At 47.8% G+C, this 65,237-nt stretch overlaps 1 protein-coding gene across 1 annotated transcript; it reads right to left on the bottom strand.

The window, feature by feature from the left end:
- Positions 1-24,522: 24,522 nt before the first annotated feature.
- PITX1 (paired like homeodomain 1) lies at positions 24,523-39,611 on the bottom strand (the record flags this gene model as incomplete). The annotated part of the gene is made up of 4 exons (XM_082291786.1): positions 39,525-39,611; positions 30,721-30,902; positions 27,743-27,948; positions 24,523-25,062 (listed from the first exon to the last, which is right to left on the bottom strand). The coding sequence occupies exons 2-4, from the start codon at positions 30,881-30,883 to the stop codon at positions 24,523-24,525; spliced, it is 909 nt and encodes a 302-aa protein (XP_082147912.1). The 5' UTR covers positions 30,884-30,902; positions 39,525-39,611.
- Positions 39,612-65,237: the final 25,626 nt, after the last annotated feature.

The following is a 65,237-nucleotide window of genomic DNA, read 5'->3' as shown; positions in this document are numbered from 1 at the left end:
GGCATCGCTGGTATAACATCAGGTCAGTTTTCCTCCGTTTTGTATGACCATTCTTTTTGATTCTGCACAATCAGTTGGAGTTCAGCATTGCCAGAGGAACACAGGATTCCAGAATGGTTTGGGCTGGAAGGCACCTTAAAGAACTTCTAGTTTCAGCCCTGCTGCCATAGGGAGGGACACCTTCCATGTGACCAGGCTGCTCCAAGTCCTGTCCAACCTGCCCTTGAACACTTCCAAGATGGGACATGTACAGCTTCTCTGGGCAATCAGTGCCAGTGCCTCACCACCCTCACAGGGCAGAATTTCTAGAAAATATCCTCTTTTTCACTATATTATGTCTTCCAGCCGTAAAATAAATGAGACCCTGACATGAGCAGTATCTAAGCAAAATTATTGATGCACCCCTACAGAACAGTATGGGTCAATCTTGCAGAGCTCTGCCTGCCACTGTTGAGGCTGTATCTGCCTCTCACCAACCCCAGAAAGCCCGTCTGCATTGCTCTCCAAAATCTGCCTTTCTGATCCCAGCCCTGGATTGCCGTTTGTAGTGTTTGTGCCCCAAAGCCTTCCCCAAGCCAGCTGAGAGCTGAGAACAGGAGCTCCTTGTAAAAGGGTGAGGGAGTAGGCAGTGACACAAGCTCCGACACAAGCTCCTGCTGAATTTGTTTTTCATGTTCTCATTTGTAATCATTTTGTGTTTTATGAGGGATACTTCCTAAAACTTTGCCAACATGATGGAAACACATGTGGTACTGTTATTCATGATGTGACCCTTTTGGTGGAGAGATGAGATGAAAACCTGCTTTTCCCTGACATCTCCACAGCACATGGCCCAGTGAGATGGAAAATCAGTGGGGTGTGGGGTACCTGACCTTCCCCCAGCCATGCTGACACTGTTCATTCCTCCAGGAACACAGCCCACATAACTTTGCATGCACAGTCTCCAGGTGGGTTTTCTTGCCAATTCTTTATTTAAATTTTTTCTGCTCCTTTTAAAATTTTGTTTTACTAGGGGTAGCTCAGCTCTGTGGCCTGTGGGTGACACAAAAAGTATTGTTTAGAATTTTATCTGAAGTGCAGGTTTGCTCCTGTGCTGGCTTCAAGGACAGAGCCAAACTAGGGGGAGCAAACACTATCCCTAGAAATAGTTTTTGCATGTTTCAGAGCTAATGATGCCAAGGTTAAAGGACCTTTGCTTATTTAAATTAGCAAATCCCTCTACAAAGGGTATGACTGAGTCAGCATCACTGGCTGTATTTGGGCCACACCACAGTTGTCACTGAACAGGGACAATTCCTGCAGCATTTGTGTTTGGGTGAGTGACAAGGGTCACCTTGAATCCATGAGCCAGGACTGCTGCTTATCCCTGGGTCTCCAAAAATGCAGGGCTGGCTCTCACCAGCAGCATTGCACTTGCAGCAGTAGCAGTAGCAGCACCCTGCTTGGCACCCCCAGCTCAGGACGTAGGCTGTTGGTAATCCTGGTTTTCATTATTTTAATGGTGAGAGAAAACTTTTGTGTAGTGTGAAAAACAATCCGGAGCCTTCCTGTGTTTATAGGAAGGGCTCAGACAGGCTGAAGGATTGGTGTGCAAGGGCAGGAGACTGCAGGACAGCAACCAATGCAAAGGGACACCTGTCAAAAAGGGTCTGGAGGTATTTTTTTAACTGAAAGTAAAATATTAATGGCAGGAGAGTGCAACAGTGACATTGGTGAGTAACTCAGGATGAATGCAGGGGCCAGCCATCACAAATAGAGTGTGTTAAAAACCAGGTAGAGAGTGGTAAAATCCTCTAACCTGACAATGGACTGAAAGACCTGGGGTTGTTCAGCCTGGAGAAAAGAAGGCTCCAGGGAGACCTTAGATACCCTTTCAGTGCCTAAAGGGGCTGCAAGAATGCTGGAGAGAGACTGCTTACAAGGGCATGAAGTGACAGGACAAGAAGGAATGGCTTTAAGCTTAAGGAGGGTAGATTTAGATTAGATATTAGGAAGAAATTCTTCCCTGTAAAGGTGGGGAGGCACTGGCACAGGTTGCCCAGAGAAGTGGTGTGTTGGGATGTTGCTCAACCCCTTTGGCCAGGCAGGGCAGTGAGAAGTAGCCCTCTGAACAATGTCTTTGGTCTTGGGAGGAGCCAGCAGCCTTCCTGGTGCCCAACACGGTGTGATGCTGGCCCCCAGCTTTGTCCTGGGGAGATGTATAAGGAATGGGCATTCTCAGCAAGGACACCCTCACTTATTAAGAGGGAAATTAATGTACTTTGTGAGTTGAAGTCTCCTGCAATCTGGGCTGGTGAAAATTAGGACCAGGCCAAAAAAGTCAAGGAGGGCTGCACCAGTGTGAACCGGACTTCATGAAATAGAAAGGAGAGGCCCCTTTTGTCAGGCGATGGCTTTTCCTCAGAAGCTAAATGATACATAATGTTTATATAGTGTTTTGCCTCTCCTAAATGCAGGCTAGACATTAATTGATTCCAGGTTTGCTCTGTGAAGTAGGTCAACTCTTTCCATTTCGCAGATAAAGGAGCGGTGGGGATCACTGAGAGGTGCACGGGGGGTCAGTGCCGGTGCTGGGGCACCTACACGGATGGCTGCCCTCCCCATGGGACCACGCTGCCACCCTAAATATACACCACTTCTGATGTATGTGGAAATCAGCTGGGACTCTGTAAACCCAGCTACATTAAGCCCAGTTCAAATGAAATCTGTTTATGTCTCCACTGCTCGCCACTGCTCAAAGCAGGACTTAACTAACCTACGCTGTTTGTGTTCAAAGCCTCTTAAACCCTTGCTCTGACTGTCTTGTAGTGAGAAATAAAGTACTTGCTGGGACCTGGCTGGAGGCCAGGGAACTGTTTCAGATCCCACTCTGTCTTTTGCTCATGGGGCAGTTTAGAAAAAGCATTGCACATTTCAAACAGTGATGGAAAAAAATAATTTTAATTCACTTCTGTTTACATAATGTTGGAAGCTTGGGAGGGTTTGTGCAGACAATTATTAATGGTTTAAATTGGCGAGATAAAAATGTTGCCTTGGTCTGGGAACACGAGCTGGCTCCCAAGGCCCTGGTGCTGGGTTAGCCATGTGCTGGCTGTGGGATCCAGGGAGTGAGGACCCAATGGCTTGGTGAGTCCCACTGCTATGTTTCCTTTTGGCATCTTGGAAAGAGCCTCCTGGCCATTCTGCTGAGGCTGAACTGCTAAAACCCAAAGCCTGGATCTGGGGAAACACCCAGATCTTCTGCAGGTCACCTGCATTTCTGGATGCCCAGCCCAGAGGTATTTGGTGACCAGATCATAGGGAAGCAGGGCATACCCACCCTGGGAGCACTGCTCCTTCACCGTGGTCTCCAAGCTTAATTTCATAAAGCTTTTCATCCAGCTTTTTGGGAGCCTTTAGTTTTGGTTAGTACCTTGTGTGAATCAGCTCCGAAGCAGGTGGAGCCATTCCCGAATGTGCAACAGGTGGGACTGTGGGTAGTTGGCTCCCATGTAAAGTGCCCTGAGCTCTCCAGGCTCTCAGAGGAGGTGGGCAGGCACTGTCACACCTGCAGCATGAGCCTGGCTTGTGTGTTCCATCCTCACATCCATCCCTCAGAAGACTCAGACACAGTTTTACTGGTCTGTTGCTCAGTGGGATCTGGCACCTATAAAACTGCTCTTAATTACTTCCCAAGTTACTCACCAGGGTGATGTTGATTTTGTCCTATAACTCAATAGGACTTTGTCTGTTTAGTATAAACCACTGCCCACCATAACTCTGTTGTCTTATATACTGGTGTGTGATCATACACTGTGTGCATGTGTCTGTGACTGGATTTTGAACACCACTGGACTGCTCATGGAAGCTGTCCACGTTGCTTTTGCTTTTCAGCCTGTGCCTGCCACACTGCAGCACTTCCACACACAGAGCTGTGAAGCTGCTGTGGGGCTCTAGCAGGTTCGTAAGTGCCTGCACAAGGGGTGGCAGCATGAGAAGCACTTGTGAGCCTGGTTTGGAGGGTGACAAATTCCAGATCCTCCCTCCCAGTGTGTCCAGCTCACACATGGATAAGGAGCAGAGATTGTCCCCTCTTGCCATGGCACTGACTGCCTCTGATCCACTTTGCCCTGCTTTGATACCTGAGGTTGAGACAGGGGCTGTAGTAGCTAAGAAAATAGTAGAGAAAATGATGGTTGGGAAATAAATCCATGCCAGCACCAGTTCCTGCAGCATCTAGACACTGCCTTGAAGCTCTCCCCTCAAAATATTCCCTCCATGATCCCTGGGATTACCCTGAATCACAGCATCTGAGTGCCAGCATTACAAAATTCATAAGCACATGCTTTATCAGCCTACTTTGCAAGTCATCCTTGCACAGCAGACAGCAGGACTCTGCTCAAAGGCATGTTGGTGTTGGAGGCTCCATCTCTTACTGCTGCCGCTTTGGCTTTGGCTGAAACCAGGGTAGGACTAATCTGAGCTCATTAACTGACTGTGATGTATTCAAAAACCAGGTCTGCAATGTGTGAAACATTGTGTTCAAAAGAGAAAAAATAATTTATGAGGATAAAGTTTGGAGGTTTTATATGCAGACCAGAGACTGGTCTTCTCCAGAGGACTTCCTTGAGGTGTCATGACTTATTTCTCTAAGGCTGCAGACCCTGAGAAATGTAGTTACATGACAGTGAGACACGGATAGAGAGGAGGTTTCCCTCTGTGATCATTAGGTTGCAGTATGGTTTTTCCCTGTGCTAGGAGAAGGTGCTGGATGAAAGATCTGAGAATAACATGGGCTGAGGAATGCCTCATGAGCTTAGTCATCACCTGAGCGAATTGGACAGGGAAAACAGCCTTTATTCTGCAAGATAACCCCATGCCACAGAGATTTTTCTTGAGAAAGGCTGAGCTTGTTCCAAAATTGTGCTACTGAGTGGAGTCTAGCCTCACCCTGCACAAGAGGTAGTCTTCAGATGGATCCTGTATTTTATATGACGCATCATGCTCTGATATATAAAGTTATGTTACCTGGAGCCATCTCAATGAATATTGTAGGGAAGGGTTTGAACTCAGTGGGAACTTCCCTGAGTTCAACAAGTGGAGAGTCCAGTTAGAAGATGATTAGGAAAAGTCCTGAAAATGGGTTTTCTGTTATAAAAGGAATCAGTACCTGAATCCTACCATTTGTGCTCCTCTTGCATGCCCATGCACCAGGGCTTGTCCCGAATGATGAAGTTATCCTGGGCTGATGCTAACATGGGAAGAGGATCAGTCCCAGAGCTTTGAGACCTGTCATTTAAATACTCATGGGTGTGAAAGAGCATGTGGGGAAAATGCAGCTGGAGACAATGGTGAGAGGAACAGCACAACATCTCAGACCAGCACGGAAGCAACTGCAGTGAATGTTTCATGGCTTACCACCCTCGGCATGGGATGTGGTCCAGAGGCTTCTTTTCTGTCCAACTTTCCATTTTGCACTGGAGCTGGGTGCTGCTGAACAGATGCGTGTGGATTTCTGTTGGCCTGATGAGCTGCTGCTCCACGTGGCACGCTCTCCTCTGCAATACTCCCCTGGCAGGCTGAGCCCATGCCAGGTCCTGCCTCACTGTCGGGTTACTGCCCGAGGGTGCAGGTTGGTGATCTGAACGGAGACTTTCTGGAGTCAGGTCCTCAGCCCCTGGGCTTAGATGCTACAAAGAAAAAGATGGTAAATCAAAACATTTGGAAATCTGTTTCTTATTTACTGTACTGCCAAGCTGCTGTAAGGCTTTCTGGAATCACCATCCCAGAACAGCAGAGTGAAAAGGATTTTCCTACTGATATTGTTGGCAGTGGGAGAGACCTCGCTGCCTGCTGGACTGGGACAGGTGGGGATAGGATCAGGGATGGACTTTCTGTTTGCTTGTGAGGGTGAGGTAAACATTGCAAACACTCCTTGTCTTCCCTCAGCCCTTTTCAAGAGAGGCATTTATTAAATATTGGGAAGAACTGAAGGCAGGCTGGACTACTTAGGGAAGGGATACTTAGAGACACATTTCACAGGTAAGGTTTTAGTGGTGATGAAGGGTAAATGTGTCAGATCATGGTGGCAAGAGAAAAAGGTCAGATGCTCAGGCCACGGCAAGTTTTGTTGCATGTTTTCATGCTCACGGCATCACCTGAAAGGATCTCACAGCACTACCTACCCATGAGGCACAAGGAGACATACCAAAGTGTGCAGAAGATGGTTTATGGAGCCAGGGAGCTCTTCCCAATGCATCAAGGTCTCACATCTTCCATTTCCCCCCCTCAGGTGCCTGCATCTCTCCTGGAAATGTTGCACATCATCTCACACACTGCAACCAGGGTAAGCTGAGCAGGAAAAGTTTCCCAGAGACTTTTGGGCTGTGATGGCAGGAGTCATAATTGCCTTGGCAGAAGCAGCCACCATTGTTCAAACCTGCCCTCTACCCATGAGTCAGAGTGGAAGTGCTGGAGTCATGGGATGGCTTGAAGCAAAGATGCAAAGTTGGGAGTTGCTTTCAGAGATTCCTTGAGGGAAAGTCTAAAAAAGATTAGTGAGGGAGCGAGAGAGAGTCCAGTAACCTCAGAGCCAGCCCACAGCCCACAAGGGCAGCAGTGGGCTCTGCCAGCTGGATTGGGAGGCCAGGAGCCTCCACTGCCTGAAGGGGATGGGACCATCTCTGGGGCTCCCAGTAGCAGCAATGCCATGGCAGGGAAAGCAGCCGTGCATTTTGTGGGTGCCTGTGGGTGAGCTCTGGCACCAGTGACATGTCCCATGAGCTGTTCAGGACATGTTTTGCAGAGGCAGAATTCACTGGGCAGCCACCTTCCTGCTCAGAGCACAAAGGGACACAGTCCACAGTGGAACAGAGCCCCAGCTCCTGTGGGAAGGTCATGTGGAGGACCAAGCTCCTATGTGTGGGGCTGCATTCATGAGGTTTCTGCTCAGATCAGAAAGCATGAGGATACAGCTCAGCAGGGCTTCCTGAGGAGAAATGACTTTGGGCACCTTGAAGGATCACTGGTAGTGAAAACAGTTTTTCTCAGGGGCTTGAGAGTCCTCCTCTGGTCCATGGAATGGAGAAAAGAGCAGAGCCGAGGGGAAATAAACATCACCAGCATCACCAGCCTGGGGACAAGGAATGTGAGCTGCTCACTCTCCCAGCATCAAGTCCTTGCCCATGACACCTGGCTCCATCTGAGTGCAGGGAGAGGCAGCAGAAAGGACTGGGGATGGAGGAAGTGCGGGATGGGTACTGGTGGAGCTGGTGCTTTGCAAAGCTTCTGTGGGGAGGACTTTGGCATGAGAACTGCTTCCAACACATGGAAACTGTGATGAGCTATGGTCAACCTCACTCCATAGGATGGCTGAAATGGTCAGAAGTTGGTGGTGGCAGGGATGTCCTGAGGTGGGTGTTGGACCTGTCTGAAGGCAAGTGGGAATGGAAACCCCACCACCGAGCTCTCCTCAACCCTGGGGAGGTCCTGTCACCTCCAGACTCCAAGTTCATGGCTCAGAGCCATCTCTCGTTTAGTCCCAGTGAATTACTGAGCCCCAGGAAGCCAACCTTACTGAGGCTTTTGTAGAAGTCAAGGGCTCAAATTGAGCGGGAGCTTGGGGAAACCGTTTCCCTTGTTAAAATAAATGTATTAGTTTAATACGTACCAGGAGAGGATAGGGAGTTCTCCTTGTTAAATATTTACCAGTCAAACCCTGCTGAGGACTTACTTGGAGCAATTCAGCTTTAGTGATTTCCTTCTATTGTGGTCTAAGTCTCCAGCATTGCTGGGAAACCGCCCAGCAGGGCCAGGACGGCTGGTGACAGACCCGAGCCATGGGCAGAAAAATTGCAGCTGGGATGGGCACCCACCTCTCTGGGGACAATGTGGTGCCTCGGCGGGTCCCCAAATCTGCCCTGGGACCTAAGTGGAGATGTCTACACCTGCCTGGAGAAACAGAGGGAGCAGCCTTGTTCCCAAAGGGGAGCAGAGCACAGGAGAGATGCCCAACAACCATGCAAAAGAAAATAAATCTTAAAAAAAGGTGAGTAGAGACACAGAATGTTGCTCTGCGCCTTATCTATCTATCTGGCATTCCTGAGAGCATCCTGACATCCCAGACTCATCACAGTCAATTTTAACAAGGAATGTTATTTGTTTGGGGGATCATCACCTTGGGAATGGGAATCACTGTAAACATCACAAATTGTGAATTACCTTAATTTCCCTAAAATGCCCTTTCTGCTACCTGATGGTGGAGTTAAGCCATGTTCCAATAGCTCAAGATTTCCTGACATAACTGTTCAATTTATAGGGCCAATTTTATATTTATGTGATTTACATGTATATATACTGACACATATTTACATTAGCAATTTGCCATTTATAAGTTTATATTCCAGCAATCTCCATGGTTCCTAAAACTGGAATCACATTTTTTTTTTTGTAATCAAGTTAAATTCAGATTATTTCTATTGTCGGTGACTCCACATTGTTTTGTAACACTGTTGCTTTCCCTTAAACTACCTAGAATAAAATGGAAAATGAAGAGCAATGAGGGATCTCTACGGAAATGCTCCTGCCTTGTTGGTCCCCCACTCTCCTGAAGGCAGCAATTGCAGATTGTCAAGGGTTGCGTCGCCGTGTGTTTTTTAAAGAATGACTCTATTAATAATCTTAAGAGAAAACAGATGCATGAGGTTTGCAACTAGAACTGTGAATATTCCAGGAGACATCAATTGTTGGAAGTAAACAACAGTCCTGATTCAACAAAGCTCTTAAGTAGACGCTTAACTTTGAGCATGCACTTAGCCGAGGCTTCAGCGAGGTGTTAACATATGTTCTGCTATATAAGGAGGGACTTAAGTACGTACTTACAGTTAAGCTTGTGCTTAAGTGCCTTGTTGAATTGGGGCCAAAAATTCAGCTCTCCCTTGTCTCCCTGACGTTAACTGTGCCTGACATCCAGGAAATTCAAACAGGGGCTGCAGTAGTCACCTACCAGCAGAACTTTTCACTTCAGACAGGGGCTGCACCTATTTTGCAGCATGGCCAAAGTGCTCTTGGTGGCAGGGTCAGATCACCCCAGGCACCTCCATGCCCCCGTCAATCCCCATGTCTTGGGATCCCCACGGCACTTCCTATGGAGAGACAAAGAAAACCATTATATTTGTAAGTCTCTATGAAGACCCAACCTAGAAATCCATTGTGTCTTTTTTATTGTTTTTTTAAAATAAATTTATTTTTCCGTAATGTTCTGCATGTTCATTACAGATGTCTGCTTTCTTTGTGCTTATTTTCAAGTGGTTGGATTTTTTTTCAAGTCCTGACTACCAAGAATTGCACTGTGCAATGATTTAGCCTATATTGTCAACCTTTATGAATGAAAAATTAATTTTTGCAATTTTTTGCCTTTGTAGTTTTTTCTCCTGTTAATCCCCCATCTGCTGAGTTATACATAGCAGGTGAATATGGATGGGAAAGGCCTCAGTGTCTTTACAGGTTATTGATGATCTCCTGAACCAGCCTGGATGCTCTGGATGCCCTTCCAATTACCCTGAGACCCTTCTCTTGGCTGCAGGTCACCTTCATTTCAGAACCAAATTACTGAGGATGAAGATCTTATTCTGCTCACTGCAATGACACTTTGAATCAGCATCACCAAAAAATCCAAAACCCAGCTCACAGTTGTGCCTTGGGATCAATTAATCATCACTTGCTGGCTCTTATTTTGCAGTAAACCAGATTTCTCTGAAAACTGAATGGATCTTGTTTCATGAGCCACAGAGAGCTCAGTGAAAGCAGCAACCAGAGTTGATACCTCCAGTTCCAAAACACACAAGGCAAATCCTGAACCAAGCATCCCCAGGGGCTTCCTGATCTCCTGATCTGAAGTTCTGCCTCTCTTGTAATCAAAGGGAACTTTTGGACTTGCTTCAATGGTGCCAGAGCTGCTTCCTCCCTAGGGTTTTATTTATGGGTGGTTTTTAAACTGTGGGTATAGTAGCTGCCTTTCCAGTCCCAGCTTTCTGTCTATCCAACTTCTGTCCAAAAGTCATAGCTCATGCTCACTGCCAAAGAAAGGAGTTTGTTTTACCTGTCAAAGCCAGGTGTGAGGGACATGTAGCCTTCATCAAAAGTGTCTCAGGGAGCATCATCCAGATGCAACACCAAGTTCTCTTGAATAAAAAATATGATAAAGACCTCAAGGACCAGCTAGTCCCTGCTTATTTTCTTTGCAGATGGCAGCATCCAAGTTCCAGTTATTTTGGTCTTGGAAAATAAAAAAGTCTACCGGAGGAAAAGGAATGTGAGTTTGCAGCAGAGTTTGGTACCTGGAAGACTCCAGGCTGGAGTGCACACTCCTGATTTATGGTGTACTTGTTAAAACCACTTGTTCTTGTCATAACAAAACAGATCGAAGTGAAGCTGGGTAGAAGGTCCCCTTCTAGTTGGCACTTCATCATGGCTTCTTACTCTGTCTTAGGTTCTGGGGGTTTACAGTTATATAAAACTTAATGAATCAGTATACTTTAGATTTCCTTCCTAATGCATATGGGTTCAATTAACTGCACTGTTTGCTTATTTAAGCGTTTTCATTAAATTGCTTTACTATATTTTCCCGCAATTGAAAGGGAACATGGTGGGGCTGATGCCATCTGCCACCATCAGTTTAGCAGAACCTTTTTCTTTGTTCAGATCCATTCTTTTTTATTAGAAGAGACCCTCCTACCCCCAGTTCCCTGTGTGCCACGCACTTATTGCATTCTCGTCTTCTGGCTGCAGACTGATAAAAAAAATGCTTGTGCAAGAGCCTACATGTATGGTATTTCTTAAGGGTCTCTTTTACAAGATCGGTTGTGTTTTGCCCCCCACCCCCCTTCTCCCCCTCTGCTTGCAGATTCCGTTTTTGCTCCAGCCTGTGAATAAAGAATTGTTGCTATTGCAATGGCTCTCAGCTCTTGCTGCCTGGCTCTGCGGGGTGGGGGATTGTTGTGGCCCAAACACCCGGCCAGGCTGCAGGCTCAGCCCAGGGCAACAAGAACAAGGCAGAAGAGGGTTTTTCCTCATTTTTAAGGAATAGCTGATCCTAGGAATCTCACCAAACCTTCCTGAAGGTCCTTCTCATGGCAGGGGATGGTATCCCAGCCTTCACCCACAGCTTATTTTCTGGATCTGGTGTTCTTAGGGCTTCACACGCTGTTTGCCGCCCCACACAGAGGGAGTGTTTTATTACCTTCCTCCTTGTTGTTTTGCTCCATCCTTTTGAGCTGCATCTTGCAGTATAAGTGCTCACCGTGAGTGACCCTGTGTGTCCCAAAGGGCTGGTGGTCCCAAGAGGGCTCCTGCCCATGTCCCTCCAAAACACCCCACACCAGCCAGGGATGCCCATCAAGTGCCTTCCCCTGTTTTACAAACTGAACTGAATAAACTCACCCACCTGCTTTGGGGTGCAGTCTGCAACCTTTTACACAAAGCAAATGCTTTATAGACATCACTAATAGGAAAAACACCTCCTGGAGAATATAACAGAAGATGGAAAAATATTAATCCTGATAGACTGTCATCCAGAGGTTGGATTTTTTGATTTGGAGATGCAGCGTTTGATATTGTACTGTTTATCTGCCATGTCTGGGTTAGGGAGCAGAGAAGGCACTCCTGCTCCTGGAGCAAAGTGATATTTTGCAATACAGTCTGAGGTGGAAAACACCCCAGGATTTATCATTTTCTGTTCTCTGCTACAAGCATTTTATGTAAGAGAAGGTGCAAAGACAATAAATAACATGCACTAAAGGCATACAATGAATCTGTGGCAAGGCCAGCAAGAGAAGGGCTTTTAACCATTGCTTGCAAAATCCCTTGTCCTCCCCAAAGTCCAAGGGAGCTGCTGTGTTTGTGGAGGGCCAGAGGATGATGCTGTGAGACCCTCACCCAACCTGTGACCCTTTTTGTAGAAGGGTTTCAATTTGTGAAGCAATGTACCAGACGGGACATCTCCAAGAATGAGAAAGAAAAGAAAAGAAAAGGAAAGAAAAGGAAAGAAAAGAAAAGAAAAGAAAAGAAAAGAAAAGAAAAGAAAAGAAAAGAAAAGAAAAGAAAAGAAAAGAAAAGAAAAGAAAAGAAAAGAAAAGAAAAGAAAAGAAAAGAAAAGAAAAGAAAAGAAAAGAAAAGAGAAAAGAGAAAAGAGAAAAGAGAAGAGAAAAGAAGGAGAAAGAACACCGTTCAAACTCTTTTGTTTGCAGTAAAGTGAAATTAAGAAAAAAAAAAGTGTAAAAATGCATTTAAACTGGAAGGAAAAGCATTCCCCCCTTCCCAAGTGGTAAGACTTCTTCTCCCGTTTCTTATTTTCAAGAAAGTTTTCTGATTTCTGTTTTTTTCAATGAGAAATGCAACCAAGCCACCAAAGATGTTGCAAAATACCTCTGAGTTGCCAGTTTAACCTTGGAGGAGGAGTGGGAGGTGGGGATTATCTGGAGAAAAATCAGCTTGTACCCTCGACTGTGTCCCATTCCCCCTCCAAGCCACTCAACAGCTCCTGGGCACAGCCCAACCTCTGCTAAGAGCCCTGCAGGCTGCAGGGACCCACATGCAACTGCTGGGATTTGCCAAAATCATAAGGAATTACCCAGAAAACACCCAAACTGATGCAGAGCCTGGGCTCTGGGAGACTTTCTGAGAGAGTGGTTTGACACCCCTGCCAGGTCCAACCTCTCTCGCTGGTGCCCCTTCTTCTGGAAGTGAAGCATAAAATAAATTTAGGTTTCTGGCTGTGGTAAACATTCCCTCCAAACATGTCTGTTCTTGATACCCCAAATAGAGATATTCAATTGTGGAAGAAAGTGGAGAAAGAAAAAAAAAAAGAAAGAAACAAAGAAATGAAAAAGAAAAGAAAAGAAAAGAAAAGAAAAGAAAAGGATAGAGAGAAAACCCCCGACACTTCCAATTCACTAAAAATAGACTCTGATCACTTACCAAATGGTAAAATGAAAATGATTTGCTTTGAATAGTCTCCAGAAAGGCTCAGATACAATGTCTTGTGGAGCAAAATTGAATCAGTTGAAAGTGCAGACGCCAGCTCAGCCTAATCCCTCCCAGCTGCTTTGCTTTCCTTTTTTTCCAACAAGCAGCCCCTAAAAGTCATCTCCCTAATCCTGCAAACTGAAATTCAATCTTGTATTTTTTTTTTTAAATCAAGTTTCAAGCCTGGAGCTTGCAGGGTGGGGGAAGAGGAGGAGGGAGGGCTTTGGGGTTGCCTCCTTCTCCTTGCCCTGACTGCAGTAAACACAGCCTTGAATTCAAGGAAAAGCTTTAGACTACAATTCACTTGGCTTGAGCCAAACACACAAATCTGATGCCTTTAAAGCCCCTCCAGCAGACGGTAGATAGCTTTGAGATGTTCACTAAATGGCTGTCTGGTCACTGCCTTTTTGTTGCTGATTGGGGGCCCAAGGAGACCTTGTCTCTGGGTTATTTTTTCTTTGTTTTTATTTTTTTTCTTTTTTTTTTTTGGTGTCTGCTGTTATCAGTGAATTTGGGTTGGGCATTTACCTAATGCAAAGACCAAGACAAACAATTTCTCACAGAGCCTGGTGATTGCAACCAGCAGTGCATGAACAGGCTCTGCTATCTCAGGGAATACCAAGAGGTATTTATGACACTTTCCCAAGGGTTTCCTGACTCCTGCCCTCCACTCCCCCAGTTCCTGCCATGTGTGTGGCTTGCAAGGACTCAGAAAAGCCTCCTGGGGCATCCCAGTCCTCAGCTCCATCCATGGCACTTGGAAGCATAACTCCATGCACTTGCAAACTTGCTTTGTCAGTCATTGCCACCTGATGGTTCACTGATCCCAAATATTTTTGGCAGCAAATGATACTGGTTTGGTTTTGGAGGGTAATTGAGAATAGATAAAATAGCAGCAAAATGTTTAAAACCAAATCCTATGGCCCAGCATCCTGAAAATTCAAATTCCTGGGTCCAAACTCTTCCAGACTCTGGACTTCAGAGGTTTTCCCCCATTCAGCCATGCAGATTCATCCTATGAAGCTTTTGTTTGAATCCAGGTCCGGGCCCAGAATCTGAGCAGGAAAAAACAAGATGTTTAAGAGTAAGAAGAGGACACTGATTTTACTGGATACAAACTCCCCCTGCAACTGCAGGCAGGCAGGTTTAGATTCACCCGGTCAGGGAAAGATTCTGAGTGCCAAAGGAAAACAGGAAACAAAACTTGTAAGAAAGAGTGCAGAGCTGAGGTGGGAGCCTTTGATATGACCTCTCTTACCCTGATAGATATGATGACACAATCCCACACCATGAAAATCTCACTTTTCACCGATGCAGAGATGATATTATCTGTTCCCAGCATGCACTTTTCTTCCTTTTGTTGGTGTAATGACCTTGATCCTCCCCACCATGTCAGAAGCAAAATTCTACTTGTTCACAACTGATTGTTATTTCTGCTCTGAGATATATGGGGTTACATGACATTTACTCAGACTAATCCATTCTTGCTTTCCATACCTCTGTACCCATCGGTCTGATACAAGGCTGGGTCACTGAGAATGATCAAAGCATGACTGCTGAAGTTATGTGGAACTGAATTGCCTCTTGTCTGATGAGGGAGAGTGTGTTGGGCACCCAGATCCAATGGCCCCATGTGCTGGTTGCTGGATTTTATGGTGTAAACTGATGGACAGTTGAGATAAACATACATAATTAAATGGGTAGAGATACACAAGTACATGGGGGATGGATGGATTAGAATAATTGGCATAATTACATAAACATATACAGGGTCTGTGCAGAGGGTGGATAATTTGATATTAATACAGAAGATGTGATGGTGGAGGGAAAGCATGTGCATGTGACATGGACTAGATGGTCTAGGCAGGGGTAAGGGTGGTCTTGATGCATGTCAGGAGTAGAAGTGGGATGTGTTGTGTTAGAGCAAGTCCTGTCTGGGTGAGCAGAAAGTTTACCCAGCAGCTGGATGGATGGCTGAGTAGTAGAGCTGGAAATGAGGGGGCTGATGGGCTGCACGGGGAACCTATGAGATAAATATGGGGACGGAAGAGGGGCTGGCTGGATTTTCCATAAAACAGAAATATTTTAAAATGTAGAGTTAGGTATGGGAGAACTATGGAGGGGGGAAGGAAGGAAGGGAGAGAGGAAGGAAGGAAGGGAGGGAGGAAGGGAGGAAGAGAGGAAGGGAGGGAGAAAGGGAGGGAGAAAGGGAGGGAGGGAGGGAGGGAGGGAGGGAGGGAGGAAGGGAGGAAGGAAGGAAGGAAGGAAGGAAGGAAGGAAGGAAGGAAGGAAGGAAGGAAGGAAGGAAGGAAGGAAGGAAGGAAGGAAGGAAGGAAGGAAGGAAGGAAGGAAGGAAGGAAGGAAGGAAGGAAGGAAGGAAGGAAGGAAGGAAGGAAGGAAGGAAGGAAGGAAGGAAGGAAGGCAGGCCTGAAATAATTTTGACAGAGAAAAGTGCATGGATTGGACTTCAGTGTACCCGAGCCTGATGGCCATGTTAAAATGAGCAAATAGGCGTCTGTGCATCAGGTATTGGTTTGTTGTATGGGTGTGGAACACATAAATATGGAAGGAAAAAAGCTGGACTGGGTAGGTAAAGTAATTGCTGGATGGCTGGGAAGTTAAGTGGTGTGAATGTAATCTGGATAGATTGAAATATGGAAATGTGGACTATTGCAAGCAGGTATTGTAAGTCTGTAGCTGTAATAGGTAGCAAGGAGATAAGTATGGATAGAGCAGAAAACAGTGGAATGTAGGGAACAGATGGAGACGTGAATTGATGTCTGTGTCTATTGACATGTTTAGGTATGTAAAGATATGTTTGGCTACATAAATTTGAGTGGCATGAGCAGCAGTGGTGCTAACATATCTGACACAGGAAAATGGATGTAACAAGGAAAAGGTGATCCACTGGAAATACTGTGAATATTCTGAGGCTAGTTCAGCTGAGTGGAAATTGGATGGATGGGTGGATGAAGAGATGGATGTATATACTGGCTGAATTATCAGATGAGCTCATATTAGCTAGAAATATTGACTAGATAAACCTGTAGACAACAAATTAGTAAATTAAAGGCCAAAAGAGAACGAGATTAGATTGAGAGGGACAAGTTCACAGCAGACAGAATATGTGTTGTCTGGGTAAATGGATGGAAATATAGCTGGAAGAATGGAATAAACATACGACAATAAAATGAGCTGATAGGGTGAATGGGGCATTGATTATGGGGAATGTAGATAGAGGGAGGAACAGATAAAAGAAGAACAACAGAGAATTAACAGATGAGCCATGAATAGAATAATAGATGAGTAGCACCCATAGAGAGGGTATCTGGTGATCAAGAGTCCCTGCAAACACACAGACAGAGAGCTGTGAAAAAGGTGATGTACAAGACATAGGGGAGTGGCAAAAGCATTGGGTCAATGCACACAAAAAAATAAAGTGCACAGACATGAGAGGGGTATAGTTTTGGGAAAAAGCAAAAAAGCACTTTAGGAGGAGTGAGGTAAAATAGTAATGGAGTAAATATATTACATATAAAATTCATGCAGAATAAAGAGATTATGCTGAAAAAAACAAGCTTGGAACAATTAGTGAGCTAACAGGTTGGACCAGGTATTGGGTAGATAAAGAGACAGAGGAGTATTCATGAGTTGGGAGTGCTGAGAAATTAGCCTGATGGTATGAATTAGAGGGATGCTTAATGGAAGAGTAAATCCTGGACAGGATGATTGATGAAGAAGGATGTGGGTGCACATACAGATGAGTGGGTACCAGGAAGCTCATAAGAGTGGGTACGAGTGAGCAGAGAAATGAATATGGATGGAACAAGGAAAGAGATGAAAATACATAGTTTGGGATGTACTATGGAAATTCAGAGAGATTAATTGAAATTTGCATCAGATTAATTAGGTAGGTAAGTAGTCACAGGCGCTACCTTAATGAGTATGTATAAAAGAAACTGAAAAAATATCGTTAATCGTGGCAGTAGTTGCATTGATGTCTTGGGCATGACAGGCAAAAGCAGAAGAGGTGAATACATTAGTCTTATAAGAAAGGATGAGAGTGATTAGTATATGTGAGATAGATTAGATGTGTGAGACTTGAATGTATGCAAAATAGGCTAAGAGGTCAGGTAAATGAGAAAACGTGGGGGAAATGGATTATTATGTGTTACGAAACTCACCTATGAGCACCTGCAGGGGTGTGTGGGAGAGAAAATTAGATGGACAGAAAGAGAACAGATCTGTTTGCACAAGAAATAAGCGCAGAGAGATTACATGATCAAGGCTGACATGTGACTCCCAAATCAATCCTAAAACTAACACTAATTCTAAATTCTGACACAAACATGACTCTTAGCTTAATACTTATTCTAACATAACACTAAGACAAATCTAAACCGAAAGTATCTGAACACAGCACTAAACCAAACCCCTGAACTCACCTAAAACTGCATCCATTACCTAATCCTAACACAAACTGAAATCTCCCACTGACCCTGATACCAGTCCTGTCCTACACCTAAACCATGCCTCACCCAAACCCAGCCATAAACCAAACATAATCCTAAATGCTGAACCAACCATATCCCAACTCTAAACCAATCTCTACCCAGTTCTAGCAAACCTTGACCCTAACTCTAAGCAATAAGCCTTAACCCTGTCTCTAACTTAATCTTAACCTTGCATCTTAGAGGAATGGGTAGAAATATGTGATAGATTTGTATTTAGCTGATACTAAACTGTGTTAAAGCAATAAGAAAGAAGATTGGGTAAATATGTCAGAAGTGGAGTTGTTAGGTTAATGTATTCTAAAGTTACATGTTTTTGTTGGCAATGGGGGAGCAGAGTTGGCTAAATGAGCGGATTCAAGGTAGAGATGAACAAATGAAATGTGCCCATCTAGAGAAGTTATAGTGGAGAGCTCAGAGTGTGCATGCAGATAAAAAATTCATAGTTATGATTTCAGATCAGAAATCAGATAGATGAAGATATATAGAACAGAGTGACGTACGTAACCAGTGGTTAAATCACACATCCAGGTAGACTTGTGGTTGACAGATATCGGTATGGGATAGACAGGTGAGGAATTAGGTGTATGGGGGAGAAATGCAAAACAGGTCAATAGACACAGTGGGGGGAACCTTGGAGTGAGTAGGTGTCTGTGATGTCAGAGCTTGGTGGTACATGTGGGTACAAATAACAAATAAGACAAATAACGGGATAGGTCCAGGTCAGGAAAGTAGACAGGACCGTGGACTGGCAGTTTCTGACTTTTTCAAATTATGACCCCTGCAAATGTGACCAGCAGAGGTGCCAGCCCCTGCCTGGTGAGGTTTAGCTCATGGTGTGCACGTGGGTGGAGAGAGACTTGTGCAGGACACTCCAGCCCCAGGCTCCACTTCTGAACCCACTTCTGGGATGCTCCCCAGAGCTATTGCCTTCTGCAGAGCAGGGAGGGGAGGCTACTGCCTGTGTTCCCCAGACCCTGGGAGGGGGAAGTAGGCTGGCCCCCATCTTCTCACCTGCCTTTCCAGGTTTTCTGTCAAAGCTTCAAACCTGTCCCCATAAATGTTTAAAGAGTGGCATCTTACTTTGTGAGACCACAAGATTAAACTTGGGATCTGACTTAAAACAGGGATGGTGAGAGCACAACTCTCCAAAATGCTTTCTGCACCTTGCCTAACTTTGCATAAATTTAAGCAATTTTGATTTGCTGACTTTAATAGCAGAGTGTGAGGAGCAGGGTGCTATGGTTACCCATGGGTCACAGCCCCACTGCTCTGCAGTCAGTGACAGGTCCCCAGCTGGCCTCCCTGAGATCAGGGCTTCTTCTCATGCCTAGAAGCATCTCACTGAGTAATTTCCTCGTGTGCTTAAGTATTTTCCTGAATTAGATCTTAAAAGAGTGAACCCTCCTTCTAGACTTTCTGGGAAAAAAAGAAAAGAAGGGAGTGGAGGGAGAATGGGAATTTTTGGGGGCGCCCAAATGCCAAGAGCCAGCCTTTAGAAGGGATTTGGGTTCTCACAGCTTCACCCAGGCAGTTAGAGGAGCCTCAGAAGGAGCCAGAGCAGATACCTCTGGTAGACACTGATACTGGGTGCTTTCAAAGATCCCACTGTATACTTAGCTATATCTTCAGACATCTAAATCCCTCTAAAAGTCTCACTCAGTGTCTAAATCCCAGGTGCCTAACTCACTCACTTCTAGGAAAATCTCACACCAGGACTGATTCACTGAATCGTTTTTGGTTGGTTTTTTTTTTTTTTAAATCTGGTCCTTACTCACATAGGGCTTCTGAAAATCCCACTGCTAATCTCCTATACCCAGGCATGTATCACTTTGAAGCCTGTAATATAAATTGCTTTGTACTTCTGGGGGACAGCCACTACTTTGTTCCTGCTCATACTAGGTCAGATTTTTGGTTTTTGCATATTAACACATAGGTTTTCTGGGTTTTTTGGGGAGGAAGGAGGTCTGAAGCTGTTCTGCAAGACTTGAATTAGCAACCTTGAGCGAGTGCTGTTTTACATGTTATTCCAGGGAGGAATTGCAGCCTGCCGTGGATTGTAGGGCTGCATCAGCAGAGGTGTCGGGAGGAGCTGGTTCTGGGCTCCTCATTTACATCGGTGGGGTTTGCCCCTGGGCACAAGCCTTCATTGAGCTCCACTGATCTCCTGGGAAGATTTGTGAACAAATTTGCTCATGTCTAGCAGAGACTGAACACTGTTACCTGGCTTTCTGCAAGAAATTTCTTGAGTGAAGAAGGAGGGAAAAAATCAAGTACATTTGTTCTTTCATTTTTCTTCTTTTATTTCCTATGAGAATTTTTATTTGTCGGGAAGTTATTTGGTAAATAAAATTTTTGTGCATATGCTTTCTTCATTAAAGAAATTGGAGTTGGGGATAAACAAATTATTTTTCCTGTAAAAAACCCCATCATTCTGCAGAAGAACAGGCTGGCTGCCATTGAAACATTTTTGATAGAAAATCTGCCTGCAGCCCTACTGCTTAATCAGTTTGGAACAGAGCATAGCCTGTAGCTTGTTAATAAGAGCAGCTTGCCCAAGCAGTTTGCACAATGGTGAGCCGCAGAGGAGGCTTGCTGCATAGTTGTGGATTTTATTTTGCAGCTCTGTTAATTAAAACATATTTTACTTTGAAGGAGGTTTTTACTGTTTTCTATGAGGCTGAGAAGAAAACTGTTCTCTTGGATAGATTAAAGGAAGGATATGAAGTATTTTCTTAGAAGTAACAACTCAGCTTTGTTTGATGGGCAAACTCTGAGCAAAAACAATGTGTAGTTTTGTATTTTTGTTTGTTCTCAGTCTTTGTATATGGGCTGGTTTATAAGTTGGAATATTTTGGCTGTTTTGATAATATCAAACAAAATATTTCACATACAAGTTGCCAGACTGGAACAGAAAAGTCACAGATTTTCGTTTAATTGATAAAGTAATTTTTACTTATATAAGCATATACTAAAATAATAAGGCCTGAAACTATGCCACTGAAGTTAATGACAAACCCTTCATAGGTTTCATATAAAACCTCTATTTTTATTATCCCAGTTCCACTGACTTTTGTAGCAAGATTGCAGGAAAATGTTAGGGCATTTCTAAGTGTTATTTTTATTATACAAAACCCCATTAAAATCGGTACTGAAGCATCCCATTAATTTAAATGGGACTTTGCATAGTTTGCTGAGTTCCAGGCCACAGATAAAGAGAAGTATGCAATTTAGAATTAAACTGACCACAGCTTTTTTATTAGAAGACATTTAATCTTGAATGGACTGCGCAGTCTGAGGCATAAAGTATTTGTGAGCTTCATCTGGGCTGGTGCAACCGGAGCCTCCACTGTGCAGCAACTCCTGGGTTGGTCTGGGACCTCTCAGGACCGTGCAGCATTCCCAAGCAAACCCAAGCAAAGCTCTCCCCAGGCAGCTTTGCTTTGGAAATGCTAATAGGTAAGCCAGCACACCCAGAACAAATGGAAAACTTGATTCCGGTATTTCTCTGGCTCCAAGGATCTGCTTGCCTTGACAAAGGCTGCAATCAGTAGGCAGGAGTCTGGGGGCTCTCTGCAGCACCCGCTGGAAGGCAGGGTCCCACCGGGATGGAGCCACGCTAGATCGAAGTGATGCAGCTTCAGGAATTCCAACCTGAGCTTCGCACGTTGGAAACCACCAGGAGGAATGTGCAGGACGAGGGACGGAAAACCATCGCCTCCGGTGTGTGGAAACACCCACCAGCCAGACACCGGCAAGGCGAGTTCAAAAACCAAAGTGAGAAGGGCGGTGGCGAGCGGTGTTTTATACTGCTCCCCACCCCCTGTGGGGACTTCGGGGACTAATGAACCATTAAATGACAGCCCTCCTCGGCTGCCCCCAGCGTGGGCACACACCTGGGCATCTCCAAAGGCATATCGCTAAGGAAAATGTGCTTGGGCTAGGCAGTCCGAAGCCGTGCCTCAAACACTTCAAACCCCCAAATAATCCAAGCTCTCACCTTTGTGGGGGAGACCGAGAGGGTGCTGGAAGCAGGGCATCCGTAAAAGCTCACAGGGAAGGTGAAGGAGCTGCTTTCTGCTCATGCCTCCTTGGAATTTTCCTTTCACTGAGCCATAAATGTGTCAAGATGCCCAAATCGCCCAGCAGCAGCAGCAAAACAGCTTTCCCTGGTACAGTCATAGGGCGGGCGGACACTGGTTAGGGACACCAGCACAGAAGGCTGTGTCCCTGGTCCCCAACTCTTTCCTGCAGACAGTTTCGGGAGGGGGTGGGTGGTTCAGGACTCCGACAACAACTGAAACTTGGGGCAGGGTTTGGCAAAACGTGAGCGCCGCTGCTCTGATCTAGGACTAACAGTGCTACCTCCAGGAACAGGAGAAAACGAACACCTAAAATCCCAGCGGAGGGCTGGCAGATCCCCTCCCACCTGGAAACTGGGGGAAAATCAGTCCTTGTGCTGCTCTGGTGACACTCCCCTGGCTGTAGTGAGGGATGGAGTAGCCGCGGAGACTCAGATCCGCTCTGCTGAGCCCCCGCGTTGGGAACAAAACCCTTGCGCAGCCCCCCAGCCCCGGGACGGGCGCGGGACCGCCCGGGGCACAGAGAACTGCGATCCTCCGGGAACGGGGCCATCCGCGGCCGCGCAAACAGCGCGTTTGGGCCGGGAAAGGGCCCCGGCCATGGCTGTTCCTGCCGCCTGGTCCGGAAATTGCATTGATTCGTTATATCAGTTATGGCGTTTGGGGCAAAATATTAATAGTAATCGCACTAGTAAATAAGTAGTCATCAAATAGTAAATAAATAGTAGTAGAATCAGAGGGCCTTGTGCTTGCAAAAACTTAAAGGAGAGGGAAAATAAATCGAACAACCTTTGAAATTCAAGATGTCAGGGAATTTGGAGAAAAAAAGAGAAAAACGGACCTTAGCGAAGCGGGACAAGTGGCTGCGGGAGAAGGAGCAGTGCCAGGGCTGCGACCCACCGGGGGTGCTCCAGGGTGCGGGGATTAACTCTTTGGGGAGGAAAAAAACCCCGACCCACGGCTCCGAGCGTTGGGGTTTGGTGGGATGCAGCAGTGCAGCGGCAAGGAGGGCTGGATCCCCAGCTCCGGCAAACAGCGGTAACAGTCTGCCATAAAATTAGACCCGGGGAGGGTTTCCACTGCCGGGGCTGCCCCGGGGAGCGGGGGCAGGGAACCGGGCTCCTTCCCTGTCGGGACGCTGAGGGGAACGCAGGCGCAATTACCGGGGAAGCGGGGAGGGCCTCCCCAAAATGCCACCACGCGGCGGGGGGCAGACAGTTGCTTTTCTTCTTGTTTAGTCGCTCTCTTAAACACAGCCAGAAAAGAACATTAAAGGCATTTCTAGATTTCGTTTCGGTTTAGGTTTTTTTTTAAGTTTTCTTTTTTATTCCCATGCTCTTAATTTTGAAAAAAAAAAAAATCACAAAACATAACTTATAAAACAATATATATACTGCATCCTTATCCACAACAGCATAATTGAAACATCCAGCGTAACGTTTACCACAGGTGTGAAATACACTGGGAAAGAAGTACCGTGTGCATTTTATGTCTCTTTGTCATCTACAGGTAATAAGTATCGACAAAAATAAGCAACAAATATGCCTGCAATTAAACTTCATATGCGTTTTGTATGCGTATTAATAAAAATCATATTTATCATTTCCATGTTTTGTTTGTTGGTTTTTTCCCAACAAGCACTTGTAAAAGTATCTATATTTACATAATAACACCTTAAGATAATAACACCTTAAGAATTTTTTAGGTTCCTTGTTTTTCCTTCACATTTAGAAAAGCAAGGAACGCTTTCAGCTTTGCTAAGAACCTTTCCGGACGCCGAGGCTCGCTGTTTCTCTAGCAGAGATGCAGTATCTGAAATCACTTCATAACAGACCATTTTTCGTCGTTTTTTCTAGACTTTCTAAACGGGGGTTGGTTTTTAGTTTTACTTTTTAAAGAGAAAAAACACCCCCTGCATTTAAATAAAGATGAATGATAATTTCATTATCAGGATAAGAGTTTGGATGGGGAAAAAGATGAACAGTTTTCGCATTGCTGAAGGGTTTCTGTGCTCTCTCACAACCAGGGATACTGCAGTCTTTTGGAAAGGATGAAGAGGTAGGAACCTTGAGCTGCTTAGTATCAGGAATGACTGGATTATAGCTTCCAACTAAAGAAGAAACATCAAGAATCATGCATTTTAAAAACAGTTTATTCAACGGCCAAGGACAATGATCCGGCACAATGCAACGGTAGATATAAATATAACCTTATATAAGTGGTTGACCCTTGTCATTATTATTTTAATAGTTTCATACCTAATATTTTAACCATTTTCCCCCCGCAGATTCTACTCTGCGATTTGGTTTTTTTTTCCTCCCCTCGTTACACCAACCTTTTTTTTTTTTTTCCGAGTGTGATTCTGTTTCGCAGTGGTAAACATTAACCAAACTCTTCCCGTGCGACAAGCGGCCAAGAACCGTCCCACCAGCTCTTACCACCGCGGCGTCCCCTCCTGCCGCCCTCCCCGCGGGGCAGCGGCCGCCTTACCGACTCCTGTGCAAGTTCAAGTAAACACATACAACCCGCATAACCCAGAGAAAAAATTGCAACTTATCCATGTACCAGATTTCGGTGTCTCTTGCAAAAGTTTTCTGGTCCGTTTATGGTTTTAGACGGGGTATTTTTTTTTATTTATTTTATTTTTAATGTATTTTTAAAGCGCTGGTTTTTTGGTTTCATCGTTGGTTTGCATTTTTTTTTTTTTCCCTAGACAGTCGAAGTCCGCGGAAGTTTTGGGGGCTTTTTTTTTTTGGGGGGGGGGGGAGGGTGGTGCTTTATTTTATTTTTTTTCCTCTCTCACTTGCTTGGGTTTTGCTTTTAATCATCATCGGGTTTAATTTTTTTTTCTTTTCCGTTAAACGTCGCTTTGCTTCTGCTTTGCTTTGTCGGCGGTGCTTTGTCGGAGGTGGTTTGTGTCAAGTCCGTCAACTGTTGTACTGACAGGCGTTTAGACTAGAGCCGGGGCTTTGCAAACTGCTGTAGCCGAAACTGGAGTGCTGCTTTGATTTCAGTCTGAGGCTGGCTAAGCTGGAGTTGCAAGTGTCCCGGTAGACGCTGTAGGGCGAGCCCGGTGGCCCGTAGGGACAGGCCGGCGAGGACATGGCCGAGTTGAGCGAGGAGCCGCTGATGTTGTTGATATTGTTGAGGCCGGAGTTGGCCATGCCCGGCACGGCCGAGTGGCCCATACTGGAGGGCATGTTCATGGAGGGGATGCTGCTGGGCGCCGAGAACATGGACTGCGAGGAGAGGGGGCTCATGGAGTTGAAGAAGGTGAAGCTCTTGGTGGAGAGCGGCGCCGGGGTGAGGCTTTTGGCGGCCCAGTTGTTGTAGGGGTAGCCGGCGTACATGTCGTCGTAGGGCTGCATCAGCCCGCTGAACTGGGGCACGTAGCCGTTCTTGCACAGGTCCATCTGCTGGTTCCGCTCCCGCTTTCTCCACTTGGCTCGGCGGTTCTTGAACCAAACCTGCGTGGGGAGGGGGGAGCGACACGTCTCGGTGAGTGCGGAACCACAGCAGCCCCCCACCCCGCCGACGGTGCGCAGATGCGCGCAGGTACCCGCAGCCCAGCGCCTGCTCCCCCCAGCCCGGCCAGCTCCTCCGGGATGCCAGAGCAGGCTCCGGGGCCCCGCACCGCCTGTCCCCGCCGCCCCCCGCCCCCGCGGGATGGGGTCCCGCTCCGCAGGGTGCCTGCGCGCACACCGGGCTCTGCGCGCATCCCTCTCTGTCCAGCGGGATGTGCCAGCCGGGATGCGCGCAGCCGCCTCTCTGCCAAGGGTGCCTGCGCGGCTGTCCGCGTCCCCCCCGTCCCCCGCCCCCCGCCGCCCCTTTCCCGGAGCCAGGCGGGGGGCGAAGAGACGTCCCGCTCTGATTAGGGCCGGCTCGCCCCGGCTCTGCCGCGTTTCCGAACGCTAATGCTGTGTAATAAAAGTCCCCTGTTACAGATCATAAAAAAAGGGATTGGATTAGTATGTTTAGGTTAAAAAAAAAAATCAATCCCCGCATCGCCCTCGGATAGATGCAGCCTCTGCCTTTATATCTAATGAGAATTTACAGCCCTAACTAGGAAACAGAGAAGCGGGGCCGCTCCTGATGTTTGATGCAAAACCGGATCCAATCTCACTCTTAATATTTAGATATATAGATATATAGGTATATAGATACATAGATATATAGATATATAGATACATAGATATATAGATATATACACATATATATTTAGCCCCCGGAAAGCATTTGAGCCCCCCGTGATGGAAGCCGGGCAGCTCCAAAATTCTTTAAAAATTGTTTAAAAATCAGCATCGTTCTGCCTGCCGCCTGCGCCCAGCTTGCGAGCCTCCTTTGCAGCATCCTCCCCACGGCACCCCGGCTTTCTTCCACTGAACCGGGGCCCACGAGCTCCCTGCGGACACCGGGGCCCCGGCCCCGCGCAGGCTGCGCTCCCTTTGGAGCCGGGGCGGGGGCGGGGGACGGCTCTTGGGGCCTCCCCTCCCGGGCAGAAATGGCACAACTATTATTAAATACCGGGCTCGAGGATGGAAACTCCGTGGGGGAACGGATGGCGGAGTCTATTTTAAAAAATAACAATAATAAAAAGAATCCTGTATAAATAGGAAACGAAAGCCAACATGTTCAAAACCTGTAATATACTCCTCGGAAGGTGCTTCCAGACAGGAATTTCCTGAAAATGAGGGTAATAGTTTTAATTATGGCTCCTAGACATTTTAAAGGAAGGCCCTCATAGCAAATTAAGGTTAGATTTGCAATCTGCAATCTCAGAACATCAAACCCAAACATTTCCACACAGAGGGAGAACGAAATTATGTTAATTGCAACTCATATTTTAGTTTTATTTGCTCCCTGAAATATTCAACCAGTATTAATGCTCGGGCTTTGTTTTGTTTTAAACTCAATTAAGACAATGCTTTCAGACGCATTTGTTTCAGATGGGTGTTTACTCTTTAAATGTTTAAAGCAGAATCTCTGTAATCCGATTTGGTCACTCAAGGTTTAATTGCCAAATTAAACACAAAAAACGAAAAGAAAAAAAGAAAAAGTGGGTTTTCCGGCCGGTGGGGCTTCGCACCGCAGTTCCGTTTCCTCCCGTGCTTAGCCCACGGTCCCGTGGTGTGCGATCACCACCAAAACCGCGCGGGGAAATGTCCCGGGTGGAAAAAAAGCGCAGGGGAGGTGGACAAACAGAGACACAGCGATAGATCGGTAGAGACCGAGCCGCTTCGGCCCGGTCGTTCTCTGCCAGGATCTTTCACTCACAAATCTCTCTAAGAAACTGCTGAAATGTATATATATACACATACATACACACACACACACACATATATATATATTTATATATTTCTCGCTGTGCGCACCAACGTTATCGAACCTCGAGTCTGGCTAAGAGGGACATATGTATATACATATATATATGTACACCATATGTATATATGTACACCATATGTATATATATACACCATATATATATATATATATATATATATATATATGGTGGCATCGGCTCCCAGGCGTGTAAAAATCCAGCGCCTTCGCGGTACAAGGTTGTGTCTTCAGCGCGTATTGACTTTGCGACCGCTCCCCAGTCCCTGCCCTTCGCTTTCGGCCTCCGCAAACAGCCTGCGGCCTTGGGAGATGCGCGGCCGGGAGGGCCGGCACCGAGACCCGCACTGTGCGGATTGGATCTCGCGATCCCGCTGCCGCAGTAGCGTGGGGCAGTGGTTTGTTGGGACATGGCCGTTGCGATTACTGGGGATAACCAGAGTAAAGGGAAGATGGGATGGGAGCTTGCTCCATCCCCGCGCCGCGTTTCGACCACTCCAGAGGGTTCTTTCCCCCACAGTCCGACCCTTCCCCACCCCGGCCTTTCGCTGCTCCCTGCACCGCTCGCCGCCCACTTTTCGAACCGGTCCCCAGTGCGGGGCCGACGGTAGCGACCCGCTCCGGGCGGCATCTCTCCGTGGCCGAGAGCTGAATTTCTCCTCTCCGGCCTGGACCCCAGTTTTGGTCATTAAAATCCAGCCCAGAGCAAACCGCCGCAGCTCTCCCAGAAGGGGCAGCTTCCCCAAGCCCCCCACCCTCCGGCGGCCCCAGAGCAGAGTTCGGTCCCGGCGGGACTGCAGCCCCTCTTACCCGGACTCGGGGCTCGGTGAGGTTGGTCCAGACGGCGATCTCCTCCCGCATGCTCATGTCGGGGTAGCGGTTCCGCTGGAAGGTGGCCTCCAGCTCCTGCAGCTGCTGGCTGGTGAAGTGGGTCCGCTGCCGCCGCTGCTTCTTCTTCTTCGCCGGGTCGTCGGCGGCCCCGTCCTCGTTTTTCTGCTCGCCGCTACGCTCTTTTTCTGCGAGGGGGTCGGGTTGGGGATGGTTGGTTTATTCGTTTTTCCTTTTTTTTTGTTTTGTGTTTCTTTGCTGTAGTTTTTTTCCCACTACAGGCACACAAAGGCAGACACCCCCGCTCCGCACCCAGCGCTGCCCACCCCACCGGAGGCACGCGTGGGGGCACCCACTCGTGTCCCGCCGGGCCCTGCACCCAGCGAGCGCCCCGCAGCCCAACCCGGCCTTTCCCGGGCTGGCTGGGGAAGGAGAACGGAGCGGCACGCAGGGACGCAGCAGGAGGGACCCTCAGAGCGGCTCGAAGCAGGCCCGAGAGGTGAGTGCATTCGTGGGGAGCGGGGTCCCCGCATCACCGGCCGCTCCGCCTTTCTACGGCACCTTCTAGCTCCCTCCAAACCAAGGCGTGATCTTTGCTCCATTGTCTTTGTTGTGCTCGGCCGCGACTGGAAACTTTGGAAGGGTAGGGGTGGAAAACCCAAGAGCAGTTAATTGCAAAAGGCCCCTCTCCGCTCCCCCACTTCATTCTCTTTTCATAACCATTTTATTCCTCATCTTTTAGGATTTTGGTGTTTATTTTAACACAGGGCTGAGCGAAGCCCTCCGCAAAAATCATATCGAAAGAAGGAAAGAAAAAAAGAACCACCGAGGAAGGTTTTCCTGGCCGGGATTTGCGCGGGCTGGGAGCAGGAATCCAACACTGGCCCTGCGAGCCCCCTCTCCCCCCTCCCGTAACGGGCTCTCTGGCTCTCCAAGCCCGGGTTTCGGCCCGGTTTGTGCCGGCTGAAGCGCTCGGAGAGCGACTGAAGGGGCTCAACCAAAGTGCTCCCGGGCTGGGCCCCGGCGGCGCAGGAAAGGTGCGGCCGGGCCGTGCAGGGCCGGGGGCCGCGGCCAACCCCCGGCCTCGGTCCTGCTGCTGCAGAAGGGAAAAACCGCCGCGAGTTTTTCCTTTTAGAGGTTTTTTTTTCTCCTCCTTTTAAGAGGGTTTTTTTAAAATCCCCTTTCAGAGGGTTTTCTCCCCGGCGGGCCCGGGGGCATTTCTACAACTCCGACCTCTGCGAGGTAAGCGGGAGTCTAAAAATAATCGCGTGCTGAATCCAGAGCCCGGGAGGACTCGTCCTTGCAAAGTCACCTTTGAAAAGCACCACGCTGGGAACCCTCCACAGCGAAAGGGGTGAGGGTGCGAGCGAACCTCAGCTGCTCAGTGGACACCCAAAAGGGGCCGATGGCTCTCCGGCTTTGAGGCAACCAAGGCCTCACAGCACAGACCCCATCGCCCCAGGCCCCTGGTCCCCAGACCGGCCGAGCCGCATGGCCCGGCGGCGGCGGCGAAACAAACAAAAATAACCTCCGCCGCCAAAACAAATTCTCCCGCTTTCGGCTGGGAACAGCTCGGATAAACCGGGCCGAGAGGGAGCGGGAGGCGATCGGGAAGCGGCAGTGGTCCCGATGGGCTCCGGCTGCGGGCCCTCGCCCAGCGCTGACTTTAACCCTCCCTGTCTTCCCTAAAAATCCGGCCTCAGCGCAGGGCTGTGATACAATTCCAAATCGTAAGGCAAGGCATCTTTAATCGTCTTTTGTAACTTTCTTTTTTTTCCATTAAAAAAAAATATTAAAATCTGAAAGTATTTTGCAGCTTCTCAGAGAAGAAAGGCAGGCAGCTCCTCAGCCCTCCTGCAGCACCGAGGGGTCACACACAGGGGTAGGGCAAAATGGAGCAAATCTCCCTCTCTAATCTCCAATAATCCCCTCTAATCTCAGAGTCCCTTCCAGACGCCGGTCCCTAACTTTGTTTGCGAATCAGGCCGGGAGGCACAACCCAAAACCTCTTTATCACCGAGTGCCACTTCGGGACCGACTCTTACCACAGCCACTCTCTAGGTTATGAGACCTGCTAAGACTCCGAGGAGCAACAACATCTATTAGAAAATTAAAATTATATAAAACATAAACTCCCTTTGAAACGGTCTTGCTGGAGAAGGAATATCACACTCCTTCCTGAAGCTTTTGTTCCTTTCTTCTACTTTTCCCTTGTCACTCTAAAAATGTTGTTGTTTTAATTAAATGCAATCTGAGAGAGCACAGCGTTCCCTGCAGCCCTCGCACACGGTGGTCAGGGCATGGGGATCCTTCCCTTTTCCTGCGGGGAAAGCGCTCAGCCCCCACGCAAAACCTCTCTGCGGCCGCGCACATCCCCTCCACAGCAGCCCGCGCTGCCTGCCTTGGCCTCACGCTGCCTCTCCGGCTCTGCCTGCCCTTTCTTTCTTTTTTAAAGTTTTTTTTTCGCTGTCAGAGAGATCTTTTTCCATTTCTGCACCACCCGAGCTGGAAAATAAACCCGGGCAAGAGCTGACATTATTTCAGAAACATCCGGCAAAACCGCACTCCCTGAAGAGCCCCCCCTTCCTCTCGATCCCATCAGTTAATAACTGCAGTTTTTATTTAAAAATAAATAAAAGAAATCAAAGAAAGCAGCTCCTGGGACGGGACCATGGAGCCATGTGTCCTCCCGACGGGCTGTCAGCCCCGGGCACGGCGGGGAAGGCAGCTCCAGGAAGGCCCCTTCCCCCCGCTCCGGTTCCCGGGGTTCGGTTGGGATGGAGGCGCCGCGATCACCGGCAGCTCTTGCTCACCCTTGTCCCTCCATCGGCTCCGGTTGCGCGGGGGGTGCAGGCACAGCACCCCCGGCCGCCCCGCGGAGGGAAGGCGCCGTGGGGAGGGGGAAGCAGCGCGGGGGGAGCGGGCCGGGGCCGCGGGGGCGCGGGGAGGGGGAGGGTTACCTGGCACCTCCGTGTCGGAGGATTCACTGGCTGAGTTGTCGATCGGGTCTCTGGGTTCCGAGGATCTTTGCAAATGGAAGCTGGAAGCCATGTCATGGGAGGGTTGGGGTCTCAAGCTCTCAGGCAGTCTCTCCAAATTCATTCCACCTTTAAAGGAATCCATGGCAGGGGCGCCGGGCTGCCTGGGGGAGTTTGCAGGTGTTTATTCCACACAGAAAGGAACAAGGAGCTTTTTTTTTAGGAAGAAAAAAAAATCAACAAAAAACAAAAGCAAATCCACTTATTACTAACAGTATTATTTTAAGGGTGTCGGAAGCAATCTGGGCAGTGCCTGGAAGGTGGTTGTCTCTGCTGGGGAGAGGCACGGCGCTCCGGCCGCATAGGCAGGGAAGTGGTAAAGATCCCTTACAGAGAAACGCGAGTTGCGAGTTGGACAGTTTAAAGCTAAAGAGATTAAAGTGACCTGCCCTAGAACAAATGCCTGTAGTTAAACGGGGCTCCTCCCCCTGAAGGTTAAAACCTCCCCGTCTCGCTCATGCATCACTCCATCTAGCGCTGGCCCAGCCCGGCCGCGCGGGACCTGCCTCCGCGCTCCCCGCCATCCGCGCCCCTTGCGCGCCCGCGGCCAGACCTGCGGGCCCCGCCGCCCCTGCCCGGCCCCCGCCGCCTGGCCGCGGCTCCTTCGGGGATGCCCTCCTTCCTCTTCACCCGCCGCCTCCCCCAAACTCGGTGATGTATTAAAAATATTTCACAAACGAATGGAAAGGTGAACAATCCTCTGGGGACCCCCCGCCCGCCCCCAGCACCCCGTCAGTTCGCCCCCCTCCATAGTCCCCTACCACCCGGCAGCGCGCAGGTTGTGCCCCCGCGCAGCACGGCATCTCCACGGGTATGCCCACACCCTTCCAGGCTGGGCCTCACGACCCGCGGAACCTCCGCACGCTGCAGTGGATGTGCACCCGCGCATCCCTCAGCATCTCTGTGCGGGGCTGAGTGACCCCAGCGCGTGTTTCAGTCCCACGGGGAATATGTTCCTGGAGGGGTGCTTGGGCTGTGGGCTGTGTCTAAACTGTTTTTAACCTTTTTAAACATAATTTTCCAGGCTGCAGGGGTTATAACAATGCTGCCCAGACCCTGCCTGGCGGCCGGGGGAACGCAGCTCGGGGAGCAGCGGCAGTGCCATCTCTCCCATCACATCATCTTTCAGCACATGATTAATAACAAATAATTTTCCTGCTGCAGCCGAACTCGCCGTGACCCTCGAGAGGGGTCTCTGCGATTCTGCCAGTCCGGAGGCCGGGGCAGCCGGCGGGGAGGGGGTGGGAGACACCCCCACTCCTCCTCGGCAGACCCCCTCTCCTGCGTCGGTCACCTGTGCACCCTGTCCCGATGCAGGGGCGTGTGGAGCAGGGCTGGTCCCCGGTGCTGCCCACGCAGGCCGGGATACGGCCTTAGCCTTCCTGGATAACACCTCGGTATTTTGGCGAAGTGGAAAAACCCACGGGGGAAGGAAGGTGGGAACCGCGGGTAGCGGGGGTGAGGGGAAAGGGAGGAAGGGAAAAGGGAGGAAGACCATGGCTGTGACTGCCTGGGGAAAGGACCCTCTCTCCTCTCTCCTTTCTTGTCTCACTTTAACTGATCTATCCTGACACTATTTTGCTTTCAAATCAAGTAAAGATGTGGGAGAGAACTTTTGAACTGTTTTGTGGAAAAGTGGAGGGAAGCAGTGCTCCAGCCGCGCAGGCTTTTTCCGACCCCGCTGGGGTGATGGAGTCGGGCCCGCCCTTCACCCCCGGCAATGCCCCGCAAGGCCCGGGGACCCCAGGCGGGGGGAGCTCAAAGCTCCCAACCCCTTCACCTCTGGTCTTAAGCACCGTTCAGGGGATGTACGTGCGGGTGCTGTCAGGGTCAGCTCTCACGAGCTTTTTTTTTTTTTTTTTTTTTTTTTTTGTGACATCTTGATGTCTTTCTGTCTGTTCGCCGCTCCTGGTTGAACTTCGCTCAGGAGTCTGCAAACGACTGGGAATTTCGAGCACCCGAGGTGAACCAGACAACCTCGGGGCTATTTAAGATGGACGTGGTTTAAAATGAAAATATTTACAAGGGTCTCTGGGCCTCGAGGGGTTCAGCTGATGCAGGAGCCCACAGGCACGGGAAGGATGGAGACCTCCTCCCGTGTGAGAAGCAAGGGGTGGGAACGGCCTTTCTCCCAAGGGGGAGGGAGGTGAATAGACTGCAAACGTGCATCGTGTCTGAGACCCTTCACAGTCCCATTTTTTCCCTTTATTTCCGTGGGCGGCAGCCCGGGGTCGGCGTGCGGGGGCTCCCTCACCCTCGGCGGAAGGGGGATGGAGCCCAGCGGGACGTGCTGGAGGGAGGCGGTGGGACTCGTTGACCTTAAGGGTCTTTTTCAACCTTGATGGTTCTATGATTCCACGAGTCTGTCAACAGTCCAGCTCCGCTCCCACTGCTCTTAAACCCACTGCTCACAGCAGCCTCTGAACCAGAGGCAGCATTTTCCGTTCGTTTTAATTTTCCTTTTTAAAAATAATGCGCTTAATTACAGTTTTTGTTCTCTTCTATAAAATCTAGTTTTAAAAGATTCGTTCTAGGTTCAATTTCTCCCTGCTGGGCGCAAAGATAGGCTCTGCCCGGGCACCGGCAGGATTCTGCCGAGGCGGCGGCCGCGGTAATGCCGGGTCCGGATGTCTCCCAGGGCGATCGCAGCTCTCAGTTCCTCCTGAGGTGTCACCGGGGCAGACATTCCCCGATACCGCCCCTAAATAGAGAGTAACGGGCTGGCCCTCGGGAGCCAGAGCAGCTCCTGGTCCTCTCCTGACCGTCCCCACGAGTGTCCGCGCTCGGGCCGTGGTGTGGGCGGGCATTTACTGCACACCTGCGCACGGGTTGGCAGTGGGAGAATGTATCATCGATCTACCTAATCTATATCTATTTTATCTATACCATGTATCTGTCTTCTCTGTGTGTCTCATCTGTCTTTTCGTGGATTTAAAGGCATCCTCTCGCTCTGCGCTCTGTGGAGCGGACACAGTCCTACAGCATAGAGCCAAATCCTCCCGGTTATTCCCGTTGCTGGTCACGACACTTATGTCACGACAAGAGAGCGTGCCCCCAGAGCAGTCATCCCCAGATCTGCGCTGTCTCCTCTTTCCTCCCGTCCAAGCGCGCTCTGTTTCGTGATGGCGAGGACATCTCTCTGCCGGCAACTCCTTCCACTAGGTGCCTCGTCACGGGTCCATTCGCGTGACGTCATTCGCTGACTCTCTGACGTCACTCCTCACCTTTCAGGCAGGCCACGAGCAAGGCAAGCCTTGATGTCCCACTCGGAGCTGGCTGCTCCTCCCGGGACTTGAAAGCGGCCCAGCGGCCCCACGGGTTGGGCAGGACGGGGGCACCGGGCTCGGGTTCCCCTTCTCCCACCGCCTCGCGGGGGGCTGAGGGAGCTGCGGGAAGGAGGAGGGGCCGCAGCAGCCCCCAGGACGTCCCTGGGGAGCCGCGACCTGCGTGGGCGTGGGAAGGGCCGGGCAGAGGCGGAGGGAGGGAGGGTGGGGCCGGGGCCGAGCGGGACCCGCCGAGCTCCGGCGGGGACACGGGGTGGCGGGACAACTTTGCGTGGGGACGCTCCGCGTGGGGTGGCTGGAGAGCACCGCCGCTCCGCGCCCGCGCAGCCACCGCGCTCCCTGGCTGGGGAGTGCGTCAAGGATCTGTAAAAGGTTGGAAACCCGCAAATAAACCGCTCCGCTTCCTCCTACTATGAATAACCCCAGAACTAAGGATGGCGCTTGGAAATAAATCACCGCTGGTCACACCAGTGACAGCCCCATGAAGAAGAGACACGTCTGTCCGAGAGCGGGACTCTGGCGGCCCCAAGGGGACAGAGCCGTGTCACTCCCAGGTGTCTGAAGGGAGTCCCTACTTTCGGAGAGGGGCTCCCATCCCCGGCTGGTTGCGGTGGTTGCAGCCAATGCCAAACCACCTGGGCCGTATATCAGCTGGTGAAGTTCAGTCTCTGCCAGCTTTTCCTTTTCAGATTTATTAACGTTGTATAAACTCAGATTCAGTCTATAAATTGTTGGGAATTGTTACAAAAATGAAGACATCTCCTCCCAAGCACGCCTCTACCCGGGAAGAGATGGAAGCCCTCTCAAAAATAGAGCTGCAGTGAGGCAAGAGAGAAGGGAGAAGCCCTCCAATGCAAACTCAACTAAATTCAGTTCACCTACACCCAGCCCAACGCCGTCCAAACAAATCCAACTCAAACAAATTTAGTCCAACCAAACCCAACCCAGCTCAGCCAAACTCAAGTCAGCTCAGTCAAACCAAACCAAACCAAACCAAACCAAACCAAACCAAACCAAACCAAACCAAACCAAACCAAACCAAACCAAACCAAACCACAACGAAAGCAACCAGACCAAGCCAAGCCAAACCCAAACAATGCAATCCCAGCCAAACCAAGCCCAAACCAAGCCAGCCAACCTCCCCCGGCGCTCCCTTCATTGAACCCAGGAGGCAGGAGCTGCTGCAGGAAAACAACTTTTAATAACAGAACCATCCAAAAAATGCCCAGCGGGCATGCCTTTGCTGATGCGTGTCTCTGACCCACGGGATGCCCACGCGTGTCGGAAGAAGTAGGGACTGGGGATGCGTGCTCGAGTGTGCACAGGACTGCGCGATGCCCTGCAGAATATGGAGCGCACTGCGGGGGGCGGGCGTTGTTGTTGCGCTGTACCGTGGGAGTGGTGTCCATCGGGGAAATGTTTCGGGGGTGTCCTGACCCAAAACAGCATCACCCCAAGTGAAAAGCACGACCCTTACGCACAAGGTGGAGATCCGCGTTTACGCCCCCGCGCAAGGCAAAGCTCTGCTCTCTCCGCGCGACCGCGGCCCCGGCCTGAAGGGAAAAGGAAATAAAACCCCAAAACGGTGAAAGGAGCCCCCGAATCTCCCGACCTAACCCTAACCCCAGAGCGGAGCAAGAGCCGGGTCCGCCAAGGGCCGGATGGAGAGGGAAGCAGAGAGAGGGAAGAATCCCAGCCTGAAGTGCGTGTTAAATCGCTCAGGAGGGGAAGGTGGAAAATTACGCTGGCTCCCGGCCGGCCTGTCCTCCTCTCCGCAGCCAGGACAGCAATTTTCCTAAGAAGTACAGCAAAACGAAATCAGCCCCTTTTGGACCCGTAGCCTTCGTCCCTCCGTATGTCGGCCAAGCCTCCGCCTTCCGCGGGAGCGCAGGGCCCCTCCGCTCCGCGGATGCTCTGCAGGAGGGTCTCCAGCGGCCTCCCTCGGCCCCCCCGGCCTCCCACTGCCTCCCTGCCCCATCCCGCTCCCCTCGGTCCGGCCGACTCTGCCCCACCACCTCGGCTCTCCCCGCCACTGAAACACATGGGGGAAACACACAAGGAGGTGTTTGGTCCGGGACACTTCCCGGGGCACCTGGGACACCCGAGGCTGTCCCCCCACCCCGCCATCCGCATCCCTCTCCGGGGCTCCCCGGGCGCGGCGGCCAGCGGCAGCGCTTGAAAAAACCCGGGATGAAAAAGTTGAAGGCTTAATGTTTTCTGACAGATACAAATGATACCCCAAGGCTTTCTTGAAATGCAGGGACTGACGGCTGGAGAAACGGTTTTCTTATTCGGGTTTCTGCAGCTGGAAGCAGCCGGGGGTGGGGTGGGATGGTGCTGGTTCACTTCGGCCGTCATTCTACCAGCACCCCGAAAATAAAACTATTTCGTAGTTGTCCGATCTGGGACAACTTCTTTTTCCCCTCAAACCCTTGCCGGCACAGTCTCACCCTTGCCAGGAGATGCCTCCCAGCCCTCTTCGCATCCGTCAGACCACAGGCACTGAACTCTGCTCCAAGAAAATATGAATTTGCTGCTAGCCACGGTTTGGATTTATCTCTGATAAACCTGATGTGAGCGGGAGAGTGTCAGTGCACTGCAATGAAACATCGGAGGATGGACAGCTCAGGAATATGTTTTTTTTTTTTTTTTTTTTCCCAGGTGGGGGAAAAAGAGGGGAAAAATCACAATATAGCCACACAATTCCCTCTCTGGGCAGAGCGAACATGCTTTTCTGATTAATTGACAGAGGAAGGGGCACCGGAGTTTGCTAGGCAGCCTGCTCATATTACTCTGTGCATCTTTAGATCCCGAAATGTGGCTCTTTTGTGGGCTCAAAAAGATTCCTCTGAAACGGGATAATCAGAGGCCCGGGCACTCCGTTGGTATTTGTTGAAGACTCTTCTTCAGGAGAAAAAAGAGGCTGCATTTAGAATGAACGACATCAGGTTTCCTTGTGGGTTTCCCCCACCTTGTTCTGGGCGAGCAACCTCTTAATTGCTCCAGCATTTGGATGGGAGAAACACATTTCCCTTCAACAGGACATTTCCTGAAGGGCTGAAGTATTCTAATAATGCGCTGGACTCTTTAATGTGCTTAGAACAGCAGCGAATCTCTGCAAGACCTACACATTTCCTGCCTTAAAATGCAAAATCAGAGAAATAATTAACTTTTGAGCACATTCATTTTATCTTCTATATTATTCCCCCCCCTCCCTTTATATTTTTTCTTTTAAATTTTTCTCTTACTTTCTTTCCTTCTCCTCGTCGCCCCTCCCCATATATATATATTTTTCCCTCTCTCCTTTCAAATTTTTCTTCTGACTTTTTTCTTATTTCTCCCCAAAGGGCTGATCTCGCCCCGCTGCTCGGCAGCACCGCGCTGCTCTCGGCACAGCTCCGCTCATTTCCACTGCCCCAGGAGCAAACACCGCCGAGATAAAGGCACGGGACACTTTTCTTTCCAGTTTCATTGTGGGAACGGCCGTATCTTAACGGGCACATCTCGGGGAGAGATAGGAACATACCGCCTTCCAGAGGGCTGTGCTAATCAGCGCACCGGGTTAGATATAAAAGTTCAGGGCAAATAAAACGAATTAGTTTTATTAGCACGTTTAGGAGGCGGTCTAACGAAGGAATTCGGCTTTACTAGAGAATGTTTTCTCCTCCCCTTTTGTTATTTAGAAGCAATATATGTCCGAGCCGTTCATTACGGGAAGGAAATAATGAATTGTTTCATCTGCGGTCATTTTCTGGGAGAAATGTGCTCCCTTCTTTAAACTCGATAAGAAGGAGATATATATATATATATTTGGAAATACGTTTTCATAATAACACTTGCATGAACAATAAAACGCACTGTAAAGGAGAGGTGGCAGAGCCACCAGCTTATTGTTCGGCGGTGGGTTGCAGTAGGAAAAATCTGCCTTAGTCTCAGGCGCCTCTAACTCGTCTAAAACTTTCCCAGGGAAATGTGGCCACGGTTCCAGCGCGGGATTTCCAAGGACTTTGTTCATATTTCAGGCAAATGAAGGATTTTTGGGGAAGTTCTGCCAGTGAAGTAGACCTCAGGAAATATTTGGAAGTCAGTTTTTATATAGGCGGCTGGAACTGGCGCAGGGAATAACCTGGAGAACATGGACTTTGGTTTGTTAAGTGGAAAACACATATTTTAAAATTGTTATTTAAAAAAAGCTAACGTCATCTAGGTTCTCGATTCAAGCACTTTGTATCCTTTTATGTTCAATTCGTGACTCGTACTTTGTGTTTGTCTGCAGCGTAGTTGGCAAAATTTGGGGAAAGACGACGAAATAATAGAAAATACTAGAAAGAATAGAAGACTCGCCTAGTGCCAAAGTTTTTAACGCGAGAATAAAAACGAAATCCACGAAAGATAACATCGGTGGACATTCCTCACGTCCATTTAAGCGGGGTTAACACGCGGAGAAAAAACATTTCTCCCCCAGTTCCCGGACTTTACTCCGCTGCAGAAGCTGCTCGAAACCCGCGATATATGTACTTCCCAAAGATGGTGCCTATTTTTTAAATTAGGAAAAAAAAAAAAAACCCAAAAAACAACAAACCAAAAAATGGAAAGGAGAGGGGCTGCAGAATATTGTTTTCCTGAAAAGGAAAATTCATCGACGGCCCAGGGTCTCTCCGCCCGCCCGCCCTGCGCACCCCCGGCAGCAGCCGTCTCTTCGCCGCGGCAGCGCAGCCCCGCTGAGGCACCGCGCAGCCCCGGTCCGCATCACCCACATCCCCGGCTCGTCCTGGGGAGCTCCAGCCCCGCCGGGGCCGCCCGAGGCTTCGGGCATCGCTGCAGCACCCGGCGCTGCCGCCACCGGCCTCCCCCGCCGAGCGTACCGGGGATGAGCCGCGGAGCGCCCCGAGAAGCAGCGCTGGGGGCTGGAAACGTTACGCTGCGTTTGGAAAAAAAAAATTAAATATATATATATATATACACATAAAAAAATTTTAAAATGAGGTAACCCCTCTGGAATTGCTTTTCCCAGCGCATTTGTCAGAGCTGACGAAGCGCAGAGGCCCCGAAAGAATTTATACACGGTATAAAGATGTCAAGGACTGCGCGGAGAGCGGAGCGGGGAGCGCGGGGAGGGAGGCGAGGCGAGGCCGCGGTGAGGGGCGCTCCCGGCGCCGGCAGCTCGTCCCGGCTCGGCTTTGTCTCGTAGTCCCGGAGCGCTCCGCACCTCCGGCCGCGCCCGCGGTCCCGCGGCCGCCGCGGGGGCCCGGAGGAGGCGAGCGCGGCTCGGGGGCAGGACGGCTCCGCGGGACGGGCGCGGGCACTCGCGGCGTGGGGCGGGCCGGGGAGCGGGGCGCACGCGTGGGGGGCGGGCCGGGCGCACGGGGCCGGCCGGGAGGGACGGGCGGCGACACGCGTGGGGCGGGCCGGGCGCGGCGGGACGCGCGTGGGGCAACTCACCGGGCGGTGCGCGCGGCGGCGGCGGGGTGCCGGGCCCGGCGGGCGCTGTGCGCGCCCCGGCCGCCGCTCCAGGCTTTTCTTGGGAGATTTCCCCGTCTCCTCCTGACGTCAGCCCCGTCCCAGGGTGCCGCAGACGGGGGAGGGCCGGGGGCAGGGCCGCCCGCACCGGGAGACCGGCGGCGCTGGCCGCCCCGCACCTCCGTCCTGCCGCCGAAGGCATCTCCGGGCCCGGCCCCCCGCGTCCCGCGACTCCCGCGTGGCCGAGCCTCTCTCGGGGAGCGGCTTCGTGCTCCTGGTTACACGGCCCCTGCCCTCTTCATTTCCTCCCGGTTGGGGCTTTTGTCCGAGGGGGCAGGGACAAGGAATGGCCACTTTTTTTTACTTCCCCCCCGCCCCGAAATACTCTCCTGTTTCAGGACCTCACTGTGGAGCTGGATGCGCAGCGCTGAGCACCCCAGGGAAGGCTGCGGTTAGCAGCCAGGGCTGGACAGGCTGGAGGATGCAGGACTCTGGGAGATGCTTGCTTGGGTGATACAGGCACACTGAGCTCACTGCTCATTCCCAGGGCCTTGGTCCACTTCAATTTTCCAGGGATGCTTCTGGAGTTTCAGACACTGCACTTCTCATTCCTATCCCTGGAAGGTTCCCTCTCAAGAGAAAAACACAGAAGTCATGCAGTGACCAAGCAAACATGGCAGCAGCCTTACACTTTCCTAAGTAGAGCAGGTCACACACTCGTACACAGGCTATAGCTGTAGTTGAAAACCAAGGACAACTAGTGTGGAATGGATCAGAAAGATAAATAGCATAAAATCAGGAACAGTCCAGTCCCACACTTGCCATTTGTTATAGAGAGAAGAAGTAAATGGGATTCACATGTCGAGCATTAGCCGGTTGTTAGCCTGTAAGATAATATTAACTTCAGTGCTCGCTGGTTTACTCCAGTTTTCCAAAGGCAGTTCCAGGAGGCACCCAGCCTGTAATTTAGGATGGCACATACTGTGTGAAAGAGGCTTTGGCACTGGGGCCTACCAGCACATCAAGGTGATAGTAACATAATAAAACTTTTGGAGAGGGAGTAGGAGCTCATAAATTAATGCATTCTACTGTTTTAATGCTGGGAGCTAACAATGTGTTTCCTGTTCAGCTGATCATCCCCTCTGCAGCCTAACAGCTGTTTTAAAGGTGCTGTGAAACTGAAGAGAGGGGAGATGATTGTCTTTAAATCAATGTTTAATGATGTGTTATTAGGAGAAAAGTCTTCCTCCAGCAGATGTTTACATGTTGAGGATGGAAGGGAGCTTCCCAGGCTGCCTGTCTGCCTGAGAAGCTGGGGAGACACCCTGTGTCCCACCAGTCTTGCAGATGGCCCAGCAGTGGGGCACAGCTCATTCAGCACCAGGAGAGGCTTTGCCCAGGTCTTTGGGTGGGTGCTGAAGAAATTCTTCTGGGAGGTTGGACTGGAGGACCTTCAGTGATCCCTTCCTACTGCACCCAGCCTGTGATTCTGATTCTGTGAAGGTTTTCAAGTAATTTGAGTGATGACTATGAGTAGGTGAACAGGACAAATATTGAGAGCATCCTGTCCATGTTCAGCATGGGTTGTGGCTGTCAAGATCCTTTCTCCATAACAATCAGATATGGATGCTGGAATATCCCCCGGCTCAGGAGCCTCTTTCTGGAGGGACAAGCTCAGAGTAAACCCCTTTTAGAGGGGATCAAAAGACTTCTGGAGAGGCAAACAACTAGTCAGAGACCGCCTGGCAGGGCAGTGGGGCTGGCTTGTGGCCTCTGGGCTGCAAGGGCAGATCATATACAGATTCCACCCCTCCTAGCCTGGGAGACAGTCCTGGCTGAATGTGTATTATAGGCTGGAAGCCTGACTGAGCTCCTCAGCCACATAGGTCAGTTGGACTGAGACATTCCTGAATACTAACAGCATTAACAGCAAGCTCCAGGTACTAGAAAAACAAGTGTAGCTTTGAGGCAAGATGTAGGAGTGAACTGCGATAAGGTGGGAATAGAAGCTGTGAGTATAAGCAGGTGCCTAAATCGTGTTATTTCCTTCATGCTTGATTCAGAGGTGGATTAATTAGTCTCACTGTCTGCTTTTCTCAGCTTCCAGAATAAAAGATGGTAGTTGCAAAGCTTCTCCGCCCGAGAAGACATCAGATGGATTGAGGTGCCCAAAAGACAGCGAGGAGTGTCCAGTGCTGTGGGGGGTTGGGAGGGAAGGGCAGCTCATCACCAGCTGACCCTCCCGATACCAACCAAACCACAATCCAATCATCTCCAAGCCAAGCCAGTTTCCAAAAGTTTGTTTCCACAGCCAAGTTTGTATTCTGCGTGATGGTGGCACAGATTGTTCCTACGCAAACAGAAAAACCGTTTGAAATTTCTTTTTTAAATCATCACAAACATTCATTAAAAGAATGTCTCTCCGTATTTCCAAATATAGTGAAGAAATGACTCTCAAAGCTCACCCATTCCTTTATTTGCAGCCTTCCCTGTTAGTCCATCCTTGGAATAATGTCTAAAAGGCCTCACTGCTTCTCTGGGAGAAACTGGGATGTTTGGAACATGACTGGATTGTAACATTTCTAAACTTCCCAGAAGAGGCAAATTGTAAAGGAATAAGCCTTCTTTCTGTGCACGCACATTTGTTTTGGAGCCAAATGGAAAGGAGAGCTCAGAAAAAGAAATGACAAATTGTTTGGAAAATATTGTCCTTCCCAAGACAGCCCTAAACATACGGGGGGAAGGGAGTCAATAATGAAATTTTCCCTTTATACATGAGTCCAAGCAGCCCTCCCCTTCACTCTGCTGGGAGCTTTGTGTGAGTCAGGTCTGAAAGATCATCCATTCAGGGCAATATTTCCAGAACTTCAGTCCCCTCCCTGCTTCACTCCTATTCCCCAATGAAAGAAGTCTACGTCTCAGATTTATGGGAAGAGCAGTGGGATGAGACCCGGTGCTGTCCCCATTTCTCCCTAACCTCATCCACAGCCCAACATTGCTGATGGAAAAGGTGTCCGTCATGAAGGAAAAGCAGAGCAGCTCTGTCACTTAAAAAACATATCCATGAGTTTATGCAAGGAAAATTAAGTATGAGGACTGGGAGAAGTCCTTTTTCCAGCCCTGCCCAGTCTCCTGGTGTGATTCCAGCAAGTTGTATGAGGTTTATGTGCCTGCAACCAACTACGCTGACCTCCCGCCAGGACAGGTCAAGGCAGGAAGAGGTGTTTGACAAATGGAAGAAGCTGTACAAGAGCAGAGTTTATTGGCATTTTGATCATGTTTGTGAAAGGCTCTTGTAGCTGCACTGGATCAATAATGCTAGACCCAAATCCTTTGTGGAAAAAATGAGGTGTGCATCACTGCCTTGTGGTTAGATGGAAACAGAGAAAACACTTGTTGTGGCAAGGAAATCCCTTCACTGCTTTTAAATCCCTGAATTTATCATCACTGCCATCTTTGAGTAATAAACACACGTGATATTTATGCATCCCCAACTACTAATAGTGACAGTTATGCAACAACAACAAAAAACTGCAGCAATTGTGTGCGTCAGCAATTAGCAGCAGCCAGAGCCTTGAAAGATGTTGGGAAAGAAGTTCCTTTTGTGTGTGTGGTTGTGTTTATTCCCTGGTGACATGCTGCTAACAAGCTGCAAACCAAGGATCACCCACAACAAACAGAAACAAACAAAATTTTGTAGAGGGTGGTAATACTTAGCTTAATTCTCTTTAAAAATAATTATAGCCCTGTTTGTGACAACTGGAAAGGCCACATTTACTCCAATTAAACTGCTTGTTATTCTTCAGGAATGACATTTGGAGATGTAATGAGAGTACATCTCCATCAATGAAATATTGATGTATTTCTCACCTTTGCACTTGCAGGATTTTTGATTCTGCAGCTTGTGGTCAGTTATTTACTTGCCAGTGAAATTGCAGCACATTTAACGATGTTCCAGAGATCTGTCTGAGGACTGACTGCCAAAGAACAGAGTCTTGGTTATTTGGGCATTAGTGAAAAGTTACTTATGGTGTAGACATTGATCCAAATATCTCTAGCGCAGTTTATTCCATGCATTATAGATTTTGGGGAAGGTGATAAATGGTCCATGTACTTCAAATTAACCCAGATGCCTCCTGTGCTCTCACAAGGTAGTTGTTACCTCTGACTCCAAATACTATGTTGTGCTTACTATTATTCACCTATGCTTTGACAGCACAGCAGTGTCTCAGCTCATGCACTGTCTGAATGCAACACTGGAACTGAATGTGCCCTGACATCTACTCAAACCAACTTCTTGGAAAAATATATATAAGTATAATATAGATACTCAAGCCTACCTTTAGCTGAGATTCATTTAGCTTTGGTTGTAACAGGGACCGAGCTTGTACTCACAGGTAAATTTGTGCTCATTTCTGAAGAGATGCTAAGGGCAGAGATGTGCAGTACACATACCTGTCACTGGGTATGTATTTTATTCCTCCTTCTTCCCCAGAGACTGGCTTTGGGCCAAGGTGAGAGGAAGGAGAGGGGACTTTGGCCCATCCACTTGTGATTTCTGAAGTTAAATAGTGGAAGAAGACTTTCTTAGAGCCAGGACCACCTCCTCCCCTGCCCCATGGGACCTTCTCTGTCTTATATCATTATTGCTGTATCTATTAAGATTAATGACTTCCAAGGCCATTCTAAAAGTATTTGAGTGCCTGATGATCCATCTGAAACTCATCTCCAGTCTGCACAGGTCCCAAACATTAATCTTTATAGGTGACCATGCTGGCTTATGGGTGGAAATGAGGTAAATGCACATTATTTGGCAGGAGCTGTATATGGGATAGAGCTCTCTGGCAGCAGACGCAGGGCCTCATACAAATGAAAACTGATGGCTTAATATTTTGTTACATTTTTCCCCCCAAGAGTTATTGCCTCCTAATTGCAGGGATGGATTGAACTTCAGAGTATTCTTGTTCTGGGAGAGGCTGCTGTGTGTTAGCCTTGAGCTGCCACATGGGGAGCAGGGGCCAGGGGGATCCCCTGCTGTTCCCATGTTTTGTCCTGGCTGTGCTCAGTACCAGCACATCCCACCACCACTGTCTGCAGACGGGGTTAAACACAGGCTGGAGCAGCACTAGAGGCAGCATTTCCAAGGGAATTTGCACTGTCTGTGTGTTTCCAGGGAGGATGCAACCAACTCTGCACTAATTTCTAAATATGCATCTCATCATTCATGGACCTAACATAGGTAGCTGTATTTAGATGATTTTTAGTTGACAAACCTATCACCAAGGTCTGCTAAATTCAGTGAGCAGAAAGGAGAGATGACTTCCAGAGAGAGCCTGAGAGTGTCCAGTGGAGCTGATATGAAAAAACATCATTTTTTATATCTTCATGTATTTTACAGCAGGACAAGGCACCAAGGTGAGGATGCTCAAGGTGGATTTGGTAGTTGCACATGTAAAGACCTGTTGGATCTTGTTACTCCCAAAAGCTTTGCATCTCTGGAGCTTCCTCAAAGAACTCTCCTGGGCACTCATGGGGCTACTCCTGCAATCCCATCCTGGCTGTCCTCATGCTCCAGAGAGCACCACCCTGTCAAAGATCACAGAATCATGGAATCATAGAATGGTTTGGGTTGGAAGGGGCCTTAAAGCCCATCTGCTTTCATCTAGTTTGGGTGCAAGTATTTGCTGCTTAGAAAGCAGATGGATCATCCATGTCTGTAGGTTAAAAACGCATTTAGTATTTCTGCTCTCCTAAGGGAAACATTTACAGAAGACTAACCTGGAGCTCTCCCAGTGACTGGGCTGACCACAGCATAATCAGCAAAACTAGGTATAAGGTTAAAATGAAACACCTGCATGGAAAATGTTTGCAGAAGAGAAGTCCTTGTTTGCCTGGGAGCAAGAGAATTAAAGGCATTCATCCAGCTCAGTGAAATGCTGTGAGATCTATGGGTGGGAAGTGCTAAGTATTGCAATTATTATTTAGTATATATTAATATTTGTTATTCAGGAGGATTTGTGTGTGGAAGGAACTTAGAAGATCTGGTCTGGCTCTGTGTGTGCTGGGGCTCTTGAGGGATTTTTTAGTGTCTACCACAATTATAGATGAGGACTGAGTGAAACCTTGTGGTTTTGCTCTACAAAACATTAAATTCAGTAACTGTCCATGTTTTCAGGGAAAAAAAAAGAAAATCAAATACATCTTTCAGAATGTATTTGAATGATATTTCAATGCTGTGGCTGGAGTGAAAAAAAATATTTTTAAAAGGGATCACATGTGGCTATTGGGGAAAAGCACAGGCTTAGGCTCAGGGTCATAAAATCAAGCACTACAGATGAGGGTGTCAGGTATTTTAGTCCTCCTGTTTCCCCCAATGCAGAGAAAATCCACCTGCATGTCCTGTTTGCAGAGGTGTTTTTGCCCCTGTGTTGCTCACAGTGTGAAGGTGTACCTGGCTGCAGCTTTTCTTGCTTCGCCTTTTGGTACTTGCAAAAGAGAAAAGAAGAACACTTCCCTGTGGACTTGGGGAAGCTGGATTTTCGTGTTTTGAAAGACAACACATCTTTCTGGGTGAACTGCAAAAATTGCCAAGAAACATTTAAGGTGTGTTTGTACAGTTGCTTACTGTACCTCTTCAGATTAGTGAGTGCATTTAGATGTTTAGCTTTAAAAACCAGAGTTTATTCCTCTTCATTCTTAAGTAAACACTGGAAGTTCAGATCCCCCAGACCGGATAAGACCTCTGGTTCACCAGGTCTGGCATTCTGCCTCTGGCAGTGACTCACATCTGATAGTGGGAGAAGCTGCTGCTGTGAGCGCAGAGGTGCAGTGGGACAGGGGATGAGGGATGTGTGTGTGCTGGGATGCAGGGACCAGCACGCTCCAATCCTGCCTCTCCTGAGCAGCAAACCCTTTGGTTTTACATTGCTACATCTTCATTAGTTTTAAAACACTATGAAATATTAGATATCCTTCTTCACAGGAGCCTCATTGCCTTCATCAACAGTGTCTGCAGAACTGCTGCTCTCTCTTGGCCTTGGCTGTACCAACACTCTACCATGAGAAACCTCCAGTGGTTTCTGTTCTTGCTCCCCCTGATGTGCTGGGGTCCTTGGTCATGGCTCACTCATACAGAAATTGCTGGTGTTAAAGTCTGCAGGTGGGAAAAGCATTCCGCAGGTTCACTTCAGCGTTTCTAAGTGCTCCTCCCAGTGCTACGGTGTGTCTGAGCTCAGCTGTGGTTTGGTTTCTTTAAACTTCAACCCTTATGTGACATATAATAACTTTAAACTGCATTACAAGCCAAGATTACAAGGTATAACATGACGTGAAACAGTATATGGGAAATAAGGATGCATGAAAGATTTTGTACAAAGGAAGTAACCCACTGTACATAAACTGGGTAGTTGCTCAGGGCAAACCTTTAGGATTTGATGGATTATTATCATTGAGATCCTGTGTTAAAGAGTGTTTATTTATTATTTTAGCTCCCTAGTCCTCCTCCTCCCACCATGTCCCAGCCTTGAGGCTCTGAAAACCTCAGAAATCCCACTTCTCCCTGACTGCCTCATCACCGATGCTTGGCATCTGGGATCTCCATTTAATGCTGGAGCTCAGACCTATGCTGCTCTCCTGCTGTCCACTGTAAATAAACAGGAGAAACATGGTACGACTGAAGTTTTAGCACTCCTGTCCTCAGAAAACTTGTGTGTGTCCCCTCATCCCCTGTCCCAGCCCTGTCACCCCACTGGCACCACTGAGGCTGAGGGATTGTACCTGATGCTTTTCGCAAGAGCTGTGAAAGGTGATACTGTTCTAGTTCTGTCACTGAATGCTGCTGCTGAGCATTTCCAGCCCCCTAATTACAAACGTAAATGCAGTGAGTCAGATCTCGATGGATGGCTTTTCCGTGCTGCCTTCCTCTTGCTTGGGTGACTGACTCTTCCTCATTAAGGTCTGAATGGAAACTCTGCTGTGAAAATGACCAGAAATCTTGTTTTCTGGACAGGTACAGGTTTTGTGGGGTACAAAAGCTTCCTAGATTTGACTGAAGGAGTAGTTTGATGCTGACAGTCCAAATCTGTCTCATGACAAATATGGCAGCAAAAGAACAAGGAAATTTGCTGCGAGCTTGCAACACTCCTATTCCCTATTTTCCAGCACTTCATTTGGGTCATTTGTTTTACGTTTATACATTTCATGTTGTCTAACCGCAAACTGAAAATCAATGCAAAATAAACCAGCTCCACTTCTTTTCCTTTTTTTGTTTCTTTTTTAAAGTGCAGGTTGTATTTTTTTTTGGTTGGAATGTGGGAGAAGTGACTGTGCCCTAAAGGCAAGAGGTGTGACCAGCAGAGCAGGATGCATCCCTAATGTGCTGACTGCAGTGACACTCCTGACAGGGCTGGGAACTGGGAGCCTCTTTTGTCTCCGACAAAAGGAGCGCCGCGTTCAAAGCATGTATTACTTGATAAGATATTCCTGCTGTAGAGATGGAAAGGAAGTAACCTTGGAGGCCAGAGACAAAAATTACACTATCCATTATGCTGGCAGCACATAGCCCAGGCTTTAGTCATGGGTAGTCATAACCATCTAAACTGCTGTGCTCCCATGTCTTCCCTGAAAGGATTATGCAGCAGCCTAACACATTTCATCATTGGGAAACATTTCCCGATATTTAGCCTAAACCCTTCCTTTCTTAATCTCATCCCATTACTCTTATTTATGCCCTCTATACAACTGCAGATAATTTCTCTCCCTCCTTGATGTTTACAGCCTACTTGTAGGCCCCTATCATGTCCCCTTTGCTATCCCCAGCTCAATGATATGTGTTTGGCTCTGCTTTCCTCTCCTTAGAACTCAGCCCGTGCTTTCTATCCCAGCTGCCTTACCATGGTCCTCTGTTTTACTCCAAACCTCTTTCCAGCCTCTTTGCTGCCAGTGTTCTGCCATGAGGGACTCCGGTTGGAATGCTCCTCACAGAGCTGCGTCAGGAGGGCTGCCCCTGTGGGGTGTCCTTGAGTCCTTCAGGACACACACTGGTCCCCATGACCTGGCCAGGCTGTCATTGGTGCTCCCTTCCCATCTTCTGCATCTTCTTGGACCAAACTGTGTTTTTGACCTGCTTTGCCTTTCTTCTTCCAGAACTTTTCTCAGCTCCTCTCCTCCATCCCAGGGAAAAGAGAGCCAGGAGCTGCTTCTTCCTCTCTTCCCTGGGCAGCAGGACTTGCCGAGCTACAGAGATACCATAATGCCATTTCATTTTCTTGAGTCTTTTTTCACCCCGAGAAGTTAAACCCCAATGGCTATTTGTGGCATTACTGATGTTAAAGCTGGTGGCTGGGGGAGAGTCCCGAGTGTCTGCAGCTGGAGAATCGCTGCCCAGCAGTGCTCCCCCGGGAGCTCTCCCGCAGCTTGCGGCGTGCTGTGAGCTTCGGTGTCCCCCTTCGCAGCACTCGGCTCCCGTCATCCATCGGCAGCCGTGAAACCCGAAGCGCCTCCTCGCAGCCCAGGGCAGCCTGTTAATTCCTCCCAGTGTAAATTCCCACCCGGAGCGGTTTCCTGACAGCGGGCGGAGGGCGAGCCGGTGTGGGATGCCGGGCCACTACAAATTAGAGCGCTGAGTGGCAGCTCTAGCAGGGATGCAGCTCCCTTCTCCTGACACGCTGGGCTGCCTCAGGCTGCAGACTCTTGATCATCATGGCATATTCCCCTCGGTGTCCCACAGTTAATTATTTCTGTGTTGGGTTGCAGCTATCATCTTCCCCTGACCAGCAGTGCCTGCAGCAACGACAACAGCGAGAGCAAGCAGGTGACTGGGAGCCCTGGGTGGTGGCAGTGGGGCAGCTGGCTCCATGCAAGCCCTTTCCCTCCAGGATTGCTGTGCCAATGCTGGACTGTGAGTCTCAGCAGTGGGATTTTTGACTTCCTCCTTCTTCAGCATGTGAGGAGGATCCAGATGCACCTTATCAGTGACAGGAGAGACATACTGGAGCAGACAAATGCCCAGGGCAAGGTCATATCTTGTGTTGCCTATGGATGATGATCTCCGCCCTCCAGAAAGCATCTCTAGAGATCAGATTTTTGTGTCTTGCATGAAGGCAGTGGGGAGCTAAGATGGGAGGGGAGATTGAGCCCTGGTTCAGAGCAGCAGCTCGCACTTGAAATCACCCTGGTCATGACTGCAGGGCATGACCTTCCTCCTGGAGGCACAAACCCATCTGGATCAGATCAGGTTGGAGCCTTCTGGTGCAGTCAAACCAGCCTGGGAGGACTCACTGCAAACCACCACTTGCACATGCTAAAGGATGGCTAATGCCTGTGGTCAGTGTGCTGGAGAGGAGCTGCCTCCAGCAGAATCCATTCGTTCTGCCAGAACCTCTTCCTGAGGTGGGTGGTTACAAACACATAGCTCCTTTGAAGTGGAGCAGCCAACATCCCCTCCATCAGAGCAGCCACCTCTCATTTTGGTGGTGGTGACATTGCTCCTTGCATATAACATCTGTGTGAACCCCAGACAGGGTGTGCCCTTGGAAAGCCCCAACTCGCAGCGTTCCACTGCTAACCTCTCCAGCGAGGGCAGGAGCTCCCTGCAAGCCTGTTCATGCTAAAACACCCACCAAGGGCTGTGCATCACCAGCTGTCACTGTCACACAGGGAGAGGGCAGTGCCAGGGGCACCAGGCAGGCACAGCTCCACGGGGTTGCTCTTGCATGGTGTGGAAGAGGAGGTTCACAGCATCTCCCCTTCCTGTCACACAGCCAGCAGAACTGCTCAGCTTCGCGGACACAGCTCTGCACACGCTGCCAGGTACTGCAGACAGGTCTGCTGTCAGACCAGAAAGCATTTGCCCTTCAAAATGTGCTTTGAACAGCATGAAACTGGCACCTCCTTTTAATTGTGAAGTTGGGGAGTTATATTGACAGTGTGAGTCACGCTGCCCTGTGCTTTGGGAAAGCTGTTGCCCGTGTTACACACAGATGCGCAAACATGGGTGGGAAGGACAGCTGTCACTCTTCCTTTTTCCTGATTTTTGCAAATTACATTATTAGGAGTACACACAAGCTAATTGTGAGTGGTTTGGGAAGTGTAACTTGGTACATGTCTATCTGAATTTGCTGTAAGCCTGTGTATTTTAGCAACCATCATGCTGTCACTTTTCTGTCTGCTTATTTCAGCTTTATAGTTTGCAAATCAGCAGCTATTGACGGCTCTTAATTCTGTTTTATGTATCTGGACCTGACTAAATTTGAGACTTAATTTGTGCTTTTGTCTTTGTCAGGGAAATATTTCTATTTATTGTCGGCAATTTTATTGACATCAGGCAGTTTTGTACAGAAATGGTTCAATGTTGCATGTGTCTTATTTTTTTCCAAAGGTTTTGCTTAGCTGCATGTTTGTACAGCAGAATATTTTCTGCTGTTCTTCCTTGTACCTATTCTTTCAATGAATACCATTTCACTGTGATCTGACAAGCTCATACTGCTCCAGTGCAACAACTTGCCCATACATATTGTGGTGTTGCATTAAAGAGCTCCCTCATTATTTTGGTGCAGTGTGTACCTCCAGCATTTGTCAAGGCTTGTTTGATTCAAACGTGTTTGTCTTTTCAGAGGGGGAAAAAAACCAACCAACCCTTTAGAACTGTCAATGGGGACAATTAATAATGTTAAAAAAACAAAAAGAAGAATAGTACATCATAAGGAATGCCTCGCTGTTATGGCACTGATGAGGAAGTAAGGTATTTGAGCCAGCTTGGAAATGAGCTCTGTGTTCCAGGCTGAATGCATGCCCCAGACGGGAAGAGTCACGTTAGAAGATGGGTCATGGCTGAAAGCACCAGGGATGTGAAAGCTCCTGGGTGCCCTCCCTTGGGGACCAACACTGGTCCAGGCAGTTCTGCCTCTTGTCCAAGCAAGTGGGTGGCTAAGAAGTGTGCACTTCTCCTTAGTGTCATTTCTATAATGGACTTATTTCATGAAAGTTTGAATCATTTGTCAGGAAAACTTAAAATCCCACTGAAAAATCTCAAGTGGTATTAAAAAATCCTCAAGTGGCACCATCTGCATGACTACTTGGAAGAACGACATTAATAATTTAATAGTTGTAGTATTCCTTGTTATAAATTCACATTTTTAGCCAAAAGTAGCTAAAAAGCTGAATTTCATGCCTGTTGACCATTTTGTTTTCATGCTGACAGGTGGATCAGAGACAAGAATTTCAAGGCTTTTACCTAAGAGGCTTGACTTATATCACTTGTACTAAATTTATACTGACATAGTCTCATTCCCATCACAGATGCTGTAGAAATTACACAGGTGTCAGTTTTGCTCCAGAAAACTTCCATGGAGCTCTGGTAAGGTGAGGAGGATGTGTCAATCTTCTGTGGCGGTTTTACACCTGCAAAGCCCCCAGATTCGGTTGCTCTTCAGGGTGAGTGTGTGGATTGTCACTTCTTGCCTTTTTTTGCCTCAGGAGCACATCAGTAATTTGGATGTCACCATATCCTGTTTCAAAATGCTCTGTGGTAGCTGTTGTAGGAGTTGTTGGTAACTGTCAGGAGTAGTTCCAGGCATCCCTTATACTAGATTAATTTCATTAACGGATGATAGAAGGATACAGTTTTTATTTTTCAGGAGATACTTTAATTTCTTACTGTTTTATTTCAACCCCCTGCCATGGCCCAAATCTGAGCTGTCCTAGTGAACAGTACTACTTCTCACATCAGAGGATTCAAATGTGTGTGTATGTTGCAATCTGAACAGCAGAAGTTAAGTGAGATGACTTTGCCATTGGAAAAAGTGAGCGTCTTTTGTTCAACACTTGTTTTGCTCTTGCCATCATGCAGTACAAACCCAGGAGGTCCCCTTCCATGTGAATTTGAGGCTATTCAGTGTAACTCCTGGTGTTTTGGATTGACCCTGAGGAACAAAAACCTGAACTTTGACTTTGCTTGAATCACAAGACTGATGAAAATGAAGACACATACTAACCAATATTATAAATTTGCATTGACTTGCAATCTCTTTTGGACTTTTTACCCATGGACTTCTGTGGAATTCCTCATTTGCACTGCTCTGTGCCATGTGGGAGCTCACAGAGTCCCTCTGAAGGCAATGGGTCCCTTTTTTTTCCAAGGGAACCAGACCCCAAGAAGAAAAGGAAGATCAGCCTGTGAGTACTATGCTTTCTAATTAATGAAAAAGATTAAAGTATCTTGAACCAGATATTGACAAAGCATGGAGTGTAAGCTTGTGCATGGCTTCTTTTGAGCCTCTCTTTCTTTTCCTTCCTTGGCCAGCAGAGATTCCTGGCAGTGGGATGTGGGGCTGTTTGTACTACTGATGTGGTTCTCTTCTAGTCTTACTAAATGGATCAGAGCAATTCCCACTGCTCTCAGCCTGGATTGTTTTGCCAGCACTCAGTTCACTTGGAAAGCTTTGGCCTTATTGCACACATTCAGCACATACTCCTTTAAGTGGTTTTCAGTACTCTCCATAGAAAGAAGGGTAAAAGATAACGATCCTGTGGAAATTTTGGAAAGAACTGAGTATAACCTTGGTGTCCAGCTGACATTCAAGATATTCAAGGCTATGTTTTGCCGTTCTTTACTACAGCTCCAAGACAGTGGACCAAGGCAAAGGTTTTTGAAGGCAGTTAGATTAGAGTCCTTGTTTCTAAGTGCTGTCCACATCCAGGTCCATCTTTTCATCTGTATTTTGTTTATTGCCCTCAATGTGTGCAGAGACCGGTGTGAAAGCAACACCTGCTTTTATTCCTTTTCTACCATTTCATCCCTTTAAATGCATTCTTTCCTGAAATGCTCCATGATGACACGATTCCAAACCTTGACACATGTGGGTTTTACCGGGTTCTTTGCACATGCTCCTGGCAATGATCTGCAATCCCTAATTATGACTGTCAGCAGAGGTTCAGCACAACTGAACTCAAAACTTGAGCCCCAGAGCTGGTCTTCCTGCCTGGAACTGTGATTTCATGATATTTCATTTCATTAGTAGGCATGGCTGCCAAGGGTTTGTGCTTCTCCAAGGTGAGGCTGGTCCCCATTTCCCCATGACCACCCTCTTGGTGGAGCCACTAGGTCCACAGGACCCAGCCTAGGTTAAACCAAATGAAGCATGAAGAAAAATGGGGAGTTCCATGACATTTTTCCTCAGAGTCTTGGACACGACCTGAGAAAAAAAGTGCCCCAGGGAGGTTGAGCATCTCGCTTGTAGAGAGGTGGCATTGCCTGGGGTCCCTTGACTGGGATCAGCTCCCACTCAGCAGCATTAGGTGCCAGTGCTGCATTACTCAACCCTCCCTTTTCATAACAAGCCACAAAATTTTCCGCTGTGCCTCGTGTACTGTAGTCCTGGTAGAGAGCATGGTGATGGTGACTATTGTATCAGAGCTCACTGAATCTTTCAGGAGTTCTGGGTATTTGGGCTTATGTCCTGAGGAGCATTTCCATCCCTATTGCTTCTTTTTGGTCCTGCAGTGTCTCTGCCCTATCCTTTTCCAGTACAGGTCCCTGTTGCCCTGGGAAATAAGTTGCAATTACTCCTTGCTTCCTCCTGAGTCTCCCCGTGTGAGCTTTGAATTTTATGGGAAATATGAGCAGCTGCCATAAAATCTCTATCTCCTTTGTCCCTGAATAACATCATGGATGGAGTAAATTGCACATCCCAGGTTTTGGCTCTTTGATGCTGTAAGATGATTTGTGCCTTATCTTCACAGACATCTAGATCAGCTTCACCTTCCTCGGGAGGTTTGAATAGCTGAGGCTGTCAGGCTCTTGTGGAGGATGGCCCAGCTTGGAAGAGGCTGTTCTCAAGTTCAACAGAGCCTCAGGCCAGGCTCTGCTTAGGAGGCTTAACTCCCTTTCCCACTAGACCATCTGATTACGAATAACCGTGACTGAATGTTGTATGTCGAAATCCATAATCCCCTGCAAATTGTTTAAAGTCTTGTCCATTGAACTGCCGACCTTTATCAGACAACAATTTATGGGATTCCATGTCTGGCAAATGCAAATATAATGTGTGCTGTGACATGTTTTGGTGTCAGATTCTCTATATTATTGGATAATATTATATAGTTCCAGGCTCATGTGAATAATAACCCAAATTAAAATGTGATCTTTGCCAAAAAGTATAAATAAATCTGCTTTAGACAGCTCAAGTATTTCCTTGTCAAGCTATTTTAAGTCCCCATTTTTATTTTACAAATTTCTCTTTCCAATGTTAATCCATGAGCAGCACACTGAGCATCATGGGCTCTCCTTTCCTTTTGCCCTACGAGGCAAAAGGGAAATAGCACTTCCATCTCCAAAAGTCCTTGTGTTGGATGACGTTAATCAAAAATTGTAAAGTTGGACCATGTTGTGAAATAGATTTTCCAATAATTTTTCCTTTTGCTGAGGTTAACTTTCCTGTATTGGGAAAGACATCTAGTCTGGGAAAGACATCTAATCTGGGCAAAGGTCTGTGGTGCAGATACCCTCAAGCCAGACCTACACAGGCTAACAGCAAGTCAAGGCAGCAAAATGGACAGTGTGTTGCTGCTCCAAATGAGTTATCCCAGGCTCAGGGCTGCATTAACAGAGCTGTTCTGCTCTTGGTACCCAAGCAATGGGCTCTGGGCAGTGTGACAGGTTTTATAGAGGCATCAGCCTGCTCAGAGCAGACTCACAGATCTCAGAAAAAAGTACTTAATTTTTTTTTTAAGTGGAGACATGCTAGCATGCTTAAAATAATGTTTGCAGCCATTAGGCTGTACTCAGAAGTAGTGCAGATCTTGAGGTTTGCTTGGAATGGAATTGTGCTAAGTATTAAGGATTTATTACCCACCTCACACTTGGATGCTATGTTTTATTCTACCAGTAAATAATGAGGGCAGCAGAACTGCAATTTAAATTCTTAGAGAAATTTGGTTCTTAACCTCTTACTGGATGGCTGGACTTGGAAAAACAACTTATTCCATTCCTTCTAAAAGGTGTTCAATAAATGAACTCTTCTAGTCATTTCAGCTTGAAGAGGTGGCTCACATGAGCATTCCCATGAACTTTATTCTCATCTGGGGAAAAATGCAACTGAAAGGTGAAAACAAAAAAGAAAAACATGGTCAAACATGCTGCAAGTATAAACCTGAGTAGTGCTTGTAATAAGACTTAGACCAGCTCTGGCTGAATGTGAGAGAAACTGGAGCAAGTTAAAATGTGTGGTGTGGTGGCGAGGTTGTGCTTGGGGGGAAATGAGAAATCCTTCAGGATTATATCTCTACAGGGAAATCCCACCTCTGCAGAGGTGGCATCACTTTTCTCTCTTCGATCCCCAAAACCATTCTGATCCTTCAGGACCTAGCTATAAGGTTTTTTGCCTTGCTGTGGACTCAAGTAATTCTTAGCTCTTCACTTGGGTTTCTGCTGGCTGGGGAGGGTATCTTTTTAAATGGTGTTAGTGGAAATTTTGATTCAGGGCTTTCTGAAATCCCTGGAACTGAAAGATTGAAGTTCAGGTTGTTGCATGGTTTCCCTGGACACGTCTTCTTTTTTTCACCTGGAAATTTTCTACCAGTGGAATCAGGGGATTTTACATATTTATCCAGGATTTTCAGCATCTGGTGCCTGGCTGGAGCCGTAGCTCTGCCTGCCTGTCATGGACAGGGACCCCCAGGGCATCCCAGTCCCATCACTGTGTGGGCTCTGTGTGTGTGTGTCCACCACGGCAGCCTGTGCCTCACCCAAAGCCTGCCAGGAGCTTGTGCTACAAACCACACAGCTCACTTCAGGCGGCCCCACAGAGCTCAAACAAGTTGCTGCTGGATCACAGCTTGAGCTCAGCTGTCCTGGTAGAAGTCAGGAGGGATGCTGCTCTGAGGGGTGTAGTTTACCTGAGGGAAAGACGAGCATCAGCCACCGGCTGTGTCACACAGCAGAGCAACAGAGAGTAAATGACATGGGAATGGTTGGGTCTTTCATCCTCTAACTCATTATGTGTTTGAACAGTCCAGGAATTGCTTTGTCTTCCGGTAAATTCTCAAAGAGAAATAGTTTCCTCTTTAGCCTCTGAACAGTAGCTTGCTCAAGGGAGCTAAACGAAATCAATCAATTAGGGATAAGAAGAACACCAGTTTTTAGAAAGCTGATGATAAGTTTTCATTGGACTTGGCAGAAGCCTGTGATATTGAGTCCAACCAAAAATTGGCTCCATGGGTGCTGAGGCATGGAGTTTCCTCTGCTCTTTGGCTCTGTCCTCATGAACTCATGAACTGATTTCAGCTTCAGCCTGAGAAGATGAGAGAGCTTTCCAGTACCTCCCTCAGCTCTGCTCCTCCCAGAGTCCATCTCTTAGTCCTGCTGGCATTTCATGGCACATGATAGAGGTGTTGTGAGCACTGGTGTCCTGGAAAAGCCAAACCTTCATTTTGTGTAAAGTATGATCTGAATTTTTCCATTTCTGAAGTATTTTAATTTTCCCCCTGTTTGCTGGATTTCTTTAATCAATTTTTTGGACACATTTCCAAGTTCTTTGCAGAAGCATGAGAAAAAAAAGTTATTTAAATGGATTTAGACATTTTTTGTCAAAACTGTTCATTCTGTGAATTTGACAACCATTTCAATAAAGTTTTCATAAAACTGGGAAGCTTTAAATCCAATATATCCAATACAATGAGCATATTTTCTTTATAGGGTGTTCTGTTGCTTAATAAGGAGTATTTACTTTTTCTTTCCCCTAGACCTGACTGATTGTCTGTTCTGTGGAGGATGTAAATGGATGGCTTTACTAACTCATAACCAAGGAGTAAGCAATAGAAAGGAGTTAAGATCCAACCACCAGATTTGTAAATATGACATCTTACTGTTTTTTCTTTTAATAGCAAACTAGGATGTGCTTTCAGAACCAAATGCCACTGGTTCATTGATATCACGTTTTATTTGGAGCCTTGTTGCACATTTTAGGCTCTTCCTTGCTGAGGAGCTGCCTAAAGCAGGTGGTTAGAAGCAGAAATCCCTGTTGAGAGCCCTTCATTTCTGTTTACCTTTCCTCCAAATCCAGCATGGGCACTCTGATTTGTATCTTACATTTAAAAATTTGAACAAACTGGAACAACTGAGGTTTACCCTTTCTTTTTTCCTCAAAGTAGTGCTCAAAATGTTTTGAAGAGGCAGTAAAAAATTGTGATTTAAATTTATTTCTGCATTGGGCTAAGAAAAAGTAGAAGTGAGGCAGTTTTCATGCAATTTCAACTGCCAGGAGAGCTTTCTGTGGAAAAAAATGTATTCCATTCCCATGGCTCTATGAAGGACCATTCATTAAACTTCTGTGGGAGATGAACAAAATCCAGAGAGATTTGCTAAATATGGGAACCAAAAACTAACACACTGTTTAAGAGTGACAATAGAAATCTATTTAATGAGGTAAACCTGACCAGAGATTAACTTTTTCAGGGTATTTTCTAATAGGAAAGAAGCAGTGGGGTCATCCAGATCCTTTTGAAAATTTATTGCTGTGCTCAGGAATTCCTCGTACATCCCAGGACTGGGAATCCGAGCAGCAGGCTGTTGTGGCAAGTAAAAAAGAAATGGTGTTATCTTGATAGCCAGATAACACAGTATCTGCTCACATAAAGTCATTTGGAGAATATTGTTTGTGAAAACCTCTTTGCTTTGGATCCATTCCTTCTTCTTTCCGTTTTCTGATAAAAAATCCTAAACACCAAACAGTTAAAGGCTGCCATAAAACTGAGAAGAAACACTGACACTGGTGCTTTATCACACTCCATCTGGGAGGCGAGCCAGCTCTTCCTACTTCAAGTTTATTTCTCCTACTCTGCTTTACCTCAGATACTGTCTCATAAACAGTTAAGAGGGTAATTTGTAAATGTCTTGGAATGGTTATTGCTCTCATATAGGCTTTGGATCTTCGTGCTTAAAGTGAGTGAACATCAAGGTAAAAAGCAAAACAAATTTCCAAGCCCAGGACAAGGACTATTTGGGAGTGCCTCCTGTTCCTCGGACAGAAAAGTTTCTATTTTTCTCCACCTTATTTTTTAAATTGTAAGCATCATCTCTCAGATTAAGTGAGACTTGCTTGCCAAGCTTGGTATATCAATCAACTTCTTTTAAACCAAGGAGCAGAATACCTAAAGAGAGCTCAGCTGGAGCATTTTAACAGAATATAATCCCAAACAAGTGGGTTACTGAGCAGCAAGTCTCTGGGGGCAAACTGCTAATTTCAACCAGGATTAGATTGTTAAATGTATTAAACTCACTGGGAGCCAGCAACAGCAGCATCTTTGTGAGGGCATGGGACCTGTTTTCCCCCTCTCATCATTTGTGCCTTATTCATAGGTGCTCCTTTTTTGGGAAAAGAAAGACCCCTGCCTGCAGGTATTACCTGGTTGCCTGTAGAACCCAGGTGCCTCTTCCAAGAGCAGTGGGTACAAGATTTATCCTAACACATCATTACATATTCATGCCCTGACCCTGTCCATCAGCACATGATCCCCACAGCTGGGGATGCCTGCAGTGCCCCATGAGCCAAACTGTGGTGCCTGAGCCACGGGATGCAGGACAGGGACAAGGAGCTGGTACAACACAAATTTTGATGTGCTAAAATAGCATCCCTGAGCCTTGCTCTGAGCAGAGGCAGCAATAAGGGCTCCATCCCCACACTGCTGTGTGTGTCAGACCACGTGGTGAAAAATGGGAGTTTGGCTAATTTCTTGTGACTGTGTTTGAAGAGGCAGCTGCGTAAAAAGACATTTACAATAATCTTTCATGTTCTCCAAAGGAAAAGAATCCACCTGTGTAATCTTTCAAGTTAAGCTTCCCTCAGGTCTTGTTTAACATTATGAATTTGACCACTCATATAATTTTATTATCTGAACTAGATATTATTCCTTCTCTGTCTTCCTGCTATTTCTCCTAATCCTTATCAATGAAACTACTAGGGTTTAATGATTTTATAGGCTGCTGCTTCTTTGTCTTCTTCCTTTTATTATCTCAGCTGTATTCTCTTCAAATAAATGAATTAATCTCACAATTAGAAATGCAAAGCAACATTACAGAACCCACACAGCTACATCAGTCATGAATGCAGAAGCAGAGATGACCAGATATTTACTTGTGGTATCCTAGCTCTGAAAGGATTCCTTGGAAAACAGCAAAAAGAAGAATGTGTTTAATTGGGAGAGAAAACCAGGATCTACTCCTAAATTGGATTAGAATGATTTGAAGAGGGGCTATTTGGAGAAGTTCTGATCTGAGCATGTCTGCTGCTTCTTTGGCTGTAGGAGAAGGGAAGATAATATATTCCCTGGATTTATTGTGTATGGACAGGGTGGTGGGGTGGTGGTCTGAAGCTCTGGAGAAGGCTGCATCCAGTCCAAGAAATCAAAATGCAGGAAGTCCAACAAATCAGAAATTTTTATTTACTGTTTATACCAAGGAACTCTGAACTGCTTTGAATGAGATGTGAGGCTGGGGCTTGTGGATTCGAACTTCATCTCTCTGCCTTCAGCAAAAGGGGTATTTCTGTGTCTTGACCCTCCATTAAGACAGGAGTGATGAGAGATACCTACTTTAGGCAACATTAGAGATTCCAGCTGATGTTTTTAGTGCACCCTACAGCAATCACTAAGTAATTATTATGCACTAATTTTTTTTTTTCAGCCCAAGCCTGTAGTTTCTGCTCACTCAGGGGTAGTTTTTGACTACTGCACTCAGTGTGCTATCACTGCTGAAGTTGGTATGAGTGGATGTATCCAGGTCTCAGTTTTAGTGAAGCAAAATCCCTTCTTGTGCAATACAATATATGTCATTGTAGGCAGGGTGAATTAGTTATCCTTTCATACATGGAAAATAAATGACCGTAAACCTGGCTAAGTCACACTGTCTGTATTGATTGTCTGCATTTGCAGAGATTCTAATACTGGATCTCTGTGATTTAAAAACAAAATTAATGCTCCAACTAATTATAGTTCTCTGCATGTATAGTTGCCTCTGAGTATTTGCAGCTGTCAGGTTCAAATATTTCTAATAACTGTGGCTGTGACATTTGTTCAACAGATGAGGTAAGAATAAAAGATAAAGGAGCAGCAGCCTGGTTTGAGGAATGGAAAGGAGATTGGATAGAGAACTCGATGCTATGGAGCATTATAACACAGGTTTGAAGGTGGACCTGAATGCACCAGATTTTACAACTAAAACTAAATAGCAGGTGGTGTGGTAGCAACACTGAGAACAACAGGGAGAAAACACCTCGTGGAGGAAATGCTGAGAAATACGTGTTACTCCAAGTCCAGAGCTGAGAAGGCTGAATGTTAAGGTTTCTTTCAGGAGGGGTTTAAGGTCCTTGAGCAGTTTGTGTCATTTCTGTCATGTTTTCCCATGAAGGAGGGCAGCAGTGTGTAGGTGAATATCTTGCTCTAAAATTCATAAGCACCAAACCATCTGTGCAGAAGCCTTCATCTCCTTAACCTCTGGGCTTCCCTGCAGCACAACCTGGTGCTTGCGCCCACTTCACCCTGAACCATTCCAGCATTTCTGTTCCTTTTTCTGCCAAGTTATTCACTATTTCCAAACTGTGCTTGGAGGTTTTGGACCTGGAACACCCTACCTGTGTCTTGCATAGCTGCCTTTTCCCTTTTCCCCCCATTCAAAATAATTTTTTTACACATTTCTGTCCTCAATTGCTGCAATATGCAGTGTGTAAGACATGAGATACCAACAGCAATCTAGTTTTTCAAAGGCTTCCCTTTGAGAATTCCCTGAGAATTCCCATCATGACATTGTTGACAGGAGATACCTTAAAAAGAAAGCACCAGGAGGAAAAACACATGTTTGGGTTTGGGTTTTTTCTTTTGTGGGGGGAGGAGCGGAGGGAGGAAAGATTAGTAGACTATTCTCAATGTGTACGTCTCAGATCTGTGATCTTTGCTGCAGAATCCAACTGTGCAGATCTATCAAGTTCAGCCATGCTGGGGTATGCCACACAGGTGGATGGTTTAATCTTGACAGTTGAGCTTCCAGCTGAAAGGAGACAGAAAAAATGAGATGAAAAAACATGCTAAAACCTGTTCAGCTCCCAGCCAGGCTTTGGAGTTGTGCTGCTGGATAACACTGCTGCTCATGGAACAAAGGCACAGCAATGGGTGGCTTTTTCTGTCACAGGTACTGTATTGCTTTTCCTAAAGCAATTGTGAAATAGCAAGGACCCTCCTGTCGCAGCAGGGATTACTGCAACAAGTATATTTCAAACCAGGAGTCCCGTGGAAACCAAAGTATATATGGACAGATTCGTGGTAGATGTTTCAGAGATGTTTATTTCTCCAGCCGCATGGCCGGGGCTCAGCTCAGGAACTCCCAGTCACGGGACCCGAGGGTCCTTGGCCATCCCGGGGAACACAAACCAACCAATGGGGAATGAGACTGACCAGGGGCAGGGAGACCCCGTGTCTCCCCCCCAGGGCCCCTCTCCCAGGGCCCCTCTCCCAGGGCTCCATGACAGGGGGGGAGACCCCAACATCTCACCCGTTTTATTTTAATAAAAGGAGAATGAAAACGATTGGATAAACATAACAAGAACAGTTTCAAGACAAAACAAGACACTCTCCTGAGTCTTTAAATGTCCAATCAGATTCTGTGGAACATCTTAGGGCTGACAGAAGGGAGACAGAACTCTCCGGGCATGCTCTGTGGGGAAACTGAGGCAGGAGAGGGTTTAATTTCTTCCCTCCCCCTTTTCATCCCCCCCTCGGTACCGGAGAGGAATTGTAGGGAAATGGAATTGTATAGGGAAGCCATGGGGTGAAAAACGGATTAGGAATAAACTGGGGATAGGGCAAACTTAGGAAGGGGTTCATATTGGGTATAGGGTAAAAGGGGGAAGTAGGCTGTGGGTAGGGAAGTTGCTGGGATGGATATTGTTTATAATTCTGTGCATAACGGCTGCCTTTGACTGGAATACCTCCAGGCCCAGTAACATTCGCTGCTTGTAACCCCTTCTTTCCTTGCACTATATCAAATTGTACAACTTCTCCATCTCCTACACTTTGCAGGTAATTTTTAGGGTTATTTCTTCTAATGGCAGTTCTATGGATGAATAGATCTCCCCTTGTATCATCTCGTGTTATAAATCCATAGTTGTTTTTGACATTGTACCATTTCACAGTTCCTGTGACTTTCGTGGCTACAACTGCTCTTATCACGTGTTTGCGTGTTTGTCGTGGCTGCTGGTCCCGCGTGGCCGCTGCCTCGCCGGCTCCGACGTCTTGGCCAGGCCCCCGCGTTGCAGCTGCTCCGCACTCTCCGAGCGGCGCTGCTCCGGCGTGTCTGGGCTCTGCGCGGCCCCGCGTTGCCATCGCCGCTGGCTCCGTGCCCTGTGAGCGGTTCTGCTCGGCCAACTCCACGCTGCTTTGAGAGTGGCCCTGTTCTGGCTCGGCTCGGCGCTGCGCGGCTTCTCGTGTCGCTGTGGAAACTGCCGCTTCTCCCTCCGCAGGGCTCTCCGAGCCGTGTGCTCAGAGCGGGCTGCCACGCCGATGCCCGGTTCCTGGCTGCTCGTGGCCCACGGCACCCGCGGCGCCTGCGGCATCGCTCCCTCACTCGCGGCCGCGTGGCCGGGGACCCCGAGACAGGGATGGGGTCCGCGATAAGGAGCGCGCTCCCGAGGGGGCCGGGCGCATCCAGCACAGGCACCTCCGCCGGCACGGCTGCAGTCGTGTGCTCCCGGGATGGCGGCCGCGCGGCCTCAGCCATGGGATAAGTATGATCTTCTGCTTTAGGGGTAATGGGACCGTTCAAATGCTCCTCAAGGGCTTCCCTGATTATAAGGTATGCACAGCAAGCTTCTCTTTGATCCCATACTTTATCCCAGATCTCATCCCAGAAACACCCCTCACAAGATACAGGAGGTTCGATATTAAAAAGTAAGTCTCGAGAAATACAGGGGAACCTTTTGAAAAGCCAGATGAAAAAGTGTTCTAGATCTCCTGGTTGCATTACTTTTTTGTTTTGTTGTTCAAGGATTCCTTTTACTTCTAGATACATTTTTCTCTGTGGCTCAGAGAGCCCCATTTCCCACGATTCTTCCATAGTCCAGAGAGAATATCCAAACCAAGATGAGAAGAGAGAGGTCTAGAGTGGTTATTTTACTCACGAATTGTCCTCAGGGATTGGTATCTTGCCCGCATTCCCACCAGTTGTTACAGCGGGGATTACTGCAACAAGTATATTTCAAACCAGGAGTCCCGTGGAAACCGAAGTAGATATGGACAGATTCGTGGTAGATGTTTCAGAGATGTTTATTTCTCCAGCCGCATGGCCGGGGCTCAGCTCAGGAACTCCCCGGTCACGGGACCCGAGGGTCCTTGTCCACCCCGGGGAACACAAACCAACCAATGGGGAATGAGACTGACCAGGGGCAGGGAGACCCCGTGTCTCCCCCCCAGGGCCCCTCTCCCAGGGCTCCATGGCAGGGGAGGGACCCCAACACCCTCCCAGCTCACAAAATAAAGATGGGGTGCAGTTCTGCTTTGATGAGGAAAAAACAGTAACATGGATATGGCCTTGGAGAATTGAAGTTGGAATGCAGCTGAGATCCTTGAACAGTGTGTGTTTCACAGGGGAATGATGATACTCCAAATCTCTGCATTTAGGGCCATATCTTTAAAACTGCACATCATACATTCACAGAGTTCTCATTTCATTTAAATAGGAGAAAACATCCTGTTCTCAGGAGGAATATTTCAGAGATGCCTTGCTCACCCACTGGCTTCACACTCTGCTGCCTCTGGAATGTGTCAGGTTTGGTTGCAAGTTGCATTTCTGCTGCAGACTTCCAGATGCATGTGTAGAGTTAGCATGGCTTGGGTTAACATTAACAAAGGGAAATGTTAATGAAATGCTTAAAGCACATACCTATGACACAATCTGAAACAGGTGGATGTGGAGCCATTGAAGGACTCATGCTTCACTCAAACCATATGTGAAACTCCTATTGCCATCCTAGGAGCAATGATCAAGGGCAGGAGATGACTGTTATTGAGCATGATTTAAAACTGACTTTAGAAAGAGTAATTTATACTTTGGAGCCTCCTCAGATGTGTACCCAGTAGGAAATTCTGTAGCTACACCTGTTTACACATCTTTCAGCTCACTGAGATGCTAATGAGAAACCCAGCCCTCAGTGGCACAGGGAGAGACTGTAACAATTACTGAGCTCCAGAAAGAAAATGGGTTCCAGTGACTGATTTATCAGCAGTCTTTCCTGGAGGACAGATAATTCATGCCAGGAGTTTTGAGGGGCCACTGGGCTGCACTCAGATTTTGTGGGACAAGGCTAGAAACTGTGTCCAACAGGGCTGGTAAACACACAGTGCTCTGCAACCAGGGATTGCCCAAGACAAAGATCCCTTTCACCTCTCTTCCTTTTTGCTTGTACCCACATTTTTAAATCTCCATCTGCCTTTCATGTTTGTGAAGACTTTTAGACTTGATGAGGCTTCAAATCATATCAGTCCTTCTGTTGAGATGTTTTCTTCATTCATTCATTATTGCCACCATGTGCATTTTAGGGCTTCACTCTGCACCAGGGTTCATTGGGGGCTCAGCATCTGTTTAACATCTCCTTGCCCTGATCCTGGCCATTAGTGCTGCTTGATAATTTGAGAGAAACCAGTGTCCTTAGACTT

The sequence above is a fragment of the Coloeus monedula genome, assembly GCF_965178545.1.
Source record: "Coloeus monedula genome assembly, chromosome: 15".
NCBI classification, from domain to species: domain Eukaryota; kingdom Metazoa; phylum Chordata; class Aves; order Passeriformes; family Corvidae; genus Coloeus; species Coloeus monedula.
This window is presented reverse-complemented; position numbering and strand designations above follow the sequence as displayed.